General features: G+C 36.4%; 5 protein-coding genes across 9 annotated transcripts; 2 read left to right on the forward strand and 3 right to left on the reverse strand.

Annotated features, from left to right (window-relative positions):
- Positions 1-2,669: 2,669 nt before the first annotated feature.
- On the reverse strand, positions 2,670-19,727 carry fggy (FGGY carbohydrate kinase domain containing). Its single transcript, XM_087810752.1, has 16 exons — positions 19,650-19,727; positions 19,295-19,501; positions 18,116-18,227; positions 16,884-17,035; positions 16,672-16,760; positions 15,456-15,571; positions 15,260-15,388; positions 13,750-13,853; positions 9,326-9,433; positions 9,152-9,213; positions 7,870-8,020; positions 6,321-6,395; positions 6,077-6,197; positions 5,513-5,607; positions 4,187-4,248; positions 2,670-2,959 (listed from the first exon to the last, which is right to left on the reverse strand). Exons 2-16 carry the CDS (start codon positions 19,475-19,477, stop codon positions 2,884-2,886), a joined length of 1,635 nt encoding a protein of 544 aa, XP_087666878.1. The 5' UTR covers positions 19,478-19,501; positions 19,650-19,727; the 3' UTR covers positions 2,670-2,883.
- A 4,641-nt stretch (positions 19,728-24,368) lies between these two features.
- On the forward strand, positions 24,369-26,077 carry LOC148063402 (transcription factor Jun-like). Its single transcript, XM_087811781.1, has one exon. It carries the CDS (start codon positions 24,707-24,709, stop codon positions 25,607-25,609), a length of 903 nt encoding a protein of 300 aa, XP_087667907.1. The 5' UTR covers positions 24,369-24,706; the 3' UTR covers positions 25,610-26,077.
- A 357-nt stretch (positions 26,078-26,434) lies between these two features.
- Positions 26,435-33,010, reverse strand: tada1 (transcriptional adaptor 1). The gene is made up of 8 exons (XM_087811780.1): positions 32,904-33,010; positions 32,485-32,576; positions 32,333-32,398; positions 30,288-30,382; positions 29,995-30,207; positions 28,380-28,531; positions 28,142-28,298; positions 26,435-26,933 (listed from the first exon to the last, which is right to left on the reverse strand). Exons 1-8 carry the CDS (start codon positions 33,005-33,007, stop codon positions 26,781-26,783), a joined length of 1,032 nt encoding a protein of 343 aa, XP_087667906.1. The 5' UTR covers positions 33,008-33,010; the 3' UTR covers positions 26,435-26,780.
- A 5,837-nt stretch (positions 33,011-38,847) lies between these two features.
- angptl1b (angiopoietin like 1b) lies at positions 38,848-55,170 on the reverse strand. Of its 3 annotated transcripts, none has more exons than XM_087811401.1 (6): positions 54,893-55,170; positions 52,739-52,843; positions 46,239-47,061; positions 42,742-42,935; positions 40,403-40,673; positions 38,848-40,322 (listed from the first exon to the last, which is right to left on the reverse strand). In XM_087811401.1, the coding sequence occupies exons 3-6, from the start codon at positions 47,020-47,022 to the stop codon at positions 40,132-40,134; spliced, it is 1,440 nt and encodes a 479-aa protein (XP_087667527.1). In that variant the 5' UTR covers positions 47,023-47,061; positions 52,739-52,843; positions 54,893-55,170; the 3' UTR covers positions 38,848-40,131. The 3 variants fall into 3 exon arrangements, with proteins under 3 accessions (XP_087667527.1, XP_087667528.1, XP_087667529.1); XM_087811402.1 differs by having other exon boundaries at positions 52,722-52,843; XM_087811403.1 differs by lacking the exon at positions 52,739-52,843.
- A 2,759-nt stretch (positions 55,171-57,929) lies between these two features.
- Positions 57,930-67,141, forward strand: LOC148063405 (protein zyg-11 homolog). 3 transcript variants are annotated; one of them, XM_087810710.1, is made up of 14 exons: positions 57,930-58,067; positions 59,413-59,578; positions 59,813-60,600; positions 60,663-60,803; positions 61,493-61,669; positions 63,094-63,158; positions 63,336-63,435; positions 63,526-63,576; positions 64,736-64,897; positions 64,961-65,008; positions 65,187-65,387; positions 66,084-66,136; positions 66,201-66,298; positions 66,628-67,141. In XM_087810710.1, exons 1-14 carry the CDS (start codon positions 58,065-58,067, stop codon positions 66,789-66,791), a joined length of 2,217 nt encoding a protein of 738 aa, XP_087666836.1. In that variant the 5' UTR covers positions 57,930-58,064; the 3' UTR covers positions 66,792-67,141. The 3 variants fall into 3 exon arrangements, with proteins under 3 accessions (XP_087666836.1, XP_087666838.1, XP_087666837.1); XM_087810712.1 differs by having other exon boundaries at positions 60,428-60,600; XM_087810711.1 differs by having other exon boundaries at positions 59,458-59,578.
- The last annotated feature ends 4,780 nt before the right edge of the window (positions 67,142-71,921 follow it).

Below are 71,921 nucleotides of genomic sequence, written 5' to 3' on the forward strand. Positions count from 1 at the left end.
GTTTTCTTCGTGTAGCATCTTAATGTAACGTTTTAAAAATATTAACAATTAAAATGAAAAATAACGTTAGATTTTAAACGCAAAATATATTCCTAATATTGATATGGTATATAAACCTGTACTTGACACCAGTTGTATGTTGATTTCTTAAAGAAACGAAATTTCTGCGGTTTGATTCTTTTTTTAAATTTTACTCAAAAAGTTATGGATGAAATTGTAGAGAAATAACACTTACTAGTATTGACAATGATTTTTTTTTTTATGTAGTTTTACTTGAAACTTTAAGGTTTCGAAAATCTTTTAATTTACTACTGTCAAACCTGGACTTAATAAAAATCCTTTGGATCATAAATCAACTTTCAGTAAATAAACCTGAGGCGGCATTCTTTGTTTGTTAGAACTTTGGCTGCTTTTTTAGCTATTGCATTATTTATTTCTTAGTTTAAAGACACACATTTTGGTACTATCGTCTACACTAAAAATAACTTTTTTAATTCCCTACTACAACTACAATCTACTCTCACATTTTTCTGGGAGATTAATAATTTGATATCTTTTCTAATACACTTTTTATTTGATAGAAATTAGACTAAATGTATTGATGTTTAAAAAAGGACAGATTTCAGCTCTGACCTTCTTCGTCAAAGCAAACAGGAGCTGGCAGTAGCTGAGGGCACAGTGTTCCCTCACGAGAAGGACAAAGATGACGTGACTGTCGCTGCTGCCCCTGTGAGAGTCTTCGCACGATCTGGATCAAACACAGCAATAGTACTACTGCGCAGTACTACCATGGTACTACTTTCCACCGTGACAAATGTCACAAGCAAGATCTGTCTCACTAGCAGACATTTTTTCCCATTGGACAGGTTGAATTTGAATTATGAAATATATAACAGTAGTGAATGAAATGTATTTTAAACCATAAATCTGGAATATCCTCCCAAAACCATATCAGTAATCATTGTCAAGTTTTGCAGTTATTCCACATCTAAAGGACATGACGAGGACAACTCTAATTTCTGACTCAAACACTTTCATTTTCATTTTGTTGGTGGATTGATCCGGTCAGTAAACAAGCTTGTAAACCTTTAGAGACAGAAACAAAAGTTGCAATTGTAATTAAACATTTTACTGCATTTAGTAATGAATTAAAACATTGAATTAAACATTTCAAATGAATTAACTTCGAGCCTATTAAATAGGATAAAGAAGAGAAGGTTGGAAAGTCTTCCCTTCATGCCTTCACAGATGCTCCAAAATACTCATAAGGTGAACTGCTGGTGAACTCTGTGAAGTGTAGTTTTTCATTCTTTCTTGACTTATTTCTAGATTTAGATAAACAAATAGTACTAAAATTCTATCTTCTTAAATTAAAAATTACACCTTAATTCAACTAATTTATAGCCAGCATTTCTAACTCAGGGAATTTAATTTGAAGATATTTTTTAATTTAGATCATTTAGATTTTTTTGCACAAGCCTGTAAGTAGCAGCAAACAATACAAAGTGTTGTTATTTTAAACCTGGTAGACTGGAAATAATTCAGAAAAGCTCGCTTGATAAATAATACATCAGTTTGCAGTGGAGTTCATGCTCTTCAGTTAAGACACAGAGACTCAATAAAAACTACAAAAAAAAAAAGCCATTGAGAAATGAAACGTGACGTCTGGTCAAAACCTCCAAACCTTCACATTGACCAGCAGCAGACCTGGTCGCCCCACCATCAGAAACCGGCTGTTAACTCAGCTGTGCAGGCTTTGGCGTCCCGAGCCGCTCTCCCCCTCAGTCTCCCCCGATGGCACATAGGCTTTGTCAACTTTGATCTTGGGAACGGCCAGCAACAGTCGCCACAATTGGAAGAGGGGGGAGAATTTAAGGACAGTGAAAGCTTGACGGGAAGTGGAAGGATAAAATTAAGAGGTGGGAGAACAAGCGAGAGGATTTTGACTGTGAGCAGAAGCCAGGTGTATATTTAGAGCGTGGGGCTCCAGGGCCGCTTTTGGACCGATCCACCCGCCCGTGAAAGAAACATTCATTAAAAAATATTTCATGAATATTTAGTTTCATTGCTTAAATTTCTCATAACACAGATGCACATTCTCAAAAAAACACTTTCTGTTTTCAATATTATTGTAATTCTTAGTTGGTATTTCTGACTTTCAGTTGTTCCTACACTTCATAAAATTATGAGATTTATTATATATATTTAAATCATTTTAACATGACATTTTGCTCACATTATTTTTAAAATACATGTATTTATTTATTTTAATAATGATGCCGATTTATAAATTTGATAAATTGAATAATCAAATAAATCAATATGCAAGTTTTATGCATATATACATCATTATGAGTTTTATTTATTTATTTCAACTTTAAGGCGTTCAACTTTTTAAAAAAAATAGAAGGATAAAATTTTGTTTTAAAATGAAATTTAGGTTTTTTAAAAGTTTTTTTTTTTTAAATAATGTGAGCAAAGGATACGAGAAAAGGGTAATGTTAAAATGATTTAAATATAATATATATAGCTAAATGTTTAAACTCTATTTTGGTCAGTAAATGTGTTTAAGTTTTTAAATCATTTTTTAATGATCAAAAAATGTTTATTTAAGACATATACAAGTATAAGTATTTCCTTGAAGAAACAAGTGAGTCAAGTAATTTAAATTTATTGATATTAGTATCAAAACATAATTAGAAAACTGTCTTTTTGTTTTTCATGACTAACATTTAATCCATCAACATTCATCCCTGCAATGACTTCATACCTCAGGAGAATGTTTGTACTGAGACTACAGCAGACTGTTCAGACGATGATGTCATCGCTCTGAGTCACACCTGAGTCACAGCTCCAAGGATGAAATCCTTCACAAAGTCAGCTTCAGCTCATGATGGCCTGGTACTCCCTCTGGTGGGCCATGAGGCGCAGGAACACTTTGTACTTCTTCTCATAGAAGCTTCAATATAAACATAAATATGTTTAAAAAACAATTTATAAACAATATTTCTGAATATGGAATATACAGTTTTATAATAGAGGATGATGGGAGGTAAATCTATAAGTAGAATAGTGTTAGTTATATTGCAATTAACTTATATATGGTATATGTAATTACAAGTATAATTATGGGTATAATTGAAATACACATGTGTAAATCAAGTGCGTCACATTTATTTTTTATAAGGATGTATATGTAGCATGATTACATTTTTATAATTCTACTCTATGTCTGTTCACATAGTCTGTTTACTGTTAATTTATGTATATATGCCTAGCATATGACTATATATTGTCATTTTGTTATATTTTTGCAATATTGTGTCGTTATATTTCATTTATATAAGTATATATATGTAGTAGAATTAAATATTTATAATTACATGGGGTGTATATATGTTCTGTATTGATGAAGGTGTTCATATATTATGAATTTAAATGGATATAGTCTTAGTTTATGCATATATATTATACTATATCAAGTTATATTATGTAATATTGTACTATATCATATTTATTTTTCTTTATAAGGATATACATGTAGTATGGTGAAATATTAAAAATAATATGTTTATATGGATATGTATTAAGTGTTGGTATTTATGTTTTGTATTAATATAGGTATTTATATATTATTATATATGGTTCAGCTATATATCTTCTACTATATTATGTTATATTTTGTAAAAGTGTATTTTATTACAATTATTTCACAAGGATATGTAGCATAATAATAAAATATGTATATTTATTTTTCCATATAGATATTTACGTGGTATATACTGTATATGTTGTGTATTAATATAGGTGTTTATATATATTCTGTATATATTAGTTTATATAGTTATCAGCTTAGTATATATTTATATATAATAATATATTGTGTTATATCTTGTAATATTGTTTTAATTTTATAAGTATATATTTAGCATAATAATTAAATATGTATAATTATTTTTCTATATTGATATTTATGTGGTGTGTACATATATTGTGTATTATAATATAGGCGTTTATATATTCTGTATTTATACATATATCTTTGTAGAAATATTTGGCAAATAATGTTCCTAGTCCTTTTTAAAACTGCAGTCATTTGCTCTATTTATTTTTATTTATTTTTTTTTATTCAAAAGATGCTAATGTTCAATGATAGTAACCCAGGTGTGCCGATTGAAACTCTCACCTCAAAAGCTTTCGGTCCGGTTGAACCACTTTACCCACTCGAGCCATCCTGCCCATCGCCTCCTGGAAAAAAGAAGAAGAAAGAAAGAAAGTCATTAATAAATAACAATCAAGCCAGACGTGACCCAGTTGTGAAAGCGTGCTGAAGTAAGACGCTGCTGCCTTTGCTCTGCAGACAAAAGGATCAGACACAACAACTGGCTGCTGCACAAACCAGCGGACAGGTGCGGCTTAACGCTCAATAATCTCTTATTTTTAGAGCACCTGGTTTAAGAGGTCTCTGTTGTCTCCTGCTCGGAGCTGTGGTGCCGACACGTGACCCAACACTGGACTCATCAAGTCCACGGATTGAAAGAAATATGAAGGAACAACAGGTCACAGGAGCCACAAAATTATTCTTTATGAAGCTTCTGGCTACGTTATTGTATCTCAAGCTGATCTGAGGTCACTTCGGTCGAGACCTGGGAATTATTGATAGATATTCCAAAATGTAGTTTTAATTTTGATCATCACATGAAACTTTAACTGTTGTAGTGCATTGTGGGAATTTTTTTTTACATCATTACTACTGTTAATATGCGGAAACTTGCATTTTAGATCATTTAAGATTTAATTTTTGGATGTAGCCCCTCAGAAATGTGTATAAAGCCCAAATAAAAATAGCTCAGTGCCTTATTGCTGTATATGGAAGTTATGTTTAGCTCTACTCTGAGTCCCTAGTTAACTCCTGACTCAAGAAAAGGTGTGAAGCAAACATAAATAAGTGACTGGTAAGTAATGATGGAATGTTGCACACACAAATCCTTCACTTAAACATTGTAATTTTTTGTTAAAATTGGCTTATTTAGGAAAAAAAAACATTGTTTATTCATCTCATATTAACATGATTTATTTCAGATTGTTTTAATATCAGAATCATAAAACTTTTATTGCATTGTTGGAATTTATTGTGGTGGCATTACAGAAAATAAACATGAAAAGATACAAATTAAATAAAAAGAGATACATACATTAAATATATTAAAATAAATAAGAGACATTACGATAAAACAGCATTTAAATAAATATTGAATAATTAATCAAAAATAATATACATCATATTTAATTAAACAGTATTCGTGATAATAATATGAATTGTGTGTGTGTGTATATATATATATACACATGATTGCAAAAAATAAGCAAAAAATAAAATAAATAGGTATTTTTACCATTATATTTTCTCTGTTTGTTCATGTGAGAAATGGAGAGCCGTTACAAAATATTATACAATGGTAATACTTTTAATTTCTCTCCAGAAATGCCAATATCAAGTGTGTGTATTTACCTGAATAGTTGTGTTGTCTTGTGAGGCACAGGCCCCCAAAATGGCCGCTCCCACCAACACCGCCTCCGTCTGGTCTGGCAGCACCACTGGTAGCCCTGGATGAAACAGTTAAAATAAAAGTACATTAAAATACATTTGGCAAGAAAAAATTCTACAAAATACATGAAAACATTGTGTTTAGCCTTTTTTTTTATTGATTAACCTTGTGTAACAAGATGGACGCTCAAGAAACAAAATCAATAATTTGATCTTTCTATTTACATATATTATCTTTTTATTTAAGAAATCATTCTCTCTTTTTCAAAGAGGAAAAAGCATAATGTTGAGAATAAAATAAGGCATTATTTTGGTTAAAAAAAAAATCATGTTAGGTATTTTCTAGATATCAGGAAATTGTTCTTTAAAAATGACATTTTTTTAAATGTAAAATAACATATAAACACACATTATGTCATTCCCATTCATTTTATTAACCATTTAATCACTTTATTTTATCGTGTGTTGATTTATTTTAGAGTTTATTAATATCAAACATATCAGCAGTTTCATCCACTCGTCTCCCACCTGTGGCGTTGGCGTGAATCTGCACAAACAGAGCGTTTTTACTCAGGCCTCCGCACAGGAAGAGGGTTCTGATGTCGTGGCCCGATTCCTTCATGGCCTCCAGAATGTGAAGCGTGCCGAGCTGAAGCATTAGAGGCCTACATGAGTCGGATGGAGTTACAGGGAAAAAACACAACTTTCCCGGGGCCGGAAGGTCAGAGGGCGAGAGGAAGTGAATATGAAACATTAAACAAACCAGACTCACAGCGAGAGCTTGAACTGTGGCCAAGTAGAGCAGAGCCAGGTCGTCCAGGGTTTGAGAGAGAGTCAGACCGATGACCTGCCGCCACATTGAATAAAGAGCATTTTTTTACTAGTCATTACTAGAGTATTTATTGTTGAAAGAACCGTCACATCTGGTTAACATAAATATTTAAATATTAGCAGCGGATTAATAATAAACTATTACTGAGCTGGAGATATGAAGGGAGGAAGGAAAATGTAATAATATGAATACAAATATATAAAAATAGTATTTTAAAATGTATTTTTTTAATGTAATTATAAAAAATAATCTGTAAAATCTCTTAATAATGCTTTATACATGTCATTGACAGTTATTTCTTTAGCATTGAGCTTACATGAGCCTTAAGCCAACATAACTAGTAGATGTTTTTATATTTTACCTAAATAAAAACAATATTTCGGAACTCAATTTGACAATAGTATTGTAACAGACTTCTGTTTGTTATGTCACGTTCTGTCACTTTTATTTTGTAGTTAAACTATGTGTTATAACATGAGAGTATTTAGCATTTAGCTTACATTAGCATGTAGATGAGTGTACATTTTAGCTCAATAAAAACGTATTTATTCTAAATTTATATACTAAATGTTATGATACTATTGTAACAGACTTCTGTTTGTGTTGCAAAAATGATTACTCAATCAAATAAAAATAAAAATACTGTTCAAATCCATTTTTTTTAACTATTGGAGCAACTTTCTTTTATTCAAAATATTTTTAATTATTTAAGAAAAATAAGTTATATAATAAAGAAAACATTTTTTAATTGAATGATTAAAATAACATTTCAATATTTCAGTACATTTTAAATGGTTCCATTGTGACAAACTTCTGTGTCATGTTCCATCGCCTATTATTTTTTTAGTGAAATTGTTTGGTGAAAACAACATGAGTAATACCGTTAGCATTTTGCTCACATTAGCATTATCCCGGTTTTCATTACAATTTTTTTTACTAAATGAAAGCGATATTTATGTACTAAATTAAAATGTTTCCATTTTAACAGACCTTTTGTTTGTGTTGAGTCATGTTCTGTCATTTTATTTTGTGTGTGAAGTTATGAGTGTGGAAAAATACACGAGTAGATAATAACAATAACCTTTCTTGTTATCTTTGTAAATATGACTGTGTATATATAATATAGTGCAGATTTATTTTCTATTCTATTTAGATTTTCTTTTTCTTTTTCTTATTTTATTTCTGGGTGTTTTATTTTTTTTTTGGTATATTGCTCTTGCTGTTGTTAAACCGAATTTCCCCTCGCGGGACAAATAAAGGTTTCTGATTCTGATTCTGATGAAATACTTTTATCAACTATATATTTAGATTTTAGGTCTACATTTTTACTGCCAGCTGTACAGTACAGACAGCATTTTCTTCAGAAGTAAAGTAGTAGCAGTAGAAATGGCTGTGGATGTGGTTTAAAGCAGTATAAACACCCCTGGTACTTAATAAAAACATAGAGGTATCTGCAATTATTTTTCTACCTCTGCACATGAAACCTCACCATTCCCTTCATGGTCGGGTCTGCCAAAGGGGACCTGTTTCCGTGGAAGTCGGGCCACATGTGAAGACCTGATGCCAGCAGGTCAATGGCAGACCTGGAGTTCACCATTGAGCTCAGGTGCTGGTTGAGGAAGCTGTAGATGCTCTCCCCACTGCAGGTGACAAAAGAAAAAGAAATACGGCAGATAAAACTTAATGACTCAAACCAGATCTAAGTCAGAAATGGAGGCAATTTATAAATAAAAACAAGGCTAGCGTCAAGGCTCATTCATGAATTCTTATTCACAGTCCGTGTACCTTCTGTTCAAACTATTTTAAATTTTGAACCGCAAATCGGAAAACAAAAAGTTTGTTTCTTTTTCTATTTTCAATATGTGTAGCAGGTTTGAAAAACAAATACAGGGTGTTTTTCATTAAATACAGCAAGAAAGTTGGATTTTTGTACTCAAACACAAACTTAAAGAATCCAATGTATGTTAATTAGTCATTTAAAAAACAGGGAGACTTTAAAAATCTGTACAGTATTCACACGTGTGTGCACACTAGCCAACACTGACCGCCGTCACTGACCTTGAATACCAAAGTACAGATGTACTATTCCAGAATCATGTATTATTTACACCCCCGTTTTTACATACATATAACATACATTTTATTTTTGAGTTTTACTGTGGATACAAACATCCATAAACAGAAATCAAGACAAAATTTAATTTTATTGCTGTATTTTAATCAAAAACGCCCCGTATTTGGCTTTTAAAAAAATAAAAACACCACACTTGTCGTTCTCCGATTTGCATTTCAACATTAAAAATTAAAATGAACTGATGTATAGTCTTGTAAAAACAAGATATTAAAGTGGCAGCAAAATAAGTTCTTTTGAAATTACTTATTCGAACAAAATATTTATGAATGTATGTCCTGGGTGAACAAAAATGTATATATAGCTAACTTTCTGGAGGACGAAGCTCCTATACATTTTACTTTTCTTGTTTTTATCGTTTCCAAAAGAAATGTCTTTACTTCAACATCATTCGCTCATATTGGAAGTTAATTGGTGACATATTTCCTTATATTATCTTCATGATTCATCATCTTGATATGTCCTAAAATTAAATTTGATCTTATTTTGAGCAAATCACCCGGCGTTCCACATAAAATGACTTTGATGTTTTTATTTTGAACTTCTGAATTAAATAAAATTAAACAAGTGAATAACAGTAATATGTCACTGTACTCCTCATGAAATAAAAAAATTAATTGAAAAGAAGTCGATAGCTGACCTCTGTTTGACCTTTTCCGTGAGCTGTCTGTAAGCTGCATGGCCCTTGACCATGTGGTCAATCTGAGAGAAGAGACCCCATCATCAATGGTTCATCCATTATCTACCGCCACATACGTAGTTATTGAAGCACATAGTTGTGTTGTCAGGGTATCAACAGTAGCAGTGGACACACCAGTCGTCCAGTAGCGCTCTGGCCTCCTTCGTTGAGCCACAGGTCCGGCACCATGGCGGACAGACAGGGTCCCCACACTCCCGGAACAAAGAGAGGGTTTTCACTGACCTGGAATACATTAACACAATATTCAAACTAGGAGTATCAAAGTTTACCATTTTTTTTCTACCTGTGCTACAGAAGATTCTAAAAGTTTTGAATAATCTTTCTATCCGGTTGCACTTTATAACCACTAGAGGGGTCTGTCAACATTCAAAACACCTACTAATCCCATTAAAGCGAAGCCGTTCCAGTGGTTATTTTTTCTTGTAGTCCTACTTGGAATAGGCACTAAATTATAGACAACATAACAGATACATCATAGCACTTAATATACTGTATTTCATGGACTAATGCGCATTTAAAATCCTTTAATAATGTCAGAAAACGGCAGTGCACCTTATATGACTTATGTTTTATTCTGGTACTACTTACTGATCTGGAACCAATTTTATGTGGTACACAGCGCTCAAAATGCAATATTATAAAGCTGCACTGTTATATTACTCTGTGAGTCTCCGTAGTATTACTCCTTAACACTCCGTTGTATTAGTATGAGAGACTCCATTGTATTATTCCCTAAGACACCGTTGTATTATTCTTTAACACTACGTTGTATTATTCCCTAACACTACGTTGTATTATTCCCTAACACTACGTTGTATTATTCTCTAAGACACCGTTTTATTATTCCCTAAGACACCATTGTATTATTCCCTAAGACACCGTAAGTAAGTAAGTAAGTAAGTAATATTTATTTATATAGCGCTTTTCGAGACCAGGGTCACAAAGCGCTTAGACAGTCAAAACAATACTCAAAAAAGTACATACTTTAAAGATCAAGATAATACTGAGAATAACACAGGAGTTCGAGAAATTCAAGGAAAAGCCTGAACAAATAGAAACGTCTTAAGGTGTTTCTTAAAGGAGTCAGTAGACTCCATCAAGCGCAAAGAGAGAGGAAGATCGTTCCAAAGCTTAAAAACTCTGTTGTATTATTCCCTAAGACACCATTGTATTATTTCCCTAAGACACCGTTGTATTATTCCCTAAGACACCGTTGTATTATTCCCTAAGACTCTGTTGTATTATTCCCTAAGACTCCGTTGTATTATTCCCTAAGACTCCGTTGTATTATTCCCTAAGACTCTGTTGTATTATTCCCTAAGACTTCGTTGTATTATTCCCTAAGACTCTGTTGTATTATTCCCTAAGACACCATTGTATTATTCCCTAAGACACCGTTGTATTATTCCCTAAGACTCCATTGTATTACTCCCTAAGACACCGTTGTATTATTCCCTAAGACTCCGTTGTATTATTCCCTAAGACTCTGTTGTATTATTCCCTAAGACACCATTGTATTATTCCCTAAGACACCGTTGTATTATTCCCTAAGACTCCGTTGTATTACTCCCTAAGACACCGTTGTATTATTCCTTAAGACACCGTTGTATTATTCCCTAAGACACCGTTGTATTATTCCCTAAGACACCGTTGTATTATTCCTTAAGACACCGTTGTATTATTCCCTAAGACACCATTGTATTATTCCCTAAGACACCGTTGTATTATTCCCTAAGACTCCGTTGTATTATTCCCTAAGACTCCGTTGTATTATTCCCTAAGACACCATTGTATTATTCCCTAAGACACCGTTGTATTATTCCCTAAGACTCCGTTGTATTATTCCCTAAGACACCATTGTATTATTCCCTAAGACACCGTTGTATTATTCCCTAAGACTCCGTTGTATTACTCCCTAAGACACCGTTGTATTATTCCTTAAGACACCGTTGTATTATTCCCTAAGACACCGTTGTATTATTCCCTAAGACACCGTTGTATTATTCCCTAAGACTCCGTTGTATTATTCCCTAAGACTCCTTGTATTATTCCCTAAGACTCCGTTGTATTATTCCCTAAGACTCCGTTGTATTATTCTCGAAGACTTCGTTGTATTATTCTCGAAGACTCCGTTGTATTATTCCCTAAGAATCCGTTGTATTATTCCCTAAGACTCTGTTGTATTATTCTCTAACACTACGTTGTATTATTCCCTAACACTACGTTGTATTATTCTCTAAGACACCGTTGTATTATTCCCTAAGGCACCATTGTATTATTCCCTAAGACACCATTGTATTATTCCCTAAGACACCATTGTATTATTCCCTAAGACACCGTTGTATTATTCCCTAAGACACCGTTGTATTATTCCCTAAGACACCGTTGTATTATTCCCTAAGACTCCGTTGTATTATTCCCTAAGACTCCGTTGTATTATTCCCTAAGACTCCGTTGTATTATTCTCGAAGACTATGTTGTATTATTCTCTAAGACTCCGTTGTATTATTCCCTAAGACTCTGTTGTATTATTCCCTAAGACTCCGTTGTATTATTCCCTAAGACTACGTTGTATTATTCCCTAAGACTCCGTTGTATTATTCTCGAAGACTCCGTTGTATTATTCTCGAAGACTATGTTGTATTATTCCCTAAGACTCCGTTGTATTATTCCCTAAGACTCTGTTGTATTATTCCCTAAGACTACGTTGTATTATTCCCTAAGACTATGTTGTAATACTCCGTGAGACTCTAATGTATTACTCCGTGAGACTCTGTTGTATTATTCCGTGAGACTATGTTGTAATACTCCGTGAGACTATGTTGTAATACTCCGTGAGACTATGTTGTAATACTCCGTGAGACTCTGATGTATTACTCCGTGAGACTCTGTTGTATTATTCCGTGAGACTATGTTGTAATACTCCGTGAGACTATGTTGTAATACTCCGTGAGACTATGTTGTAATACTCCGTGAGACTTTGTTGTATTATTCCGTGAGACTATGTCGTAATACTCTGTGAGACTCTGTTGTATTACTCTGTGAGACTATGTCGTATTATTCCGTGAGACTTTGTTGTAATACTCCGTGAGACTTTGTTGTAATACTCCGTGAGACTTTGTTGTAATACTCCGTGAGACTCTGTTGTATTACTCCGTGAGACTCTGTTGTATTACTCCGTGAGACTCTGTTGTAATACTCCGTGAGACTATGTTGTAATACTCCGTGAGACTCTGATGTATTACTCCGTGAGACTCTGTTGTATTATTCCGTGAGACTATGTTGTAATACTCCGTGAGACTATGTTGTAATACTCCGTGAGACTATGTTGTAATACTCCGTGAGACTTTGTTGTATTATTCCGTGAGACTATGTCGTAATACTCTGTGAGACTCTGTTGTATTACTCTGTGAGACTATGTCGTATTATTCCGTGAGACTTTGTTGTAATACTCCGTGAGACTTTGTTGTAATACTCCGTGAGACTTTGTTGTAATACTCCGTGAGACTCTGTTGTATTACTCCGTGAGACTCTGTTGTATTACTCCGTGAGACTCTGTTGTGTTACTCCAACAAGACTCTGTTGTATAACACTGTAAGACTCCATTACATACGAGTAAAATTGTCTTGATACTTGTCCTGATTCATTTAAATCTCAGTCAGACTTTACAATAACCTGTCTTAAACTCCAGTGCTTAACTTCCTCCTGTTCCAGGACAGCTATTCTGGGCTATAATCCACTCCTGTGCAATAATTCTGTAGCATAATGCACCTTTCACCGTAAGCTTTAAACCACTTGTATTACCGTATTGTTGGTCAGTGTTTCAGTGATGTATGTAGTTGATGGTATTTTTACTTTCACTCTTCTCTCGTGTCTGTTTTTCTGTGTTCTGTCTCCTTTTTTGTCCCTGTTAAATTATTTTTTTATACTGCGAAGTGAATTTCCCCGTCTAATCTAATATATTTTTTCACAATTAATCCATAAAATCTTATAAATTAAGGTAAGTTAAGGTAAGGTAAGGTACAACTTTATTGATCCCTCAGGAGGTCTCCTTCGGGAAATTGTTTTTTTCCAATAGTCACAGAAAATACAGCTATTTTTCATAAATCAAAATAAAATAAAACAAGAACAAAGAGAAATAAAGAGAAGATGATACAATTTAAATCTAAAGATAAAGATAAAGAACATATATCAAAGAAAAATAACAAAGACAAAGGATACAAAGATTAATATAGAACAGAACATCCAGATACTTTATATAGATAAATATATATATATATATATATATATATACTGTATATATATATATAGATAGTTTGTTTTCGACTTAGATAGAAGACTGTGGTGTCAATAAAGTTTTGTTACTTAATTGACACCACAGTCTTCCATCGGATTCCCACGTCACATGACCACAACACACACATTAAAGTGACAGGATCGTGAAGTAAGGTAGCAGAGTAAAAACATCAGTTTTACATACATCAGTCCAGCTATATTCTAAATTCAAATATTAAAGTCAAACACTATAAAACACTCACAGCCATGTGACAGGAAGACGTCCCACAGATCACTGCCAGGCGTGTTGTGATTGGCTGATCCTCACAAGGCAGCTGGAATCCTCTCACGTCGGCACCGATCACACCTGTAACAAACCAACTTAAATGTATCGAATATTCAAACTGTAGAAGGTTTTTAACCCAACATTTACAAAGCCCTGGCTCCGGCACCCAGTGTGCGGTCCTTTGGAAGTGGATCTACAGCAGCGACGCTAATGACGGCTCCGCGCAATGTTTGTGAAGCTGGTTTCAGTTTTGGGGGCACAAGGCTGGGGGTCTGCATCACTGTGACATGTACAACAACCGAGATGTGATTGCGTTTTAACCCCGTGACCCGATGCCTCGCTGTGAGATGGGCCGAGGTCACGGCTCCGGGGTCATGGCAGGGTTCAGCCATAGTTTAACTCTTAGAACAAAACCAGATGGTCATAATGCTTCGATGTCGGGGAGAGTTAGGGACGTGAAAAGGGCTTTTCAAGTTGGAAGGTAGATCAGAGACGTTTAAAACTTGCTGAGTTGATTCAGGTCTAAAAGATTTAATCTCACCATTCGGCCCTTGTTGACTTCTATAAGAGCTTTAGTTGCATTGCATTATGGGATGGTTGTTGTTTATACAGTGGCCATTTTGCACTGTTTTTTTGCACACTGTGTAATATAATTATTTTTTAAACAAGCTACAGTCAGAAACAGCTCATTTTCTTTGTTCACACAATAACAAACAGGTAATTTATTTAAACGGCATATAAACCAAAACCCACCACACCTAGCTTACTTATGGTGCCAACCAAGCAGTGAACTCCCATGATGCCTTTCTACACACTGCTCTAGTTAGTAATGACTGATCGCTACAATACTGTATTCAAATTCTATGTTTCTATGTCATAAGTCATAGACAGCTGTGATTGGTTTGCTGGGCGGCAAAGCATTTTGTAAGATTTTCAAGTCACCGTTACTGAGAGGGTTGTTAAGAGAAATGGCAGCTCCAATCACAATTTTCCACCGATAATGTTGTTAATATTAACATTTTAAATATGAAAAAGTCATTTATTTTAAATTTACATTTAAAATCTTAATCCAGAAGATTCTCAGAGCACACTCCCACTGTATAAACATTATGAAAAGTTAAAACCCTCAAAACATCTTAAATCAAGGGCATGAGTTTAACTACAAATTATTGTTTCCCTCACGAGGCCGGTTCTGCTCCAGGTTTCTGCACGTTAAAAAAAAAGGTATTTCCCTCTGATTCGCTTCTGACTTGCATTTTTTTTTCTCTTGTATAGAGTTGTTTAAACTATATCTAAAACAATCTTTAGATTATGGTTTTAGATCAAATTTTAATGAATTGTTTTTTATAACCTTATACCTTATACCTATTCAACAGATGTTTTAGTAGAAATTAACAACCTCAGAGAAAACGTCCATATCGAGATGAATTTCTCAAGAATGTTTAACTTTAATATTATTTTGAATTCAGAATCCAAATAAGACATACCGAGTCCCCCAGCATGAGCGTCGATGAGCGAAGCACCGACCGCGGTTCCTGGTTTCAATCCCAGTTCTGCCGCCGCCTCCAGGGTGAGACCCTCCCCGAGCGGGGTTCCCGGGGAGCACGTGGCACTGCCTGAAGAACCACCCGATTGAGTTTGAACATCTGCACACAGCAAATACTTCACGACAATCATTTTAACCTATTTTGCAAAAGTTGTTCTCCATGAGGTCGGCGAGTCCGATGGACGTCCAGAATCCAACGTCCCATCCCTCCGGGGGGCAGAAGGTCCATTTACACACCAGAGTGCACAGTGATCTGATGAAACAAGAGATATTGATGTAGTAATGTTTAAGTTTGGTCTTCTGTTGCTCGGTAATAATCATATTGAGGAGATCGATGTCAACTCTCTTTTAACTAAAAGTGTTGCAATGCATTATGGGACTTTAATTGCCAGTCCTTGAAGTTTAATTAACGCTAAGTCGGTTATTTCAACATGTTTTATGGTAAAACTAAACGTGGACAAAAATAATAGATAAACGTTTGTAAACATGTTTACAACAAGGAAAGTTAAATATTTAATTTATAGATTTAATATTTTGATGTTAATTCTATTATTTTATTAAGTTAATTAAAAAATATACATCATAAATACTAAATCAGTTTTTAGAAGTCATGTCTAAAAAATTCTGTCTTTACACGTAATATTGGATTATACTGTATTTGCTTATTGAGTACTCTTAACTAATAATTACTATAACACACAATTATTTTTAACTAATTAGTGAAATAAAAATACTCTACACATTTAGACGTAAACCTTTTTTACTTTTACAGGTTTGTCTATGAAGCTTAAAACCATGATGACCTAGTGTTTAATGGGTTTTTGCATGTATTGACAAGAACCTGATACAGAGGTTAAGATACAATATAATGTCTTATATTGTGATACGGAATGTACAAGGATATGTATGTAGTACTCTCTGAGTACCTGACTCTGATGTTACAAAGCGTGTGGCTTTTGACAAAGTAATAACAGCTTCTTTTTTTTTTTTAAATCAAAGCTGTACTGTATCCTCTCATCCTCAGTCATCGCTAGGATCTTGCCGTCGTTCAATGTTTGTATAGCTGCGGGGGACGTAATTATCTATAAAAAATAAAATTAAGTTGCCATAAAAATTGAGAGACTTTTGCAAATACCAGATGGATTTATTTCAGGCAAGGTCATCAACAAAACCCTTCATTATTATTTTTTCTCTTTATTATCCTAATTATTCTCTCTTGACCCAAAAACCCTGAATCAGGATAGAATGTGAAGAATAAAATGTTAATATTTAATAGAATTTCAATAATTCACGAGCTGCTGCTCCGTCCTCCGCACAGAAAAATTACTTTTACTATAAAGAAAAAATGATAACCTGGTCAAGGAGCCGGTTGCCTTCCAGGACAGGAAGTCCGGGAGGTCGAAAAAGTGTGCAGCTTTGCTCCAGCAACTCTCCTTTAGATTCTGAAAAAGAAGAAATTCACAATTTGAAAGTCTTGACAAAATGTTAAAACATCAGCGGTGCGACCTGACAGAGAAGAGATAGAAAACATTGTGAGTCGCTCCCTGACCTCGCTCACCTCTCACCTCTTTGAGCCAGAGCAGCTTCGGGGGCTGCATCTCTGGTGACATGACCCCGCCGACCCTGCTCAGAACCCTGTGGCCCGTATCTGTGATCCGAGCTGCCTGCTCAGACGCCCGATGGTCCATCCACATGACCACGTTCTTCTGGGCGTCACCTGAGGAGTCAGATTACGAGTTGTTTATTTGCACAGAAATAATAATAGATATCACACAAAGAATAAAGCAAGAAAAATAAATAAACATTAATCTATCTTAAGAAGCATTTTGATATAAAAAAAACAAAAGAGAAAAAAGAAATATACATAAAAATACTTTATGAACAAATAGTTATTTGGACAAATGACATCTTGTTTCTATCAAAATATTGAAGAACCTGAGAAATGTGATTGAAGAATGCTCCGAGCTTGTCTTAAAAATAAAGGAACATATTTGAAAGAAATAATAATAATAATTGACCTTTTAACAAATGTTTCTGTGGTAAAAAAAAAAAAATGTTTTCTGGAAATATCTGAGTAAAGTACATAGATAGATTTTTATAGTTTTTCTGATTTTAACTATTTCTTCATTGTCAATGTAAAGTTATGTATAGCATGTTGTCAGCATTTGATTTAATTATTTATTTCAACAGCAAATAACATAAAACCGGATTATTGTTTTATACTTGAGATTTGTAGTAGGATTTTTTTCTGATAAAAACAATTACATTAAAGCATAAAAGTAAAAAGAAAAAATCCATTCAAAATATTTAAATCACAACTTTTTTTTAAATATATTTGAGGAACAGAAATATTGAATCTTCCTTTCCAAGATGCAGTAAGTCCATGACCATGTTTTGAACTTTCCCCGACTGAAATCTTGACAAACAAGAGGTTACGAGCGGAGTCCATTATGACATAGCAGCCAGCTGTAATCACGCCCACTTTGTTTAAACAACAAGTCTCTTGGAGAGACTTACGGGATTGATGACGCACGTTTGACCAATCAAACAGAGTGGTCGTGGTGATGATAAACAACATTTAATCTCCAGGAAAGTGTTTTCAGTGGGCGGGGCTTAAGCACATTTTCTAATGTAAATATTTCAATGAAAAGAGAGTTTTGTACAAACAGACAAATACTGATGATACAATAGAGGTCCAACATCTATTTAAGAGACACTTAAATCAATACATTAGTTGAACTTTAAGGAGGAGTTTGATTTGCTTTACCAGTATCACTTCATATTCCTCTTTACTCACCATCATGAGTAACAGGAACAGGATGGAAGTTCTTGTCCAGAACCACTAATGAACAAGTGGCGTCAAACCCGATGCCTCGCACCCGACTCCCTTCTACACCTTGCGTCACCTCCTGAAATAGTTAGATTGCATTATGAAAATTAGAAAATAAGTCATCATTATGGGGACAAAAAAAAAAACATTTCCAACACCAATTGTATTACCAGTCTTGGAGATGGAATTGATTTAAGATATTGGTTTACACTTCGTTTTGATATACATCTTAAAAGGAGCATGTATTAGCAATAACCTTAGCATTATGATATGATATATTGTGATACATTGGCATTAATTACTCACTTACTGTAGAAACAAGAATATATTCGTAGTACTGTTCAAGAATTTAAAGACCACATGACTCTTGAGAAACTGCTTTCATTTGTTTTGAAACCAAAATATGTCAAAACATCTTAAAAGCTGCTGGGGTATACTGTATCCACTTGTCCTCAGTCATTTGATAGGATTTCATTGTTCTTTTAGCTGCAGAGGATGTAATGGCTGCTGCCATCTAGTGGTGGGAGGTTTGATTGCAAAACAAAAATGAACTCTATATATTTGCAGGTTAAAATGTATATGAAATCGAGTTTTTGTGTGTAATTTTACAAACTTTATTGGCCTTTACACCAGAATATATCTAAAATAAAAAATAAAATTATGATTTGAAAGCCAAAAAGAAAATTAAAATAAAAAAAAAATCGAGCTTTAAAAGCTGCTGGAGTCAACCGTATCCTCTTATCCTCAGTCATTGCTTAGATGTCATTGTTCCTTCAGCTGTACCTAAAGACTGTTGCCATCTAGCAACCCGATGTTCAATCACAACACAAAAATGACCAAAATACATTGATATTTGCATGTTTATTGTAGTCTTCCTTATTTGTTTAAACCTAATTAAAAAAATTAAACACACTTTATTTAAAATTAACTTTAAAGGAATTATACAGATGAAGTATGATTTGGAAGACTAAAAATAACTATTTAATTTTAAATATATATATTGATACAGTGCCATATCGTGATATACTATTGTATCAATGTTTTCTTACAATAAGTATCGCTTAATATAACATAAAAACAAAATAATAGAAGAAAAAGTTGACTAATAAAATAGTGATAACCAGAAGTTTTCTTTCCTCCTCCTACCTTGACCACTGCACAGCACTGCTGCCAGATCTCAGAGGAGGACTGGACGTAGTGGTCCTGCTGGGGCTCCCAGATGCTGATGGGCTTCTCCGCGGTGGTCTTGACCAGACCTTCTCTGGTGACCAGGGCTGCCCTCACACTGGCGGTGCCCACGTCCACCCCCACATAGAAGACCTCAGCCATGACACTGACGACAAGTTCACTGACCTGAAGTCAAAATCACAGGTTAATGTTCAGGGAAAAACATGGAAAAACACGCACGCGTGCACGTGAATTGTGCTCGTTTGGTTTGCATCTCAGCTGTGGTTCGAACAGACATAAACCACGCGAGGAAAAATGTTATTTAAGGACTTACTTAATGACTTAAAATGTGTTGCGCAGATGAAAACATCACGAGAGTTTGTATTGAGAAACAGCTGCACTTTGAGCCACAGGAGGACGGAGTGCGAGGAAGGACAAAACAGAGAAAGTCGCGAAGCTGAAAATAATAATAATAATAATAATCCTTTTTTGCTTTTATTTAAAATGGCATATGCTGTATTTGCCTTTATTATGATACAATATGATATAGGCAGAAAACCACACAGAACGATTATTAGTAGCCAGTTTGGGCTTTGTATACATGTTTTATTATGTTGCGTTTTATTTAATTTGCTGATAAAAATGAATGACAAACCACGAGAAAATATGAAAAGGTCAAATACAACAAGGAGATTTATCCATCTACTTGTGTGGGGCACTTTTTCAGATGTAGACAAATGCATTGTATGATATAAAATGCAAACTAAGAACATGTCATTCAAAACTTATATATAATCATTGTTTTTAAATGTTGATTTGAGAAATATATAAATATTCCAAATGTTTCTAGAGCATATTTGATTAAAAGTCTGGCTCATGAGGTCAAAATAATGTTATTAACAAGCTTGATTATTTAGAAATGTTTCCAATGGCTATCTTATTCATTCCTCGTGCTATTAGTTGACAACTATAAGTAGCTCGGTGTGTGGCTGGACAGTAAACTGGTCCTGCAACACACACCATGTGTAAAAGAAAGTTCAGAGTAGACTGTACTTTCTGAGGAGGCTCCGATCATTAAACATCTACAGGAAGCTCCTCTGCATGTTCTACAAGTCTGTGGTGGCCAGTGTCCTGTTCTATGCTGTGGTGTGTTGGGGTGGAAATGTTTCCAAGAGGAGTGTCAACAGGTTGGACAGGTTGATCAGGAGGGCTGGCTCTGTGGTTGACATGAAGCTGGACTCACTGGTGACAGTTTCTGAGAGGAGATCACTGGACAAACTACTGTCCATCATGAAGATGACAGTCATCCTCTGAACACTGTCATCAGAGAGAAGCAGATGGAGCATGAATGCTCCTTCCCTTGAAGCAAAACTAATAGACTCAAGGACTCATTCATCCCCCGTGCTATTAAATTGTTTATTTCTGAGTTTGGGGGCAGGAGTGGAGTGAAAGTATCTTGACATTCTGTTCTATGTTATTCTTTGTATCCTTTGTCATTGTTATTTGTCTTTAATATTTGTTCTTTATCTTAGACTTAGATTAGTCGTCTTGTACTTTCTTTTTATAGAAACTTTGTTCTTGTTCTTATTTTGATTTTTATGAATTAAGGGATCAATAAAGTTCAATCCATCTATCTATCTATCTATCTATCTATCTATCTATCTATCTATCTATCTATCTATCTATCTATCTATCTATCTATCTATCTATCATATACAAATACATATTACACAATTAATTGTATGGCATAATAACTAAGTAAGTAATTTTTATTTATATAGCGCTTTTCCAGACCAGAGACACAAAGCGCTTAAACAATCAAAACAATATTCAATAAAGTATATACTTTAAAGATCAAGATACAACTGATAACACAACAGGAGTTCCAGAAAATCAAGGAAAAGCCTGAACAAATAAAAACGTCTTAAGATGTTTCTTGAAAGAGTCAGTAGATCCATCAAGCGCAAAGAGAGATGAAGATCGTTCCAAAGCATTTTAAATTATAAAATAAATGAAAAATTAAATTGTTAAATGTATATATAATCACACTATATAACATGGCCCTCATTTCCCACCCCAGCTTTAGGACTTTGATATCAGAATCAGAAACTTTTATTGTTATTAAATTGTTTAATAAATTGAGATTAATAAAATAAAATAAAATAAATTACCATACGATGGAATATAAATAGTTAATTAATAAGAAAAAACACACTAATTACATGATGTTTTGGTCCATATAGATCTCCTGCCTGTGGGAAGGAGTTGGAATAGGGAGTGATAAGGTTATTGGATATGTCAAAAGACACACAAATGTTTTTCACAGCAGCTTTTATTTGCATTTTTTACAAATAACAACTTAACTTTGGCACTGAACATAACACGATTGAAGTTGAGAATTAACATTTATTATACACATTATTTTCATTATTCTTTAAAGATGGAGAAAATAATCTGCTGAAAGAATATATTTCTGCTCATATCCATCTCGTGTTAAACAGGAGAGCTGAGCTGAGATTAAGTCGAGAGACAACCTAGCAGCAGGACAGGAAGAAACAGATGGTGTTCAACAAACATGAGACAGACAGTGTTTGAAATCTCATCCATCTCTCTCACAACATGCTGCGTCCCTGTGTGAGTCCATTTAGCCCCGAATCAAAACTTTGCCGTTCTAGATAGCACGTGGATGTGTATGTTTCCGCTGTTATCTTGTACCACGGATGACCATCTCAACAACAGTCGGTGGGGGGAGGTCACTTCGGCTCCTGGTTGGGGAGCCTGCTATGGAAACAGCTGGTCCAGGAAGGAATTGTTATCTAAAAGTGACCCGGCGGAGGGAAAGAGTGCTCAGAGAAACAGGAAACTGGACAAAGAGCTTTAGAGCGACGGTGATAGAAAGCTGTTGAACAGGTGGACAGATGAAGAAACATTTTAATTCAAACAATCCTACGAGGGATTTTGAGACGTTAATGCGGCATGTCGACCTCAGGGTGTCAAATACTTTCACATGGGTGTTGCGTGTCGGGTGGTGAGGACTCGGGTGTGATCGAGAGCCTTGACCTCGGACACTTCTCCAGACGCTCACTTATTCATAGTCATCCCAAGAAGACATTTTTACATTTTATTACACAGACACTGGACTGCAGTTATCCAGATAAGCAGAGTTCTACACGCCAGAATGAACACTTGATAAGAAAAAACCTTGGCACATTTGGTAACTGGCTGACTCTATTGATAAGATAAGTTCAACTGAGCAAAGCATTTTTTTTTTTTAAAGGTCCAGCAGATAAAAGTGATTAAAGTCATATGATGAACCAAAGGGAAAGTGAAAAAACAAAACATTTGTTGTACTATTTCAAATGTAAGTGTAACAGCAGGCCAGGGAAATTACATTTACACAAAGAAAGTACACAATGGTGAACTTTTTGTGCTCCTAAATCAAATTTCAAATTGTCAACAGACTCAACCAGAGAATGTGCAAAAAAATTCTGTTGTAAATTTAAAATAAAATGTCACATTAACTGTTTATGAGAACATCTCATCATGTCAATGAGATTTACGCTAACTTGCAAATACTGATGACAAATCAAACAACCTGAATGTTTTCCTCATTTTTCTGTTGTGATTTTCACTCAAAATACATAGTATGCTTGTTGTTTTTAAGTAGAACTCAATGAAAAAATCAAATCAAAAATGGCGGCGGGAGCCTATCCCAGCTACTCTGGGTGAGAGGCAGGGGAGAAAAAACGTGAAGTTCAACCTCTCAATCTGAATGATTTTTCATTTTAAGGGAAGATTGTGGTGTTCTCGACAACAAAAAGAACACACAAAATGAAGTATTTTTGCCATTTAATTTAATTATATGATGGTTTTATATTTTTTAGCTTGATGGATCTACTGACTCCTTCAAGAAACATCTTAAGACTTTCTTATTCATGCAGGCTTTTTAGTATATATTTTTTTGTATTTTTGTTTTATTGTGCAAGCGTTTTGTGACCTTGGTCTCGAAAAGCGCTCTATAAATATAAATTACTTACTTACTATTACTGTAATTCATTATTGCTTGTGTGTGTTTTATTGTATGTGTTATCTACTTTTGTACTGCACTTAGAACCAGAATCAGAAAACCTTTATTGCCAACAAAGGAATGTGTTGTGGTGGCATTTCAGAATGTAAAAATGCAATATTATGAGTGAAATAAAAATATATTAATAAAACACAATCAAATCAAATAAGATACCTTAGTAACATTAAATGGCATATAAATAAATAATTAATTGTGAATTAATAAAAACAAATACATTTAACAATATTCAATTAATGTAATTTATTTTAATTTTATTTGTATTATTGAGTTTTTTGAGTATTATTGAGTGTTTTTTTTAAGTGCTTTATAAATAAAATGATTTTGTTTGATATATATTTGGAAGAGAAAATCTTTATTCATGAATTTTACTTCAACTTGACAGTATTTACAACCCAATAAATGCTGTATCAATGTGTAAAACATCAAATCAAACCAAACGTCTGAGATAAAGTGTGAAAGGTCAGGTTAGTCTTGGTGAAAGTCAAGTCCATATCTTTGAAGGACACGAGGGATCACAACAATGACCACTTCTGTCTTGAACCTCCTTTTTTTTTAAGAAGACCAACAGATGGATAAGTAAAGCTTACGTCATTGTGAAGATGTGACGGGACTGGCTTCAGATCAGTTCTACCGTGTATGGATTCACCGAGTAAGTCGTTTTAAAATACTCGTGATATATATATTTTTTTGTTTTAAACTTGTTTTATATATGTTTAACGTTCTTATATCGGTCCATAGAGCTCGGTGAGAAAGAGAGAAAAGCGGGGAAGTAAATATTCAAAAACACTACGTAATCCCAGGGTACATTGCTCCGCTGTCTGCATTACCTAATCCCACAATGCACCGCGCGAAGGCGGGTCCAAGGCGTGTTGTCAGAGCAACCCTCGGGTCAGTCGATAAACCCCGCCCAGCCCAGCGCGCCCAGCCAATCAGAAGCGCTAGAAATGACATCATTGTTATTTTCAGTGGAGCTGCAGCTTAGAGGTGGATAAAGTTCGTCTCCACGTTGGAAGTGATAGAAAGTGTTTTCCACGATCCGACGCGGATTTTTTTGGGGGATTTATTTTTTTTACAAAAGGAGTAAACAAAGACGGATACTTTATTTATTTTTTAAAACATCGTTGTGACAGGCGAGCGGGCGAGTATTTTGGATGATCGGACGCTGGAAGTTTTGTTCGGGACACGAAAGTTGTCAAGTGAGTTGAAGTTCAACAAAAGCGAGAGAGAGGAGGGTCGGTGGACGAATGTAAACAGCTGATCGTTTCCCAAAAACAAAAAAAGACAAACTCCACCGAGTGACTTTAATGTCCCAGAAAATGGAAGCGACTTTCTACGACGACGCCGCGTCTCACGCCCAGCAGCACGACGGCGGCGGCGGCGGCGCCTCCTCCCGGGTGTTCGGCTTCAACCCCAAGACCCTCAAGCAGACGCTGACGCTGAACCTGAACGACCCGAAGACCTTCAGGCCCCAGCTGGGCGGCAAAGCCCTCGACCTGCTGACCTCCCCCGACGTGGGGCTCCTGAAGCTGGCGTCGCCCGAGCTGGAGCGGCTGATCATCCAGTCCTGCACCGGCCTCACGACCCCGACCCCGACCCAGTTCGTGTGCCCGAGGAACATAACCGACGAGCAGGAGGGGTTCGCCGACGGCTTCGTGCGGGCGTTGGCGGAGCTGCACTACCAGCAGCAGGCGCCCGCCGCGGCGTCCGGCGGCGAGACGTCCGCCTCCGGTGCCTCGGAGAGCGGGGAGCTCCCGTACAGCTGCACGGTCCGCCCGGAGCCCCCGGAGTACACGAACTTGGGCGCCTTCAATCGGACTGTCCTGGGATCCGCCAGCGAGAGGAGTTACCCGGAGCCGCTGACGCCCCACAGCCGGCTGCGGTCCCTGAAGGAGGAGCCGCAGACGGTGCCCGAGATGTCCGGAGACACCCCGCCGCTGTCGCCCATCAACATGGAGAACCAGGAGCGCATCAAGGCGGAGCGCAAGCGCATGAGGAACCGGGTCGCGGCGTCCAAGTGCCGGAAGCGAAAGCTGGAGCGGATCTCGCGGCTGGAGGACCGCGTGAAGAACCTCAAGACCCAGAACACGGAGCTGGTCTCGTCCGCCAACGTGCTCCGGGACGAGCTGGCCCTGCTCAAGCAGAAGGTCATGGACCATGTGAACAGCGGCTGCCAGCTGATCCTGACCCAGCAGCTCCAGGCTTTCTAGACTTTTATATACAAAAGAAAAAAAAGGGATGTTTTCTTGGGGACCAAAGTGGCCCCCCGCTGAGTGGGGAGTCTCACCCTTTCCACCAAAATCTTGAGCTCAGTCCAGGGGCCACTTCTGTACAGAACACCATGGCAAACACAACTCAGAGGAAAAAACGCGCTAACAATAATCAGGATTTTTTGTTTTTTTTCCAATCCATCCTTTACCATAAATAAAAGTGCAATGCAGCATCCTGCCAGATTCCATGTATGCATCCAGACTTGCACTGAGCTTCCCACCAGCGACTGTAGAAACACTAATAACTCTCAAGCCCTCACACGGGGTGAAAGCGTTTACTGACAATAAACTGCCTTACTTTCTTAACCCGATAGGGAGTGTTAAACACTTTGTATTATTAATATTTGTACGCTATTTTTTTGAGCACTTCTGAACTGTACATATGACAAAATAAAATTGTTGGACACAGTGCGTGTGTGTGTGTGCGTCCTGATTAATAAGTGAGTCCGGGAGGATTAAGAATTGAACAGACCTGCATTAGACATGAGGTGTTTGTTACAGGAGGAACCGGGACAGACGGGACAGTGAGTCACTGGCGCAGCAGCAGAAGCGTGTGCTCCTCCATGTAAGCGGGTCTAAACAATCCATCCCATTGGACGGCCGGACCTCGGAAGTGAGCGGAGGAAGCCAAATATGGGCGAGTAGGTCCCAACTGTGCTTTTGGGACGGGTGTGTGTGTGTGTGTGTGTGTGTGTGCGTGTGAGTCACTAAAGAGCTCGGCAAGAAAACAAGAGTTTTAAGTGATGCTTAAAATAAAAAGGCTACTTTGCTATCAACATTTTTTTTTATTAACAAAATACTAAACAAAATATTTTTTTATACACATTTTAAAACCCAAAACAAACTAAACTCAAATGTAGGTCAAATCATAATCCGCTACTCCATTATTAATGTTCTGGAACATCTTATTTAATCCAGCTAATCTTCTGAATAAACAGTGAGTAAGAGGAATTATCTCGTGTTCATCTGTATTCTTAAGATAAAAATAATGCTGCTGACGTCATATAAACAACGATATGGAATGTCATTTACGGAAGGTAACGATAAATCCTTCCACATTATTTTTTAAACAAATCTTTTTTTTTTTTTTGGTTGCGTGTCCGTTAGCATGTCAGCTAACAAGTAGCCCGTCTTTGGAGGCTAGGCGCTGTCGGTGAACGTGGTCCTGCTCCAGTTCTTCTTGGCTCGGGTGCCACAGCCGCGAGAGGATCCGCTCCATATTCAAGGCGTACACAGTGTGGGAAGGCATCACCCTGTGGTTGACCTGCGCCAAGAAATTTGGGACCGGATTAACAACGTAGTTAAAAATGGTGATGTTAGTACAAGAATATTGGCATGAAATTGTAGTATTACCCGAGTACTTGACTCTGGTGTGAGCAAAGCATTTCTTTTTTAAAAAGGTCCAGCAGATAAAAGTGATTAAAGTCATATGATGAAGCAAAGGGAAAGCAAAATTGTGTCCAAAAACAAAACATTTGTTGTACTATTTCAAAATGTAAGTATAACAGCAGGCCAGGGAAATTACATTTACACAGAGCATGTACACACTGGTGATACCTTTTGTGCTCCTAAATAAATAAAAAAAATGGTGATGTTAGTACAAGAATATTGGCAAGAACCTGACGGTACTACACAGGAGCAATGACAAGATATATTCTGATACTGTAGGACCAAGAATATATTTGTAGTATTACCCGAGTACTTGACTCTGGTGTCTCAGAATTTACCGACCACATGACTCTTGAAGAAGCTGTAACTGCTTTCATTCGTTTTAAAATAAAAATATGTCCAATCAACTTTAAAAGCTTCTGGAGTCAACTGTATCCTCTCGTCCTCAGTCATCACCAGGAGACTTCATTGTTCCTTTAGCTGCATAGGTCGTAATGAGTCAGATTTAAGGGCGCAGTGGGTTTTTATTTGGGTTTTTTTTTCTCTTTGTTTTTGAGGAGTTTTTGTAAACCAAACTAAAACGGAAAAAGGTCATCTGTATTAAGAGAAAACAGGTCTTGATGTACATTCTATAATAAAATTTAAAAAAAACTTGAAAAAATGTAATACTATTTGAGAGCCAAAAACAAATCATAACAAATACAGTATCATTGGAAAAATACATTGATATATGGGCATATATATATTTTTTGACAGCCCTAGCACTTGTTTTATCTCCGGGTAAAGGTGATAAGAAGGCCCAAACAGAAATGTGTTTGTGGTATCCCTTGTGTTGTCTCTGGGTCTAGGTGAACGACCTCCACCACTGCACATTTAGTTCTGGAAGCCATGGAGATTGTTGACCTTGACCCAGAGACAGCAAAAGGGATACCAAAAACACATTTGTTTCCGGGCCATGGGTCACCTTGACCCTGAGACAAGACAAGGGTTAGTTATTAAGTAGTAAACACAAAGTTATTTCTGTTTGTGACCGTGAGTGTACAATATGAAAGATATATTTGCAAAGGGTGTTTTTTTTTTTACCTGTAAAGCTTCAAGGAGGTCAAACAAGCTGACTGGCGGCAGCGGGGCTCGTATCGTGTTAGCGGAACAAGCTAACAGGTAAACAGCTTTCTGCTCGGCCTCGTCTGGTGAGATCTGTGGGAGCTGGCCGGCAGGAAGGGAGGCACTTGGAGGAGGACTACGATAGAAAATAAAAATCCCTCTTATCGTCGACACCAAACGTATGGCAGCAGATATGGCGGTCGCTGAGGGTTCTTACCATTCAGTGAGGCTGTGGTAGGCGGCGAGACTGTTCTTAAGATAAGGTTGTGGTGTGACATCGCTGCCGAAAGCGTATGGGAAGTGACCGTCTCTCAGGCGGTACGACTTCCTCCGGGCGATGACTGCAGTCAGGACGTCTTTCAAGTGGTGCTAAAATTTAAAGTAGTGGTGTGATCATTTCATTCTGCAATTTAAGCATATTAAGCTTTTACAACTGATGGAATAATAAAAGGAGTTAACTAAGGCTTATATGTTTTAAATCAAATTGCTATTTTAGCTAGTGTGGACAGGTTTCGTTTTTGAGTAAACTTGAATGAAACAGGTACCTTTACATGTGAAGTATTGCACCTTTCAAACGGTCATAATCAATACAACAGTAATCAAATACACTTTTTTCTGTGGAGCCCAGTTATAAATGCCTCACGGACCAGTACCGGGCCACGGCCAGGTGTTCTGGAACCACTGCTGTTTGTATTGCTTAAAATAGGGTTATGACGTTAACTACTCAAGATTGTAGTATTCTTGTGAAGCAGTGTAATAATGTTGATGCTTTATAGAGAAACTTGTATTAATGATCCGTCAATGAGGTTTCATGAAACAGCTGATGAGGTTTTGTGATATAGTGCCCTCGTAAATCAATTTACTCAAGGGGCCACATTATGTAGGATGACTAAAATAAGGGCATTAAAGACAAAAGAAAAAAGAACATCAATATATGGGAAAGAGTAAAGCAAAAAAAAAAATTTCTTAATAAGGTCTTTAGACTTAGATAAGGTCAGCTTGTTCTTTCCCTTTACTTATCTTTGTTCTTGTTCTTATTTTTATGAATAATTGCTGTATTGCTGTGTCTAATTGGAAAAAAAAAACAATTTCCAGAAGGAGACCTCCTGAGGTTTCAATAAAGTTATACCTAACCTAACCTACAATTGTTGGGAAATTGTGCCTTGAAATTGCTATAAAAATGATAAGCTTGATTTGTTTTACATGTAAATAACAAAGGCATTGGTTTGGGGAAGAGACCCAGAGGGACTGAACCACCCAGTTAAAATAGGGGTGTTTTGGGGCTAGTGAGTGGTACATTTCAATTGGGGCGGGGTTGTTTTTGAGTGATCTTTAATTTGTTATTTGTGTTTAACAAAATATTATCTGTGGTTAATTAATTTATTAAATGAAACGGAACCTGTCTAAGGGACCATCTGGGCCAGGCTGTATTAGGCCAAGTCTTGTGGAGATATATATAGCCGGCCAGACATTGGCTTTTTTTAAATGAAATGATTAAAGGAAATTGTTTTGAGTTTATTTTGCCGAATAAAGAAAAGAAAAAAAGAAACAGGAATTTTAAAAGTTAAAATTCAGTCGACTCCACTGCTGACTATCTTGTCAAACACTCCCATCCTTTGACGCAAAAGATAATATTTCTTCCTTATCTTATCATAAACTTAAGCATCTTTAAAGGTAACAATATTAACATTTATGTACTTTGATCTTATTAAAACATATGATGGGACACATAAAATGAAACCTCACATCATTTTTAAACAGAGAGCGCCACCTAGTGATCTCTCAAAGTCGCGACACGGCATCACAAAACCTGATGTTGAGACGCCACAAACCTCGACAGCGTGCTGCATAGAGCTGACAGCGTCATCTGTGATGTTGTCCAGTCCCATCTCGAAGGCGGTCACCATCATCCGTGCCTCCATCTGACCTCTGGTGGGAAGCAACAGGGTGTGCGAGCTCAGACGCAGCTCCTCCTCTTCACCCGCAGCCTCCCTCGGGCTGAAGGGCTGGGCAGCGCTCAGAGGGTTCTGAGGCTGGAAGCGATGCTGCCGGTTCCAAAAGAGCTTTTTTGTAAATTCAGGAAGTTCCATTTTCACGTGGCAAAAGGAAAGTCTGAACGACTTACGTCAAATTTCTGTCTTGTGGAACATTTCTTTTTTCCTTTTGGTTTTCCAGGCTTTGAAGCTAAACCACCTTGCCATTGTAATGGTCCAGCGCCCTCTAGAGGAGAAAGATGCAAAAACTATAATTTAATATATGCACTAAAAATAAATTCATATTGACTTGAAGACTACACAAACCCTCATGGCATGTGTAAATGCTAATAAAGGAAATTATTCACACTAAGTTTAACTTGACTATTACTTTTCCAAAAAGGAAAAGGATACAACTATGTTCTCTCAACATGTTAACATCAGAAAAAATATCTGCATTTTTCTTAAAAATATAAAACCAAGTGCTGCATTAAAATCCAGGAACAAAAAACAAATGGGATTTCCACATGCCAGTTAAATTTAAGACAATATGATTATTTTGAAATGCTATTTTACTTTACACTTAATACCAACTCGACAAACAAACAAAATGTTTTTTTTCAAGTTAAGGGACAATTTTAGCCAATTTTCTAAATAAAGTACATCTAATCCAAATTTTAATTAAGACATAACATGGCTTTTAGTTCACAAAAAAAACTTTCTTTGACTCCCATCGGGCCGATTAAAAAAGATTTCTGCAAAAATACAAGGTGGCTGGTACCGATTTAAGCCATAAAGAAAAATGTTGGTTTGAAAGCAAATTCTCATTCAATTTGCATCTCACCACGTGTATTGTTGCCGTTTCCGAAATTACTACATGAGATGCATTGAAGTAGAAAAATCAATAACTAAAAGATTTGAAACTTTTACATTTTAATGCCAATTAAGGCCATATTTGTACATTCATGAATTCAAGCCCTACAAGACTTTTTAAGGATCTGCAGGAACCCTAAAAAACATTTAGACTAATATAGACCCGATGACTTGCATTAAATTAAAGTCAAGGACTGGATTATCTGCAAGTATCTGTGACATGACATTATCCATAAACCTTGTGAAGCCTGTCATCAATATAAAATCTATTTTTTTTCATCAGGAGAATTAAAACTGGATTGGAAACTTGTTGGAAGATAAAAGAGATGTACATAGCAAAAAAAAAAGGTGGAAAAGAGAGTGCAGTCGGGGAGGATAGGACTAACAGAGGCTATGTGTGATCCATAGTGTTAGAAAATATCGATACAACAATATATCGCAATGTTTCTTTTCACTTTACTGTCTGGTCTTTTGTTTGTTTTTAAAATCACATTTAATTTTTATCAAAAATCTTTGATGTTTATATTTCAATAAAGTGTGTGTTAAATTTAATAATTCAATGCTATTATTATTGTTATTATTATTATTCACAATTAACATGCAAATATGACCTGGCATTTGTTCATTTCTTGGTTGCAATTAAACATCTGGCAGTTAAAAGGAACAAGCAAATAACGCTAGATCCGATGGCTGAGGACGAGAGGATACAGTATGAAGCAGATTTTAAAGCTGATGTTTGAACACATTTTGGTTTCAAACAGATGAAAGCAGTTAAGCCTTTGAAAAGTCATGTGGTCTGTATAGTCTGCAACACTAGAGTCAAATATTCGGTCTATACTATAAGTAAGTAACTAAGTAAGTAAGTAAGTAAGTAATTGTTATTTGTATAGCGCTTTTCCAGACCAGGGTCACAAAGCGCTTAAAGATCAAGATAAAACTGATAACACAACAGGAGTTCCAGAAAATCAAGGAAAAGCCTGAACAAATAAAAACGTCTTAAGATGTTTCTTAAAGGACTCAGTAGATCCATCAAGCGCAAATATAGCCTTGTTCTTATGGTGTAGTAATATGCCTATATGGTATGGTTACCCCTGTATTGTGATACACATCACCATTGTGATACAAATTTAATAGAATACAAGGAATTGATGAGATTTTTTTTCAACTTTGTGGCTTGAAAATCAAAGTATTATTTGGGAAAACCAGACTGCTACTCATTCTTGACTTATAAACCGACAGTGTGTATACATACAAGCTGCAGGCTCTTACAAACTAATCTTAAAAAAAAAGCAGTTTCTGGTGAATTGTTTGAATCTTTACTCACCAGGCGTGGACACAATGATCTGACAGCGAGTGAGAATGGCCAGAAGGAAGTCATTGTGAACGTGAACTATAAGAAAAAAAATGAAGGGATATTGTAAGATAACAAATGACAATGTCACTTGAAACAAAGTGAAACTTTAAATCCCAACTAACCGTGTTCCTGTGCCAACAGACGCCGAGCTTCGACGTCAAACTCCTCTTTGCTGATCTTCTGTTTGAACCATAACTTTAAGTTGGCCCAGTAACTGCAAACAAAATGTTTTTTTTTATTAAATCACAACTCAAAAGTTACGCATGAAAACGAACTGGGAAAACAGTGTTCGCAGTTATTCTACAGAACATAGCAACAAACACGTGCAAATATAAGCAAATGCAATAAAGTTAAAGTAAGATATATGTATTAAATATGTGCATCTTTAAGTTAAAAAGTCTATAATAGATGCTGAATCCAAACATGTACAAGTGCCAGCTGACTGAGACATATGATAACGAGATGAACACCGTTTTTTCCTGCAAAAATATGAAATAAAACCACGACATTCGGAGTAAAAACGAGACTTCTTGATACTTACTGTTTAATATTGTCACCAATCGCCTCTGTTAAGTTTTTCTTTGCGATTTCCAGCTCGCTAGCATGAGATGCCATAGCGCCCAGTAGCTTCTGAGATGACGTCATCAACCCGCGACGACTCTTTTGAAAACAAATCGTTCATGGCGCTTATTCTCTTTCAACGAATAGTATTTAAAGAATAAACTGAGTTTTCTGTTAGTGAATCAGTTTGAGTAATGCAATAATTGAAATTCGATTACTTTAAAATGAATCATTAATCCAATTGAGATCAATTTGATTGTTGATTTAAATATTTGTATCTTTTTTTCATTTAAGTTTAAAATCTTCAAAATTAATACAAACGAGCAAATAATGGATCATCCATGTGTTCCCTCTTCTTTTTTAAAAGATAGTTGCGATTAACCTTCCCACCAGTAGATGGTAATATAGTATAATATTTTAGAAATCTTTCACTACCTCATATGGTGTTATGAGCCTTATTTCTGTTAATAATAATAATAATAAATAGTATAACATTGATACTAAATGAAGATAATTCAAGTGAGAGATTGGTCTGATTAATTAAATATTAAATAAACATTTATAAAAACAAGGTGCTTTTGTTAATTAAAAACAATAGTTACAATTTATGACTAGAATAATCAATGTAGATCATTTTTTTAACACGTTTTCACCTAAAGCATGAACAATATATTCTGGTCAAAAACATATATTCTCATCGTTAATCCTTGTCATAAAAATATTAAACTGGTTCCTCACAAAAATCTGTGACTATTTCAATTTCCATTAAATAATTAGGAGCAATTCAAGGGTCTACTATTTAAGAAAATGTAGCTATCAACCCTCTTCTGTATCTATCTCTATTCCCCTACATGTCTCCTACCCTCCCTCTCTTTACACTCAATGTCTGTATTAAAAACCTTCGATAAAAGAGGGTCTTGTCCCATGAATGGACTCTATATATAGGCAGTTGACATCTAGCTTGAGTTCAAACAACAAGAAATTCCTTGAGTGAGTTTGACTGTTTGGCGATGGCTAGAAGAAACATCTATTCTGCTTCACTGATCTGAGGGTTAACAGTTTGTTGTCTCGCTCTGAGTTAGATGATGTCTCCCTTGAGTGGCACTTGTTTCGGTTCAGTTCTCTGGTGTCTCGGTGCCTGTTGGGCTTAAAAAAGACCTTCATGAGTTGCACTGTTCAGAGAAGAGAATGTAAAACGAATACTTTGAAGGGGTATCGAATGACTGAATTAACTATTTTGAATGTTGAAAGTTTATTTTAATTTTTTTTTTATTTAAATCTAAATTTTATTTTAAGAATTGATTTGTTTTCTGAATTATTCAATATAATAATAAGTATATTGAAAGGTTACATTTGTTTGTATTTAATATTTAATTTAATGATTTTTTTTTCCTTTTTAATTGGAAACTTGAATTAAAAATTCGGGATTTAAAAAAATAATGGTTTTATTTTTTCACACAAAGCATTTGATACTATTATTAAAATAAACATAAAAAATATATTCTAAATTAAATATTTGAAAGTGTGTGGCCTTTTAAATTCTACATTAGAAAATAATATATATATAATAATTAAAACAACATTTTATATTAAAAGGTTAAACATGAAAAAAATATCGAATTTAGAAAGACTAACAATGAATTTATGTAATAAGAATATCAAACTTTATGTGTAAAATAAAAATGTATTCAAGTTGACACTATTATAGCAAAATTTTATATTGAATTTATAAGGCCATTCAAAAAAAATATTGAGTTTAGAACATATCTTGAAACTTCATGTTGGTGCTATTAATAGTTTTATATTGAATTTAAAAGCTTAGGATGAAAATATATCTAATCAAGAATGTTTCCTTTTTCTATATTTAATACTGAAATTACAGTATCAAACTTCTTCATTAACAAAAATGTTAGAATCTGAAACTAATTCAACGTTTCATAAACAAATTAAATGAAAAAATAAAAATAAGTATAAGTTCTCTAAAAAAACAACATTTTAATAATAAAAAAATAAATAAAAAAACAACATATGAATATAAAATTCAACATTCTGATGACCCTGGTATGCTTCCATACTGCCTGTTGAAGTTATCAATTTAATTATTATTTTCTACAAGGTCTGTTGTTGTATAACTTAATTTAACTTCTTGAAAGAGTCCAAGTAGCAACTTCAATTGGAATTTTAATCTTTATTTATTGTCTCTTGGTTGAGCTCTTTTGTTTAGGTTGACTTCACCATGCAATCAAAATCACGAAAACAAACACAATGTCAAGGCTCCTCCGGGAGCCTCACGAGTGGTTCTACTGTACATACTTCAGCTAATAAGCCAGTGGAAACTGCAGCTGTCAGCAGCAGCCTGAGGTTCCCCAGATCGCCTCCGACCATCATCAACCTTAAACAATCATCTGTTCAGCGTTGGAAGGAGCACTTTAGCAGACTTTGTGTTGGGGCTGTCGCTGGGAGGGCAAATATTACTCATTGGGGTACTTATTTTCAGTGAAAACAGCTCCACATCCTGCCGGTTGATTTGCTGGTTGACACTCACTGGAGAGTTAATGAGTCACTCTCACGGATGTTCCTCCTCCCGCCCGAAGCAAGGCCACCTTCTTTCAGGAACCTTCCGATCCTGGTGAGATCCGTGGACGGCCACAAAGACAGCTTTCACCTGTGAACCTCGCCCGGCGGACCACACGGCGGCAGCTTGTTTGCTGAACAGGTATTGGCATGGGTTCAGGTCTGAGTGTGGTCTCTCTACCGGGGCCAGCCGTGTCACCTTCTCTCCCCAGACCTCTGACTGCACAGGTTTGGTGGTGAAGGAGGGTAGATTTTTACTTTTCCATTGGGTCATTTAAAAAAATGTGAGGGTTCAGTGTGTGGAGGGCAGTTATTGGAGGGATTCAGAAGTGACACTGGTTCCCACACATTGGTGGTCAGCAAGCTCCAGAACACAGTTACTAACAGAGTATTACTGTACTAAAATTAGGTCTTTAAAATCATGATTTTGGTTAAAAGAAATTATTAAATATTAGGCTAACCATTGTTAGCAAAGTATTAAAAAATGTAACCATGTATAAAACTGGATGGTTAAAATAACTTTCCAAAAGTTGGACATACAAATTAACTAAAGTTGTCTACTTACGAATAATATACAAATAAATACTGTTTCGAAAAATATATAACCGTTAACACATACTTTTCTCAACTATAATTTACATTCCTGCAACTGAGACACATGAGGCGTGTGTTTTGGTCATGTGACGTTGGACTCGGATGGGAAACTAAAAAACTTTATCAATTATTTCGACACTTAATTGTGACTCGAGATTTTATCAGCGAATATGTCACCAGTTGTATTCAAGTATGAAGTAATTTTAAAGCGATTACATTTCTGTAAATTACAAATAGATATAGCTCAGCTTTTGCAGTATTATTCCGCAAAGGGTATAACTTTATTGAGTAATACTAAGGTGAAACACTTAAACATGACACATAAATTTGCTCGATGTCGTTAAGTAAAATAAGATAAAATATATAAGGCTTATGAGAGGGACCGTCTAATTTTGTGAAAATTAAAAGGATTTTAATTGGTCTTATAGTCCGAAAAAATACAGTTAGTTAAGTTATGTGTTATGTTGGCTATGCTTAAGTACATATTTGAAGTGGGTCTACAAGAACATCAGTTGTGTTTGATAGCTACTGGAAGGGCTTTGCTGTAATGGAATTAGGAGGCGTATGAATGGAGACTCAAACCTCTTGTGGTTATATCCTGCAGCTGCCTGTAACTGGTTACACAAGCCTCGACTACCGGTTTAGGAAAGTTGTAAATGTTGACACCCCTAGAATAAACCAGTGTTTATTTAATATTTCAGTCCATCATTTTTCTTTTTTTAATCATAGACACTGCCAAGTCAGTCTCAGCTGTTCTTTTCCGAAACACCCGACCCATTAATGAGGGAGAAGTCTACCACATGGAATTATCTGATGATCTCCCCAAGCCCTCCTTGAATTCATTTTCATGATTAGTTGACTTAACAAATACTGAGAAATCGCCTGGAGAATGTCTGAAGCAATTTCACATTCAAATGTATTCTTAGAAAAAAAAAGAGTTGATGATTTGGAACGGTTGTCAAACTCAGGGCCAAGGGGCCAAATCCGCCAAGTCATTTTATGTAGATTGATGTTAATGTTAATGTTAAAGCTGCCAGTGTTTAAGCAGTAGGTGAGATGTAGTAGGAGGTTGTAAGGAAAGACAAGAGATTTATCCAACATCAAGAAATAGTTGGACCACCAAGAGTAGGTTCTGAGGTCATACAATAATTATTGTACACATGTTTCGTCCCTCTGTACATTGTACGATCAATAGTTTTCCAAAAGGTCAAATTATAGGATTTGGCCATGATATATTTAATGGTGGAACAGATACGAGTGACCTTCATGTATTTGTCTAAAAGCAATGAACACAATTGGCCGAATGATCATATGGAACATGTGTTAAACTCAAGGCCAAATCCGGGTCGTCAAGTGATATCATTTGGCCCGCCAGATGGTTGGCTCTAAATCCAAGTAGTAGTAAGGAAACAATTATACAGAATCTTTATTTTTAAGTAAAATTAATGTTCAGGGAAAGATATGTGTTTGGTAAGATAGATCCAGGCCAAAAAACGAAAAGACAATATCATCAGACTTATACTTCATGTTTGGGAAAGTACTTTTTTTGGCCCCTTCCTGCCACATAGAATTTGTAGGTACCCCTACAAAGACTTGCCACACGCACACATTCCATAACGTCACACCTTTTTTACCTTCGTTTTTTTAAATATCTATGATAGTAGGCGCAAAATAATTTATCTAAAAAAATAATTTTAAGTCTCTTGTGCGATAGCTGCATTTCTAACCTGTCAACACTGACCAAATGGTGGTGTATAAGTCAAAAACTACTAATGGTCCAAAGCAGGGGCCACCAACCGTCCCAGTACCGCAAGCTAGAGTCGAAAAGCTACTAACATTTTGAAACACACTTTTAAAGCAGCAAGAGTTACACTACATTATAAAATCTTAGTGATGTTAATCAAAGAAGTATCTTACAATAATGACACATTTGAGAACATAAAAACTTCATAAGATGGACCAGAGAGGTCCAAAGTGTTCAATCGAGACATTGTAGGTCATTTTAAATACCGTGAAAATGGTGTCGCACAAGTACGAAATGACCTTTAGTGGTAGCATATTGAGTGAGTTGGGGAACTGGGTTCAAGAACCACAGAAATGGATTGACATGTCAAAATCAACAGAAAAAAAAGTCTCTTTCTCAAAAACGTTTTCCCACTTTATTGTTATTGTAAGTCAACAGCTTCTGGTGTTCCATTTTAACTTTACAACACCAGTTAAGAACAAGACACTACATATTTGCCTTGACCATAGACGTGTCTCTGGTCCAGCTCGGCCGGGCCAGCACCCACTTGTCATGTTTTATTCTCCTGTAAAAGTTGTGGTTAAAGAGATGCGGTCAGATGGACATGAGAGTCTATTTTCAGCAGACGTCTCTGAGTTTATGTTTCATGTAAGATGCTAATTCTTGACGTCTTATCCTCCTCTGCCTTCCTGTGGATGCAACTTTTCTTTCTTTTCATAAAAAAACAAACAGTTTACAGTTCAAGTGTGTGGAAAAGAAAATACATTTCTGTGTACATAAATGGAAGATGTGAGTTGGGGTAACATGGAAATAAGGACAGATTCCACCTCCTCCTTCTCGGCCTCTCGTTTCTTCATCCTGTCTGTCTTGGAAGAAATGTGTTTCTCGTTGTCTGTCCCAACGCTCTCAACCTCCAACACGCTTGCTTGGCATTTTTTGTCAGGCCCTGAAAACCACTCAAAACAAAGTGTAATTCAATCCCCCGTCCCTCCCCGTCCCCTTCGTACCCCTCTTGTTTTTCCCAGGGCTGCCCTGAAAATAAATCGGCAGCCGAATTAGAAAAGCATATTTCCCCCTCACATGCAGGCACACTTTGAAAATGATTGTCAATATATATATATATATACTGAGAAGTAAAGCCAGCTCAGTCTGCTGGAATATACGGGGACGCCAGGCCCCTCTTATGCTTGGATAAGTTAATTTTTACCGCATTGATATTAAAATAAGAATTAAATTATGACCCGAAAAAAAAGAATATACATTAAAATGAGAGATCGGATTCATTCTGAATGTCTTGCAGGTCATATATATATGAGTGTACAAAATGCTCTTATTGAACTTTGTGTGTATATAGAGGTGTGTTTTTATTCGGCTTTCTCCCTTCATATTTTTGTTTATATTATATTTAAAATTCCATTATGTTCTTTGAATTTTTCGGCCAACATTATATCGAAGCAGTATCACCTAAAATTGCTTTACTAGTAGTTTTTTTGTCTTAAAATTTTATTTTGACTTACTATCTCACACTGTATTTTAACAACTCTCCTTGTTTTACAACTTTGCCTACACTTCTCCTTGACAACAATATTATAATAATTGTACTGCTCTGTCAGTAGAGGGAGCTAAAAACAATTATGTTCAATATTACTGCTGCTTTTAATACACATTTTATTTAAGACATATTTTTGTATTCTCTCTTTAAATTTTTGCATTATATTTCTTAATGAATTACTCCCACTATTTACATCTCTAATGCCTAATGTAACGAATACTGTGCTTTCTTTTTTTCTTAACTTTCACTCATTCTCCATTTTTGAAAAATAATTATTATTAAACCATTATTACAATCATAATCACAATTATCTTGCATTCTTTCCATTTCTATATATATATATACAGTATATATATATATATATATATATAAAGGCTTCCAACAACTTCTCTAAAAAAATCCATATAAAGTCTAGACGTCGAAGTAAACCTTAATTATGAATACTATTATGTACATAAAACGAACAGTAAACCTGAATACATCTTGAGTCGGCAGCTTCAGCACTGGTTACAAATATACGTGCGTCAGCGTTGAGAGGTAGAAAGATCCCGCGCCGCTAAATCGTTCAATCGCTCCTCGTTACGTCACCAGCGATTGAATATTCGGTCGGAGCTGCACGTCTTTATAAATTAGAGAGTGTTTTTATACGAGCACATCTCACGAATCTGCTCCCGGGGGTGAGCTCCTGTCACTGCTGGTTTTGCTGAGCTTCACTCTGAAATGTTCGGGCGAGCGGACCTCCACTCATTCGTCGATGGGACGGATCATCATGCGGACGGATTTCATGGAGTAGAAACCGCCTCCGTAGTCGGCCCAGAAAATCCCGTCCTGGAATTTGCTCCGGTAGACTCCGCCGCTGTACCAGACGCCGTTGAGGTTGGCTTGGCCACAGGCGTTGTACCACCAACCTCCTTTATGGAAATGTGCACAGTTGCCTGTAAAGAAAGAAGGTTCAGATTCAAGTTCCTGGATTCAGTATCTATATATATATAGCTCTCATAGAGGAAATAGATACCGGAGAAAGCGTCCTTATCCCGGTCCAGGGTCGTGAACTGTTTGCCGTTGTGGCTGCTGAGCGAGTCCCCGGCGTTCCCCCTGTAGGTTCCCAGTCGAAGTCGGAATCCCTCGCTCTCCGGCTCCAGGTGGAAACTGCTGTACTGAGCGTAGACCTTCTTCCCCATCCAGTCCTCCATCTCCACCTGCAGCTTGTAGTCGCCCTGCCTGCCCAGCTTGTAGATGGTCTCCAGGCCGAGCCAGTACTCCCCGTCGATGTTGCCGAAACCGCTCTGAGTCACAGGGAGATGACAGAGAAGGTGAAGATGACAGAGAAGGTGAAGATGCTTGTGATGTGGTCTCCGGGAGAGTTTGGAAACATGAGCGGGTGTTTGGGAGACTTAAAACATGCGGGGATAGTTGGAGTAAACAACATTCTTGGTAATGACAATTTGGGTTTTATAGTTTGGATCATGTTGAAAAGGAACAAAGCAAAGGAATTTAGAATTTACAAGAGAGAACTTTTTTTTCTTCATTTTTCTTGGTCTTTATTGACCTGCATCGTGAAAATGTTTTTCTTGGGCGTTTCCTGCAACTGCGATCTTCTTTTTGGGTAATTCTACAAAATGAGTGACATTTTTATTCTTCGTACAAGAGCTTTATTTGGAAGTGTACTTCTATTTTTTATTAATTTATTTCCTCACAATATCAAACTCATGGCGCTGGAGCCAGATCTGACCCATCAAGTAATTTTTTCTTCTTATAAAGACGTCAGTGTTTAAGATTAGATAAAGGACTGTGATCACGGATGACAACAATGGGAGTAAAACTATAATTTGTTTGGTGAATTAGAGCAAACGCAGAGATGATCAGGATAACTTGAGCCTATGAGAATGAAGGGACAATATCAAAATAATTGTTTGGTGAATGTACATTTTGTAGGGTCCGCAACTTGGACTGCTAAAAGATTTTGGCTCCTTGTGTGATTGAGTTTGACAACTACACTAAATTAAATTACTTCAGTAATTTGTGCAATTTTCACCGTCAAACTTCATTCGTCTGTTCGCGAAACAATACAAAACTTCAAGAAAATGTCGAGCAGTGCTCAATTTGGACATTTAGGGGTTTAGTCTCTTAGGGGTGTCCTCAATTTTGTTGCCGGTGGTTTAGACGCTAACGGCTGTAAATTGACTTATTTTTATGGAACAATGAATTTACACAGTTATATAAACTTTACACAGACTACTTTCCATTGTTTCATTTTGTCAGTGTTTTCCAATGAAAATATATACTTAAATATCTGCATAAATGTGAGGGGGGGGTACGCACTTTTGTGATACACTGTAAAAATTGTAACTGCTGCTGCTCATGCACCATCAATTATATGTTAACCGACGAAATTTCTTCTTCATTCAATGTTTGTTTTTGGTTTACAAATAAGTGCTACAAGTTGATTAACTTCAGAAAATTCAATAAGAGTTAATGTTCGTCGAAACCGAACACTGACCAAAGTTGTTTCATTTATTAGAATATCTTTTTTTGTGTATAAAGCAATGTCAAATTCGCTTTTTGGCTGAGGTATGTGCTGCTGGTCAGTGCTTTTTTTAATCGAATCTTGAATCTACGGGAAATTCCCAATCTACCAGTAGCCTCAGGTAGATCGGTAAATGTTACATAAAGGCTTTTATCAATTCCAACTTTGGCATTACATATTTGTGTCGAAAAGTACCTCAAAAGTACCTAAAGTGGAGACACCCCCACGCATTCTTCTTTGACTAGCCATGAGAAAACGCAGAAATTCAAGACCACCAGCAGAAAACCACCCTACTACGGGCTGGTAAAGGAAGGGTAGGTAACCTCCTTCCTCTCTATAGCTCCAGCTCAAAATGAACCAGAGTTGTTTTTGCTAATTGTCGATTGGTTGAAGGAAGGCAGTGATGAGGCTCGGTGGAGGGTTTCATTCTCCTCTCTGGTCTGTGTACATGTGGCGGCTTTGCGGGAGAGCGGGTCGGCAAATCAATGTCGAAAGGAAAGCAATTTAGTTCCCACTTAAACGCGGGCCTGGCCCGGCTGAACGCTAGAGCGACTCGCCAAGGCTGCCAGCTGCCGTTTGATGAGGATTCTCTAAATATGTTCTGAGTTAAGACAAGCAGCCAAGCGTCCAGGAAGGCACCGAGGTGGTGGTGGTTTCGGAAAAGAAATCCCTGCAGAGATTGAGCGGTGGAACATTCCTCACCCGGTGGGACGGGTTGTGTTTCATCATGGAAATCCCAAACCCAACGTCCTTGGACAAACTATGATACGGAAAAGCTGTTCTTTGTGTAACATCGGGAGAAAGAGAGGAATCGCCTCCGTCATCACCTTGTAGTTGTCCCAGTTCCTGAAGAAGTTGACGGAGCCGTCCCTCCGCCTGAGGATGACCGTCCAGCCTCCGTTGTCCATGTCTTGCTCGCACCAGGTCTGGACCGGCTTCTCCGTTTCGTCCGGCTTGATCAGGTACATGCCGCTGTCGATGTGGCCGCCGTCCTGCGCCTCCAGGCAGTCTCTGAACGGACCTGGACGTGAAGCAGTGGATTAATCAGGTGTGGAACACCCATGTGAAGGTTTAGAACAAAAAGGATTTCGTTTTTTTAAAACAATGTATTCCCAGTGTTGTAAAAACAATACAGACTTCTTTTGCTGTGATGACAGTATAGAATTAAAAAATATATATATATGATCGTAATAGAATTAGATTGGATAATATACAATAAAATACATCATAAAAAAAAGAAGTAATTATGTAATTTCATTAAATTAAATTTCATAAATAGATTGCAATTTACTTACATTTTAGGCATTTTTTCCTTTATTTGTCTATTATTCAGGCTTTTCCTTGATTTTCTGGAACTCCTGTTGTGTTATCAGTTTTATCTTGATCTTTAAAATATATACTTTTTTGAATATTGTTTTGATTGTTTGTTGTTGTTACCCTGGTCTAGAAAAGCGCTATACAAATAAAAATTACTTAAATTACTTACTTACTATTAACTTGATTTTGTGTTTAACCAATTAAAACCATTTAGTTAAAAGATATAGTTATAAAAATGTATAGAATTTTGAGTCTAATTTTTTGTGGTCTCAATATCAACAGTTTTCTTTGTACTACTTTTAGTATTTTTTATTTGTACTATAATAAAACAATGTCATATACTCCTATATAAAAAATACAAATTACTAATAAATTGCAGAAAATATCAGAAAGGAATTCTACAGTATGTATTTATTGAAAGAAAACAACCTTTTCCTCCTGATATTTTCTGAAATATAAACATTTAATTTGATAAAACTTTATATTAATTGAAAACACAAGTACAGTATACAATAATCTTTACTGCGAAACTTCATTATATGCCATTTTTATTTTTTTTGCTTGTTGGCATTTTTTCCCATTAACACAACATTACATTCATCACATTTGATTTTCTCTCTCAATTAAATATAGAATTACTTACACATCTATCAAATCTGAAAAGCTTCAGAATACCTCAAGTAACATGTTTGTTTCATATTATTTATCTCAAATACAATAGTCTATAATGTGTCACCATTTTACCTTCTACCCTTCTTAAGACTCTGTGAGCAAATAGGAGTAACCAGAGTAAACACAATCTAAGCTAGAGCGCTTAGGGGAGGAAGTCCAATTACACTTGAGGTTAATTTAATTGCAACAATATATTTTCCCAGAGATTTTTAATGACATATTTTATCTAAATATTTGTCTGCAAGCTGTAAATCTGTCTTTTGTCACTTCAGTTAATGAACTTCACATGTGCAGCAGTTGGTCTCAGCCTCCGAGTTAATAGTAAAATAACAATATGAAGGTGAAGTCCGTCCGTTGACGTCACCTCGGAGCGGCCCTTCCTTGCGGTTTTCCAGGAGCCGACTCTGCGGTCTGCGTTCCGTCTATGTCTGCAGTGTCGGAGTGAAAGATGGTTTTCATATATACGGCTGCACCAAAAATCCTCCACGCTTTATTATTCTTGGGCGATCTAGATGAGGCAGGAATTTCTGTTGACGAGCGCAAGACCCGAGTCCTTCTCAGCTCGAAGTCCCGGAGCATCAGCTCAGACCCACGGCGCTTTTTATTTCCACTGTTTCTCTTCTTTCCCGAGCAGCAAAATTTACGTTAACCTTTTCGAAAATTAGGGCACTCGCCGACCCGCAGCTGTGGTTTACCCGGTGATGATGTTTGTTATGGTTGACCTGCAGAGCGGCGCCGTTGTGATGTTTCAGAAAATGGTCTAATGAACACATCAGTTAAGAAGGGACAAGAAGATAAGACAATTTTCTGTAGCCTGTTTCACCGTCATTGGGTGAAAGATAAGATAGCAGCTACTTCAAAGAGTTTTTTGCTTGTTGAGATGTTGGCTTTGAATATTATTTTTTTCTAAATTTCATATAAAGCTTGGTTCTGTTAGTGGTATATTGTAATGTTCGACCTGAGTAAACAATGAATCTATCGAGGCGTGCCAAGGAAAGACTTAATCGACCGTTGGCAATGTCTGTTTTTGTTGTGTGATGGATTGACAACCTGTTCAAGGTTTCCCCCACTTCCTAATATAGTAGTTCCAGAAGTAGTGAGTATGCCCCACTAAGGGTATGAAGCAGGACCGGGGGTGACACAAAGAACTAAAAAAAATCACCACATTTAGCTGTAAGCCCAACATAACCAAGATAAACATGGCTAGCTAAATATAGCGTAGCTAGCGAGTACCATATCTTTCTGGCCACTTCCTACGTGATGGTGTCACATTTTTAAAAGCATTTTTATAAGGGAGAAAAACTTTAACAGAGCGATTACGAAACAATTTGTACCACAAATAAAACATGTACAGTATATTTTATGTTGCATGCCACTTTTTAAACTTAGGAATAATCAATATATTTAATTTGTTTTCGTTTTATAATTGGAACATCTATTTCTTTGGTAATCCCTGTTTGTCACTTGAATGTTTGTATTGCATTGTACAAATACAAGTGACATCATACCAGGAAGTGGCAGAAAGTGTCCTTCGATAGCTACTTACTTACCTATACTTATTTACCCAAATAAGAGATTTTAGTAAGACATTAGCGTTTGCAGAGTGTGATGTCATCACGTAGGAAGTGTCTGGACTGAAATAGTAGGCCGGGCCGAAACAGTACTAACACCGCCAAAGCTAAACCTAGCTAAACATCGCCTGGCTAAGCACGACCTAGCTAAACATTACCTAACTGAACACGGCCTAGCTAAACACGGCATATCTAAACGTAGTCTAGCTGAACATTGCCTAGCTCAACACGGCCTAGCTAAACACGGCCTAGCTAAACAATACCTAGCTCAACACGGCCTAGCTAAACACGGCATAACTAAACACAGCCTAGCTAAACACAGCCTGGCTAAACAATACCTAGCTCAACACGGCCTAGCTAAACACGGCATAACTAAACACAGCCTAGCTAAACAATACCTAGCTCAACACAGCCTAGCTAAACACAGCCTGGCTAAGCATGACCTAGCTAAACATTACTTAGCTCAACACGGCCTAGCTAAACACGACATAGCTAAACGCAGTCTAGCTAAATGCATAATAAACCCACAGTTTGATGCTTTCAAAGAAAAATGTCTAAATTATAAATAAAAGATTAGATGTTTTTCAGGTTTTGGTGATTTTTCCTTCAAAGATGGAGTGGTATGTTTTGAACTGTGGGAGAACGATAACATCCATAAAAAAACAAAATATGGGTTTGATTTTGATAATCTCTCAACAGGCCTATGTTTTGGGGGGCTAGGGTTGATATAGCATAATTATATTATTATTATATATCACACTCACCTTCAGCACTATAGTTAGTCTGCGGAGGCTTCAGGACTTCCAAGGTCCCGCCAGTCGGAGACGGTCCAGATCTAGAACCCCTTTCCCGGGCGAACGCTCTGGTATTGTCCCTCTGGATCTCGTTGGTGAGCCGGGGCACGTTGACGGGGATGTTCTCCGGCACCACCTGGACCATGGGAGGACCCAGAGGAGGCTGCTCGTGTCTGCGGCTGTAGACCTGCATGCACTGCTCCTCCAGGGCCCCGATCAGCACTGACTGGTTGTTGACCACCGCCGACAGGGCCGAGTACCTGGCCTCCAGGTCCCTGTAGCGCGAGGCCAGTCGGAGCGTCTCCGAGGTGGCGTTCAAGACACGCGTCTCCAGCTGCGCCAGCTCCAGCGAGTTGTCCCTCTTCCTGATGATCTCGTGCAGCAGCTGCATGTACAGCTGCGTCACCCTGGAGTTCATGTTCCTGCTCTCCTTCCTCAGCAGCTTCATCTCGTTCACCAGGTTGCCGTCCACGTCCACCACCAGCTTCAACGTCTCCATCTCCCTCCTCTGCTTGGAGAGCAGGTCCCGGACCGAGGCCACGTCCAGCCGCGTGACCCGGTCCTTGTCCGGGACGTGACCTCGGGCGGCGCAGATGGGACCCGTGATCTTCTGCTCCGGGACCAGGAAGGTGTAGGAACACTTGGGCTTCTCACCGCCGGACTCCGGAGCCCTTCGTATCCGCGAGAGAGAGACGGGATGCTTGGCCAGGGACAGATCCAACAGGAGGAGAAGGCTCCACATTCTGGGTCCCATGGTTGCTCCTCAGCTTTACCAGAAAGTCCACGAGAAGGTCTGGGAAACGGAACAGAACTCTCATTATTATTATTAAGTATTTCCATGTGCTAAGATCGACAATTAAGGAACCTGTCTCTCGACATCTGCTCGACAGACACATTTAAAAAAAAAAAAAAAAAAAAGCTCATAAATATTCAAAGAAATCCCATAAACAACATCATATTTTCCTTAGTTTAAGATGACGCAGACCAGGGACCAACACAGATGGATCGCTGAGTAATGCTTTGGCAGGACAATGAGTTATTTGTTAGCTATTTGTTCGAGACACTACGTGCATACAGATGGATGTGATACTAGGATGGAAAAGTCCATTTTTTCGCCAATTTGCTGACTCTGCATGGTTTACGAAATCAAACTTTGAATTTGTATTTTTGAGAGAATAACATAGATGATCAATTTCATGGTCTGATTCATCTCATCTTGGGTGAAATGACGCTCAACTTAAAGAACCCTCATATGTATAGTTAGCGTATACAGTATATTACCTTCAATCACTAGTATAGATGGAAACCTATGGGGGATTTTTAAAAACGTTTTTTTATTCTCAATTTTTCTTTTGTATCAATGAAATGTATTGAATATTAAATTTAAGTTTGAATTACATTATGCTTGGTTATATGTGAAGTTATCATAAATCAAACAAAAGTATTTATTCAATTTAATCAAAATACCTTCATTTCGTTATTATAATTCTTACCTTGATAAAAGAAAAAAAAGTCAAACTGTAATTTCTTCTATAAAAAACATTCCTGAACTGCTGATTAACACTAAAACCCTTATATTGCTTAATAGTTCTGGCTGTTACAAATTCATTGTTTCTTTAAATTACATCATAGATAGCAGATTATATATACCGCTTGCAGGAGCCAAGGCCTCGAGGAACAAGTTCCAATAAATTATTATCTAAATGACCAATTCTGTCTTCTCCGTAGTTCAAGAAGGTTTTTAAAGTTCAACTTAACCACCCCATAATGTATATTAGATCTTATTAAAAAGCATAGCTACATTTATTTTTTACCTTTTATGTAAATATTTAATTAAGTTATAAACTAAATGGTATATTCGCTAGCTTTTAAATATATCTCCGGTTGAATAACAAGCCTATCATTTCTTTAAAAAGAATATCTATAAAGTGGTGCAATATAAATAATAATATTAATCATTATTTATTATTTTATATTGCAGGTAAATGTCTTCAAAAACGGTCTGTACTACCTTTTTCCAAGCAAAATGTAAGTGTTTTATGTAGAATAACCTGATAAAAATGTAATTTAATGAATGTATTACTTTTTGTTTTCATTGATTTCTCTTCTACCACCATATTTATTTATTTGACGTGATCCTTTATTTTCCTTTACTCTCCCCGGCCTCTTCTTCTTTCGACTTTTCAGACGAGGCACATTAACAAAGGAAATGATGCAGATGTTTTCCTCTCTTCTAATCCAATGTAATCTAATTGAACCTCTGCGCCTGCACACTTTGAGGAACCGCAGAGCATCTGCTGGCGCGACTCGAGGGGAAAGTTCCAGACTCAACACATGAGGTCTGCTCGCTGATGGAGAGGGTGAGATTGGAAAATGCACCAGCGGGAACCAGCTAGTAGTTAAACACCAGCGACAATACTTCGAAAACTGAAGTTTATAAATTCATGGCAGCTCTCTCGGGGGTCTCTGTGTCAGTATTGGATGATTCCAGCTCTGGATCAAGTTTGCTTCTATGGAACTCCATGTTTTCACATCCCAGTGTTGATCTATCAGGGTTATGTTGGGAGAAATGACATGCTAATGTATGTGTCTCCGGATGTGAACCCAAGCCAGCTTTACATTCTATATGTGGACGTCAGCAGGAATTGGGGGAATTCGCTGGCTCACTATTTTGTGTTTAAAAACTGCAGAGTGGAATAAAATGTAATCTTTGTTTTTATTTGTATTTAAATGGGGTTTTAAGGCTATGTAAATCCATGTTTAAGCAAATGTTTTCACAAAATTCAAAATATTAAGAGGCATTAGAGTACATAGAGGACATTGTAGTGTTTTAATTTTTATTATTTTAGTTCATTGCTTTCAAATTGGAACGTTGGATCGCTTTAGTCGTGGACAATTAGTCGTGGAGAGGCAGAGCTAATCAATTTCATGCTAGATTAAGTTTGAAATGGATATTTTCTTTTCATCCCCACATGAAGTTCTCAGGTACCTGAAAAGATTCAGGACTTCTCTCTCTTTAAAAAACAAATATAAAACTGCATGTCAAAAGTGGTGAAATTCAGAGATCTGGATACAAACAAACTGGATTTTCCCAGGACTTGTATAGTGTGATATTTTGCCAGAGGCAACTCATACATGGACATAGAAAGTGACGTAAGACGCATTAATGAAATGCAATGGCTTTTGGGTGGTTACCGGACAATGAAAAAAAGAGTGGCATCAATGAGTTTTTGGTGGAGAATGGGTTTCATTATTCCGGTTGGTCTACCTTGTAAGACATGTCAAAACATCCCACCAGGAAGACTTCCAGGAGGGCATCTTGACTAGACCCTGAGCCACCTAAAATAAACTTTTTTTTATCGGTCAGGTTCTCACGCCATCACTGGAAAGTGTAGTCTCAACCAGAAATCAAATTTTTCTGCTACTAATTTCCGCCATCTTGTTGGCCACCCAACCCAAGTTTTATGACTCAGATAAGGAATGTAGATTAAATTTCTGGACCTCCTGGACCTGACTGAGACCCACTTTCTTAGACGTTTTGGTGTTAATTTGATGAAACAAATCATCTCCAAAAAAAACCCCAATAACAAGACTGTCTCCACCAAGAAATTCTGCCCAGAAAGAGGGCGGACATGGCGTGGTCCAATCCTCACTGCGGACTCAAACGAAAAGCAAACAAAGACTCGTGGAAGTCCTGTACTCGCCCACGGTCTTCGAATAACTGGAGCCACCATTGTTGGCTTTCGTTGCGAGACTAATAGCGAGCAGATTTGGGATTAGATTTATTTGAAAGGAAGCTTATATACGGCGAGAATGCGGCACATTGGATCTGACTTAGAGGTTAAACATCCTTCGTCAGCTCCTGTCCGTGTTTATCAGAGAAGATCAGAACAAATCCTCCGGCTTCTCAAGGACTAGAGCAGACGCAAACATTTCAAAGTCAAAGAAACCTGGACAGTGACAGCAGCGGGATTTTCGACTTATATTTGTGGCTCCCTTTCGCATGTTTGGCTGCAACTAAAGTGTCTCGACCACGGATGAAGGATTGGATGTCAGAAAAAGTGCTGAGTAGCACTTTAGGAAGCTGTTTCATTAATTCCCAGGAACACAGGTTGGCTGTCGACCCAGTCCAGACTTGTTTTCTTTTAGCTGTATTCTTGAACCATCTTCTCCGACTAACTTTTGGATGCCAACAATGTCACAAGACAGGGGTATGAAATGATGAGGTAGAGGAACAACTGCTCAATTTTGAACACAGAACTTTTGTAGGGAAGAAAACATTTAAAATGACAAGAGATTCTTGTGTTCGGCTATTTTTAAAACTAGTGATTGAGGTAATTATTTTCATTTGTTTTCCTTCACGATGCATTTCCTGTGTTGTGGTGAGCTATTAGCAAAGTCTTCTCGTGAAAGAATTTGCTTCCCCAAGAAGTTGAGTTAAACATATTCTCTTTGCTTTGTGAATTTGTATAAAATACTCTTCAAAAACTATCTCAATCTGAAAAAGTAGCTGCTTTTACATCACAGTTAGCGGGATGGTGCTGTGTTAGCTGTGATCTGCCGATAACATGATGGTGACCCTCGGGATGTGAAGGCATTTCCGTTTCAACAGGTAATTAAAAATGAAAGCAAACTTCTGGAGTCGTAGTAACTCCATTTCCCCTCCTTCTGCCCAATAACGGTTCCTGTTGAGTTTCATCTATTCTTAAGAAAATCCTCTTCCATCTTCACGTCCTGGCTAACAAGAGTCAAGGGTTCTAGGAGCTGATCCCAGCTCTCAGCTGCCCATATGTGGTTAGTCGTTGATGTTGAAATCAACCTTTGACCTGTCCAGGGTCTTTCTCTGCCCCCCTCCAACCCAACATTTTTTAGACTTTTGACGTCTAAAACATAAACAAATCAATGTTTACATCAAATACTTCTTTTTTATTGTCTAAAGTTTCAACACAAATGACAAAATATCAAATGTAAACCATAGATTGATTATATAAAATAGATCAAATAATACAGAATAAAGATATATATATATATAATTATTAAAAGAAAGTAATCTAATCAATGTAATTTAAATGAATTAAAATAAAAGAAATTAACAACTAATAGGGGGGAACAATGAAGTTGTCTTTCATGTTCAATTTTATTCCCTGAAAAATTTAGATTTCTTTTTTGTTTAATAAACTTGACAAGATATATAGAATTCAAAATATTCTGCTCGTTTCGACCCTCTTTTTCTTCTAACGAAAAATACAAAGCTTGTGAATGTACAGTAGATTGGCCTACATACTAAGGGAATATTAGAAAATACATGTATGCAGTTAAATGATTATGAAAGTATAGTATTTGAGATTGAGACAATCCTTCTTATTAGCTTTTTTCTCATTGATTAAAATAAATGTTATTAAAGGTCATAGAGCCTATGAGTGGCCCCATAAATACATTTAAAGGGCCACACGTGGCTTTAAAGTGAACCCTGAGGTGAGCAATTAAACTTCCTTAGGGGCCACATTATATACTGTGACTGCTTTAAGGGACCGTCAAGCCAATAGAAAGAAGGAAAAACGTATATGTCTTGCTATTAATAATAAGTGAGTAAGTAAGTAATTTGTATTTATATAATGCTTTTCCAGACCAGGGTCACAAAGCGCTTAAACAACCAAAACAAAATTCAATAAAGTATATACTTTAAAGGTCAAGATAATACTGAGAACAACACAGGAGTTCCAGAAAATCAAGGAAAAGATAATCAAAAAGTATACAAAGTAAATGAGCTATGTGAGAAATGTATACAAGATTCTACTTTAAAATCCTAAGGGCCCATTAAATACAGTCAAAGGGCCGCATGTGGACTGTTCTAAACAGTTGTAAACGCTCAGATTCACCTCCAGTCAGATGTTTTGTGTCTGTGAGCATCTGAATGTGATGAACTAAAGTCACTTTCGGGGGAAGCGGACCATGTGTCATTGCTCAGAATCACCTTGGCACCGGTCGCCACACTTATTCCTGACAGAGCACTTTTCCCGTCTTTCCATAATCACCGGTCATCCCCTCGCAATGGCTGGGCCTTAAGAATTGGCTCGTCTGCACGTCTCCAAACCCACCATATGAATCTCCGCGGCGCTGGGGTTGACAGCAGTGACAGTGTTTACACAGAGGCCTGCGCTGTGAGACTCATCTGCACTTTTCTACCGCAACGTTCCTTCCTGTCTTTCACACCCTGCTGGTCTTCATCAAGTCAGCCACAGAGGGTAATTTTTTGTTGACTTATTAAAGAGGCTTTAGTCTCTCGTACCACCTCCGAGCTGATCCACATCCAAGCTGCTTGTTTGTGTTCACCCTTTTCTAAGGTCCTTTTACCTACAGCAGAGAAGTCTCATATATCTTCTTTAAATATTTTTTCATGGATAAAGTGTATTTGATTTTTTTGTTGAATTTAAAAAAATGATTGTGAAATACCGTGTGGAAACTCTCACCAGAGAGACTTCTTGTCGTCTTGTGGTTTGTGTTTCTGGGCCTGCAGATTTTTAGAGCTGCTCCAATTAAGCCATAAGTCGGATGGAGCCGGTAATTGGATCCGTCTGCCAAACAGTATAAGCAACATATTAGGTTTGTAATTTGTATAAGTGATCTTAACAAGCATCAGGATGACACATTTATTTCCATGTTACGTTGAAATGACTGAAAACCAGATCCAGTTCTAGCTAAAGTAGTAGCCAGTATCAGTATCTTAACTACTTAGCAAAAAGGAAACTCAAGTGTACAATTAAAGTAGTATACTTATTATTTATTAAAATGGAAAAAGTAAACTTGAAGTTTACTTTTAACATCCCTTGGTAAAAAGGTGTATAATCAAGTTTACTATGAATGTACTTATGTTATTCTAAAAATGATGCAGTTTACTTATTATGCACTAAAATGAAAGTAGTATACTTTAAGTTTACTTTTAACATCATTTAATAAAAAAAATTAATAAGTGAATAATCTAGTTTACTTAGCAAAACTAACTACTTAGCAAAAAGTATACTTGACTGTACCTTGAGTATACTTATTCAATGCTAAAAAAGTAGTTCACTCATATATACTAAAATGGAAGTAGTAAACTTCAGGTTTCAATTTGACATTCCTTAGCAATAAAGAAGTATACTCAAGTGTACTATTAGTATACTTATTTTATACTGAAATTAAAGTAGTATACTTGAAGTTTGTGTTTTACACTCCTCGGTAAAAATTAGTTGAATATTAGAGGTATACTTTTGACATCCTTTAAAAGAAAAAAAGATTACAGTCTAGATTACTATGAGTAGAACTATTTTTATACTAAAATGGAAGTTGTTTACTTGAAGTTTACTTTTAACATGCCATCAAATGGAAGTAGTATACTTCAAGTTTAAATGTGACATTCCTTAGCAATAAAGAAGTATATTCAAGTGTACTATGACATACTATACTTCAGTATACCAATTTATACTGATACTCAAGAATACTTTATGAAATGTACTTCAAGTACAGTATACTACTTGTTTTTCTTTAGGTAATTGTATTATTGTAGTGATCCAGAAGTAAACTGTGCTGGCAGAAAACATTCATTAGGTTTTATTGTCCGTCTTGCCTTTGATTCTTGATATATCTATAGTGATTAAATATGTAATGTGCCTTCAAATGCCAGAATCAACAGGTGGTCTCGGAGTGTATTCCCAGGAAACTTAAGGTTGCTGGTTCTTGTCCTGTAGAGTCTCGTAGTGCAATCGTGGTTCATTTAAGTATACTCCAATAAACCAAAATACTTACTCCAAGTATATTCCTAGTACAATGAAACGAATATCCTATAAAATAAACTATAAACTCACAGTATATACCTAGTACGGTGTTAGTAGAGAGATATGTGTACTTTACTTAAACGGTTCCAGTTTAGTCCGAAGAAGTATCAAATTACTATACTTTTAGTACACTACAAGTACGCATATTTTAGTATACTAAATGATGGAAAATTACTAAACTAGAAAATATCATTGTTACTCAACCACATACATTGACATGTTAATCAAAGATTGTCTTTTAAATCGTTGCTTGGTTTGCGATGAAACGGAAAGTTCATCCAAATGTCACATAGCAGATTAAAGAGTACTCACTTTTGTATGCCTTACTTAACACCAGCTGTAAATTATACCAATCTGTGTTTTTGTCTCGGATAAATAACTTTCAGTGGAGCGACAGAAACAGTTCATGCTTTAGAGTGAAATCGGACATTCAATGAGAAGGTTCTGTATGATCTCTCCTTGTACAAGTAAAATTGTTGTGACTTTAAAACAATTCTGATCACTGACTTCTTTGACTTTCAGAGCTGAGTTGGGTTTCTATACTTATTCTTAAGTATACTTTATGAAATTAGCTTTAAGTATACTAGTTTTTGCTAAGGCGATGCAAGATGAGGAGTTTATGAAAATAAAAGTTTAGATTTTACAATAAGAATTCAAAGAGAAGGAGAAAAAAAACTAAACTTATATGTGATTTAAAATAAACTTTTATGATCTTCATGTTAGTTTAAAACTACAGAATTTCGTGTCAGGTAATTATTTGGACGTTTAATTAAGTGTAAATATTTGTGATTAAAACAAGTCAACTCTTACCTTCGTCCGGTTCGGGCTGTGGTCCAGAAGCAGCAGGAAAAGAAAATCCAGTTGTGGGTCTCTCACTGTAGTTTCCTGTCAGCGGTCATGCTCTCCCATTCTCCTCCACTCTCTCCCAGCGTCTCCCCTCATTGAGAATAAAGGCCGGGAGCTGCAGCGGCACTCGTTCAGCACAACAGTGGAGGGTGGTCCACTAGACGGAGGGAGGCTGACAAAGTGATTTTTCTCTCCAAATCCAAGGCGTCGGAGGGCTCGGCCCTCCCTCCTCCTTCTTCTCCTTCTTCTTCTTCTTCTTCTTCCACTGATGTCATGAGAAGTTTGAAGAGGAAAGGAAAGTCGCCTGCTGGTGTAAAGTTTGGAGCAAAAGTAAATAAAGGACCAATTAAGCCGTGAGTCATGGAGTGGTCAATTCAAACTCTATGTTTACATGACGAGCCTCGACATGAGTTTGACCATAAATTCTCATCAAAACATTTCTTAAAAAAAAAACAACTTCTCCACGAATCTGTTTACCATCATCTGAAGGTTTTCCCCGACTCTTGTCAAGCAGCACAGTAGCTCTTGGATTCTTACGTTTCCCTTTCCTGAGCTGCTGGAGGCAAACAAATAGCCGTTGCCAGCTGTGTTTATTTAATGATGAGAACAATACACAGACAGAAAGAGCGCCCCCCGAGCTAAATGTTTGGAAAGTAGGAGGAAGCTCGGGCGACTTGAACAACATAGTAGGAGATTTCTACTTATGAGTAATCAAGGAACCCTTGACTGGATTCAACAGTGCGCGGCTGTGTAGGTTTCGGCTGTATATATTAGACAAAATCCAATTTAAATAAACTATAAATAGCAGAGAAAGCTGGAGTTTTGGGTGGAAACTGGAAACATTAATGCTAATTCATTGCAGACCTGGAAAAATACACATGCTCTCTTCAACTCTGCTGCGGATTCAGATCGCTGACACAACAGCCTCATAATTGTCAATAACAAGAGGGATTTATTGGATTATTAAAACACATCCTTTATTGTATTTTTTTTTTTAAATATATATATAAATAAATGACCATTCAAGCCAGTCATAAACAGAAGATTACATCAGGAGCCAAGGTCTGAAGCGGGTAAATCCTGCACAAATTGATTGAGTTATTATAGAATTATAAATTTCAACCAGGGATTTAAACCTATATACACATGGGGCCAACATATTTTATTTGTTTTTGTTGAGGGCCAAACTACACTTGTATTTATCAAACTGTCTATTACCTTACTCATATTGGAATTCTCTGTTTAATATTTGTCATTTTATTGTCATCTATTATTTGGCTTAACTTAAAGACTGATATTTAAAAAATCTGCAGTATTAACTAATACTATTAACGACTTTGAACCAGCCATCCAGCCACATAATATGATATGAGCATTAAACCTATCTCTCTTTACTAACACATATTATTAATAATTAATAATATTTCATTTTATCTGATGGTGCCTTTCAAGACACCCAAGGACGCCTTACAAAGGATAAAAGTAGCACAATAAAAACATTGAAAATACACAGTAAAATACATTTAAAATATGTCTTTGTTATTCTTTTCAAGTAACGTGAAGGTAATGTTAAACTGAATGTTATCCTGCTAGCTAGTTGATAACAAGCTAGCAATCAATCATTTTAAGGTGACATTAACTCCCTGGTAACACTTACATTACTTATATTATGACTTAAATATAAATTGGTAATTAAAGATTAAAACTATAAAGTTCAATATTAAATGGAGGACCTTTTATGAGTAGAACACTGTTTTCAAATATATTTATGCTTCTCAAACATTCTGTCTTACAGGGTGCTAAAGTTGATTTTATGCGCTCCATGAAAAATGACAGAAAAACAATACAAAGGATATTTTTTGGCAGATCATACGTGTCCTTAAATAAGCTGTCCCCAATCTTTTCAGTACTGTGAACCAGATGAATGTCCAAAGGACAAAATGCTGAAATGAAAACATTGAAATATTAATGAGAGAAGAAAGATAGAGAGATAGATAGAGAGATAGAGAGATAGAGAGATAGAGAGATAGAGAGATAGATAGATAGATAGATAGATAGATAGATAGATAGATAGATAGATAGATAGATAGATAGATAGATAGATAGATAGATAGATAGATAGATAGATAGATAGATAGATACATAGATACATAGATACATAGATACATAGATTCACAGAAAAATAAAAAGTTCTGTACAATTCCTTGTGGAAATCACATTAATAATTAGCTTACTGAAAATGGTGAAAATACTTTTAAAAAAGCGATTTTTTTTTTACCAAGGTGTTAGTCTATGTCATTTAATTTGAAATTGCATTCATGATTCTCTTATATATCCGTATAATATAAATATACATTCCTAATATACTTCTTAATCCTCCCAGTATTGTTTTTGTATAAGGGCAATCAAAAAACAAGTGGTGTATATGTTTGTGTTCACTTTGACATAATTTATATTGAATGTTAATCTCAATAAATCGAGATATGTACATATTAGTGGGATAAATAAGAAAGATCATTTTAAATTATATTTCCTTTATTTAAGTAAGTAAGTAATATTTATTTATATAGCGCTTTTCCAGACCAGGGTCACAAAGCGCTTTAACAATCAAAACAATACTCAAAAAAGTATATACTTTAAAGATCAAGATAATACTCAGAACAACACAGGAGTTCCAGAAAATCAAGGAAAAGCCTGAACAAATAAAAACGTCTTAAGATGTTTCTTAATTCTAAATTACAATTTTATTTACAAGAAACCTTTTCCCTCAATGTATATATTTAATTATTGTATTCCAAAAGTACTGACACTTTTGGACCAAAATTACTTCTAATGAGTTGTAATATTTTCGGAAGGAATCGAACTGAAAAACCATTTGATAAACAAAATCGAACTTCACTATAGATAGGCTGCATGGAGTGACGTCACCGCAGCTGACCAATGAGGAGCGTGCATTCGGTAGCAGCGACATTAGCGGCTTAAACTGCGACTTTGACAGCTCAGGAAATACCGTAAACACAACCTCGCTCTCCGTTATTCACGTCTTTTGTAAAGTAAACCCGTCTCAGCGGTTATGTCGAGGTCAAAAGTCACCGTGTTTTGATGTACATTTGCTCGAGTGTACTCTTCTAGAATCATGGTGAGTGTGTGAATTGTTCGCTGAAGTAAACATGGATCTGATGCCAGTCACTAGCTAACCGAGTTAGTTGCTACTATTGCTTTTAAGCTAACACCCTTTATTTATTTATTTATTTAACTTCTGCCAATACAGACCAGAAGGATTATGTGATTTAAAGGGGCTTTACTTGTGTACTTTTTACGTCTACTCTGGATTAAATTACTCTCTTGCAGTCACTTTGACTGTTAGTTTAATTTTTACTCTTTAAAAAAAATAAAATCTGAGGTAGAAGTAAGGAACAGAAAAGGCTTTGTCCCAATAACTAGTTATAATCGTTGTCAAATAGCCTTTTTATATACTTGTTATTCATTTGTTACACTGTTGTTATAAAGCATTGGGTTGGACCACTTTTTTGTTGTGATAAAATATTGTTTGAAGAATATTGAAGTTAATAGTGAAGTCTAAACACAAAGATTGTTAGTATCAAATAATTTCCCGAAGGGATTAATACAGTATATTTATCAATCTATTTCAGAATGAATTAAATCAGGTTGTCATATTTATTAAATGGTTCTGTGTGGCCTCAGGAAAATTTCTCTTAAATGTTATTAATACTTATGTCTTGGCATATTTATCTGCGACTAATTATCAACAATTTTTCAGACTTCAGTAAGTAAGAAAGTAATTTATATTTATAGAGCAATTTTCTAGACCAGGGTCACAAAGCGCTTAAACAATCAAAAAAATACTCAATAAAATATATACTTAAAAGGTCAAGATAATACGGAGAACAACACAGGAGTTCCAGAGAATCAAATAAAATAAAAATATCTTAAGATGTTTGTTGAAGGAGTCAGTAGATCCATCAAGTCTCTCTTATACGATAACACAGCATATTAAAGGGATAGTTTCATTCTTGTTTTCTACTCGCCCTCATCGGTGCCTTTTATAAGCAAAAATGAACGACAATTTCTCATGTGGAGGCTTTACTACAAGAGGGATGTTACAGATAAGTAGTATGGAAGTATTTGGATGTTTTTTGTAGTCTTTTTTGATGATGATGAAAAGTGAGACCCAAACTTTCATATGGACCTACATTTCTGCCTGTAAATCCTAAAAAAGCAAGGATTACCCAGAGAATTCTCCCAACCCTTAGTAGAAAATTAGAGAAATTCCAATTTTTCTAAAATTAGAAACACATTTTATTGTTCAAATGTAGTTAAGTCACAGGTCCCTGCTTGAAATAAGAACTGGTTCCTTATGTGTAGGAATCTTGATGTCTCATGCATACCTTGGACTAGAACACAAACAGAGGTGAATATCAAGTAGTTTTTAATAAATCTATCTGTACCGTTCTGTGTTGCAGGACCCAGATGGCCCTGAATCTCTAACCAACCTCTGCCTGACTCAGGTGTGCCACAGTCTAGATGTTATTTGCACCAAGCGAGCAGATGGATCTCTGGCTTTTATCCTGGCCCCGCTTTTTCCCCAGGAGATGGCGGACCAACTTCTGCACACGATGGCAGCTAAAGGTCAGACTGAAGCTTCTTTTTTCTTTTTTTTTTTTAAAGTACAGTCATGTTTCCCGAGTAGCAACAAAACCTATTACAGTCATCTGAACATTGACCAATCTTTCCCCCAAAGATAAATACCCTGTCAGGGATAATTCTCATCCCACATTGATTTAGTCCTGCTTTGGATGATGCATGTGGAAAAAAAAAAGTTCCACAGACCTTTTTTTTTTTTTCAAACTTCTCTCCTACCAGGCTTACTGAATGACACCACTGTTGGGATTTTCCAAAACTACAAAGAGCTTCGCCTGCGCCACGTCTCCCTCCGTTCCTGTCCAGTGTCAATACAAGCGTTTGCGCTGGCCATTAGCCCACATAGGCTCGTGGAACTGGACGCCTCCCACGTCCCTGGAGATCTCACTGTGGCGAATGTCGTCTCCAGTCTAGCTTCCAGTGGACACTGTCGATCCAGTTTGCAGAAGTTGACCATCAATGGACTGCGGCTGGATTGGGAATCCCTTGAAAACAAGGTTGGATTCAGTTCCCTGCGGGGCCTCAGGGTCCTGAACCTTGCAGGTACAGGCCTCACAGATGCTTCCCTGGAGGATGCGTGTTTGCTTCCTCAGCTGGAAAGCTTGGATATCTCCTCTGGTGCCGTTTCACATCTCACGCCTCTCCTCCGATGCAAGAGCACCCTGAGATCTTTGGTGGCTCACAACCTCCTTCAGCTGGATGCGTCACCTTCAGAACTTCTTTCCGTCTGCAGCCATCTTCACAATCTCAGACATTTGGACTTCTCAGTCGACCACTTGACAGTAACGGACAGTGTCGGGGGTGATGGAAATGAATGGGTTTGTCTTTTATTGGAAGGTAGCTCGGAGTTCCTGCCCTCTCTCGCTTCCCTGGATGTTTCTGGCAGGAAGTCGATCACTGAAGCCGCATTAAAAGCATTTGTGGTGTCAAGAAGTGAGCCACGTTTCCTAGGGCTGCTAGCGACGGCGCTCAGTTCCTCTGATATACTTTCACCATTTAAAAACCTGAAGGTAAAGTTCAATTAGATGTTATCCTTTATACATTTTAACTTAATGATCTATTGATCTTACAGGTCGCAGGGGAAGCAAACAAAGAGCAAATCTGTGAAGCACTGAGACGATACAGAGACAGAGAGTGTTTCGTCAGGGAGGCTCTCGTCCATCTCTACAATATGACCGTTGACACTGACAAACCTCAGCCAGAGCTTCTGAAGGTGCCTGATGAACTGCCTGACTTAAATATTTGACCATTTATTTTAGGAAATGTTAATTGAGTTTTTATCAATTATTTGAAAAATTCATTAAATTATTTGTATGTTGAAAAGTTACATTTGTTTTTTTTAATTATTTAATTAAAATAAATATTAAAAAAAAAAAAATACATTTTACACATACAGTTTGATTTTCTAACTCCAATAATTAAAAATAAATAAATTGGAAATTCAATATTTTTCTCATATGTTTCCTTTTAAATTTAATAAAAAAATGTTACTATTACAGTACCATAAAAAATATTGAATTTAAAAGGCTACAAATTATAAATTATTGAATTTAGAAAATGTATTTCTCCATTATTGTAGGAATAAGAATATCAAGCTTTGGGTACATTTGTTCATATTGAAAGTATATTATATTCATATAATATATTTATATTTATGTAAATAAAAAAAGTGTATAGAGAGAATTCAATCAAATTATTAAATAGCAATAAATTAAATCGTTTAACAAAGAAATTATTAAATTCAATTAAAATATATATATATATATATATATGCTTGAAAAAAACAACAACATTTTAAATGTTAACTTAAACCATTTTATATTTTGATGACACTGATATACTTTCACCTCTACCCACTCCATTTATATGCGTGTTAATATTGATTTTTTACTTCATTCTTAGCTGGTTCTGAGTGCCATGCAGAGTCACCCCACATCCCTTCACGTCCACCTGGTGGCTGCGGCGTGTGTGTTCAACCTGACCACTCAGAATCTAGCAGCTGTGATGCCTGTCAGCCTGATTGGCTCAGCTGTCACTCAGCTGCTGCACAGCATGAAAACCTTCCCCGACCATCATCAGGTGACAAGTCAGACCTCTGTTTCGTTGTGCAATTTTTTCAAGGTTCATGATTCTTGCTTTTCCTGTTGAATTTATCTTCTTTTACTTGCATGCTTAAATAATCCATGGATGATTCAGCCTGACTTGTAATGTCAAAAGTACACAGCCAATGCAATGCATTAGAACAATTCAAAATGTACAAAACTAAATTATATCATTTAATTAATCAAGTGTGTAGTGTCGAAATGATGGTAAAAATCTACATAAGGCACACATCTGCAGCGATGAGTTCACTGATAGGGAGTGAGATTAAGAGAGAGTCGTGGTAGAGACAGTTAAGAGTGCAGGTTCTCTATTCTATCTTCTGTATTAAGTTAGAAAATGAGTTGAAAACTGATTTTATTTTAAGGTTTGAGTCAAGTCACAGTGGCAGGTATTGACATTCTAATTCAAAGATACAAAATCAGTTACTCATAGCATACACGTGTCAAAATGATATCATAGTTCGTTATTCAAGTGAAAGAAATTAGGTACTCAAAATGTGAAAAGTTTGTATCTAATGAGGTTTTCTAGCTTCTTCACGGTAAACTAAAGTTGTTCTCTTGAGGCATATTTAATAACTTAAATAATAAATCCAAGTTGTAAACCTCTTGTTTACATTTACCGACCAAAAGAAATATTAAGGTAGTTCATCGTCAATTTGCTTCTCATAGTCTTTCCTTTTCTAATGGAAAGAAAGTTGACTCGGGGATACATTAAAAGTATAAAAGCTGAAGGGTTATTATATCTGTATAGAGTTCACTAAGAGGGAGTGAGATCAAGAGAGTGTAGTGTTGCCTGCAGGAATGTTTTCAAGTCAGAAAGTGATTTATTTAACAATTAATTTGTGTTTTTGACTATTTTTTCATAAACTCATTGTGCCATGTGTTGAAAATGTAATATATATATATATATATATATATATATATATATATAACAAAAAAAAATCACTCACTCTTTGCATATTTAAAACAAAATGATATCATGGTTCATGTAAATTAAATTATGCAACATTCAAGTTTAAAGAGGCTTTTTAGTTCCTCTAACTTTAACTAAAATGTTCCCTCGGAGGCTCATTTAAGAACCTAAATGAGAATAATAAATCAAAGTGTTCTACAGCTTCAGATTGTTTACAGACCAAAAGGAATATTAAAGTAGGTAATGGCTAATTTTACAGAAAGAAATGCTTCGCAGAGTCTTTCTTTTTTTTTTCATGAAAAGAAAGTTGACTTGGGGATAAATCAAACTATAGAAACTGAACTGTTCATATCTGATTTAATCTTAATGTGATATATTCTAGAACATTCTATGACCGCTCTGTGAATTGAATTATGGTGACCTTGAACTAAAGTGCTATTTACACAAGGGTTGTTATTTAATACAAAAGACCTTATCTGTTTTTATAGGTGCAAAAGAACTGCATGCTGGCTCTCTGCAGCGACTACATCCTCCAGGAAGTCCATTTCGACAAGTTAGTTTGCTTATTTTATGTGGTATTTTCGCTTCGCTGCCCAGTTTCGACAAATTGACTGCAGAACTCTCACCGCAGATACAAATCGCTTTTCCAGAGTCGCTGGAAAACAGTCTCTGAAAAGCTTCTCATTAGATTGCTGCAATATAGTGTTACTTGTAAAGCGTCTGTCCTCAGGTATTTGGCGTCCACGCTGGTCATCACCTGGTTGAGTCGCCACGAGGAGCAGACGCTGCAGAGGATGGCGGTGGCGGTCATCTCCGTCCTGGTGGCGAAGGTCACGACACTTTAATTAGTGCTGTAGAGAGTTTAGCATCTTGGCCGAGGGATTATGTCACCGATGTTCACCATCATTCCTCCTCCACAGTTGTCTCCGGCGGAGACGGCTCAGCTCAGCAACGACGCCTCCATCATGAAGGTGTGTTGACACATTCACGGTATAAAGTTTCAGACTTCGTAAAGATTCCAGGCTTAGCTGTGATATGCACAAGTGTATTTCCAGTTCTCCCCGTCACTTTCACCTGCTATGATTTCCATTACCTACCGCCTTCCCACCCCACTGGCAGCACGACTTCGTCCTTCTCACTTTACTCTTACTCCATTATTCAATGACTGCTCTATTTCTGTCTCCGAGATTTGCTCTCTCGGTCCATTTCGTCATTACGCATGAGTTTGATTTGTGACTTGTGTTGAGTTGTGCTTCGTTAAGATAGGCCAGGAGATGTTCAGATGACCCTTTCAGCAGGGATGTCGACAAGAAATTAATTAATTAAATTAATTAAACTGTATTTATTTAGTATATACCTCTCAACACTTTACACAATTTTATTTTGCGCTATTAATTTAACCATTGTTAAACATTAGACAGATATGAATATAGTTTTAATTCACCTTTAAACTAATTGTTTTAATGTTCCTTAAAGTTCAAAGTTCTTTTGGTATACAGATTTTTTTTTTAAATAAATCGTTCGAATTAAAATAAATTAAAAATGATTTACTTAGCAATTACCAATGCTGTCTCATATTTTCTTCTATATATATTTGCTTCTTTTTTTAACGTTACTTTTTAATATTTTGAATTATTCACATTCAATGTATTTATTTTTGCAAATATTCCAAATATTTGTCTAAATAAAAATCTCAAAAAGTAAATACATTTTAATAAAAATAAAAAAAATAATGAAATAATAATAAAAAATACATGAAATTATATTAATACACAATGTGTTAAATGGAATACAGGTGGTTTATTCAGTTTCTGACAGTGCTAAAAAATAAATCACTATTGGATGGAAATTATTAAGAAGATTCACCAAAACCTCTCCTAAAAACCTCTTTCACGAAAGAAACTGATAAAAATGAGATTACTATTTGCAAAGATTGCTTTTGTATTGTCCATTATTTTTCATTTAGATTTTTCTTCTCCCCGAGATGTCAACTTAGCATCTGATAAACAGTTAAAACTAGAATAAAAAGTAAATAAAACTGTATTAATTTATAATAAAACTAGTGGATACTAAATGTCAGTTCAAAATACATCACCGAGTTGTAAAATGTACCACGTTTGCTTCAAACAGCAGCTGCTGGCGATTGTTCAGCAGAAGGCCATGGTGGGAGTGTTGGACTCGACGCTGAAGTTTGCTCTGAGTGCACTGTGGAACCTCACGGACGAGACGCCAACAGCTGCTCGTAACTTCATCCAGTGCAACGGTCTGGAGCTCTACGAGGAAGTCCTGGAGGTAGAAACATTGATTGATAGCATCATAGAAACCATGGACTGAACACTTTCTTCACTGTTGCAGTCGTACCACAACGAAGCTTCGGTCCAGCAGAAGATTCTTGGACTGCTGGTGTGTATTTGTGGTATATAATCTATAGAAAGTACTCGGTAATATAGTTATTTTAAGAATACATTTTACTTAAAAAATATATACATTCATAACAAATAATGTTCTTTCTATTACATGCGTAAAGGCATAAACAAAACTTCTAGATACTTCTAAATAAAGATGAATGTACCTGCTCTAGAACAACATTGCTGAGGTGGAGGAGCTGCAGTCGGAGCTGATGGAGGAGGAACTCATAGAACACGTCCTCAGTCTTCTGCAGCGTTCTGACATGGAGCTGGGGGTCCGCTACTTTGCCGGGGGGATACTCGCACACTTGGCCTCCAGACCAGAGTTGTGGACCCTGGATGAAGAGCTGCGCAGCACTACACTCCAGAAGCTGGTGAGAGAGTGAAGTGACAAGTAAAGATTTCAATCATTTCTTCAAAATAAGACTTTAAGGTCCATCATCATGATTCAGAAATAGACGTGTTTATTGGCAAAAAACTGGCGATAAAATAAGTCTCACGATACAGGGGAAATGATACGATTTATCGTGATACTGTAGGAACAAGGATATATTCGTAGTATTGTCGAGTACTTGACTCTGGTGTTGCAGAATTTACAGACCACATGACTCTTGACGAAATCGTATCCGTCGTAACTTTCATTCGTTTTGAAACCAACAATATGTCCAAACATCTTTAACTGCTGGAGTAGAATGTAGCCTCTCGTCCTTAGTCATCTGTAGTTTCTCGCTGGATTTGGAGAACCCAATGACTGCTTCTCTTTATATAAAAAAAAATGAAAATATATTTAAAAAAAAAAAAATCGATACACTGCTGTCAAATACCTTATTTATATTATTATTTTGAAAATCAATAATCTTCATCTTTAATTACTTTAATACTTTTTATGGTAAATTAAATGATTTGATGTTCAAATATGTAAATCAAAACAAATCAAATAATCAACAAATCATTTTGATATAAATATATCAAGTTTAAAATAAATGTTTTTTTTTTTAATTGAGCAAGAAAATACCAGGAGTAAAGAAAAAAATAAATAAACGTTAACATTTTGTCTTTATACGTTTTAGCATTCTTCAATCAAGACCTGGACACACCTGGAAAGAGAGATGGTCTCATACAGGTAAGACTTTTTCTTTTTTATAGGTATTTTGAAACTTTTAAAATGTATTTTGTGTGTGTTTCAGATCGTTCCGTCCGTTCATCCCTCTGCTTCAGACTTGTCAACCATCCGGGGTCCAGTTTTGGGCAGTTTGGGCGATTAGGCTGGTCTGCACTCAAGATAGTAAGAAAAACTACACACATTATAACATAATGTTCTACACTATATAAGATTTGGTGGATCCTTTCAAGCAAATGTGCATTTAATGTTTTTTTTAAACAAGACAAGTGATCGACTAAGGTTTTAAATTGGTTCAGAAGTTAAGACGAACTCACCAGAGATCTTCCAATTGACTTCTCATGTTCTCGAATACAGGATCCATTTTCTCCAGATTGAAGCATAAAACATTTATTTAGTTCACGTACCTTCCAGCTTATGCAACGACACGTTCCACAATCATGTATTATTGAGTCTTCCTTTCCTCATGTTCTCATCTTCCCTTCACTCCTCAGCCTCACATTACAGCAAAATACTTCTTCAAGAAGGAGTCGTGGAGCTTCTCGACTCTCTGGCTGCTCATCCCGACACACACTCAGACGTGAGAGAAGCTTCTGAGAACATCCTGCACACTATAGAACAACAGAGCAGCGACGGCAGACACTCCCTCAGCGCCTGACATCGTTGTCGAGTGAAGACGCGAATGTGACTTGAACGACTTGAAGAAGTAAGTCGAGTTGAAGAGACAACATGGGAGTACAAGAGAAGGTGTTGAACTTATAGCTTGTGACAATCCTGCCTCCTGATTGGCACTTTGGAGTGACCTTGTGTCTCTTGAAATCCTGGTCGGTTACAGCTAAAGTACAGTTAAAATGTATTTACCCGGTCTATATGTAGAGGCGTCTCTTTTGATAGCGGGCTGAGATTACAGCTATGCTATCTAGTAATGCTTATATTTGTTTACATAGTCATCTTCGATTGGGAAAAAAATGGTATCATAAAATCTAATAAACATTATTTTATTTTTCATACGAATGCTCAGCGTGATTATTACCCATAACCCCACTCATTATTTATTGATGACCTTTTTTTTTTTTTAATCTGTGATACGCTTAAAACAATTTAAAAAAAGGTGACAGTCATTTAAAGCAATCTATTACTTATGATATTAGTATATTAAAATTAAACTTTCACCACAGTTACCAAATATTCTAAATTATATAAAATGTTTATAGAAGTAAACATTAGTTTTAAGTTACATTTTCCCTTTACATTAATATATTACTTTCCATTATCTATATGTTACAAATCAAAAAGATTTTCTGAGTTTGGTAGTGAAAGTACTTTGGGATTATGTTTGTTTTTCCCCTCAAATGTGTCTCACAGCTCATTAAAATTGCCTGGAGATACTTGAAATCTCAGGTGTAAACGAAAAAAACAACAAAAAAAAACTGTCACTAGAGGGTGCCTTATTGCCACCTCTTCACAAATCCTTTAAAAACAGTTTAAAGAAATAAGTCAGTGGGTTTTGTTTTGATGCCCAAATGGAAAGGGGTCAACCTAAATATTTTCTGTTCCCTCTCCTGTCTGGAACGAAGGCCTCATTATGAAAGACTGAGTGTCTTTTTTTTTTTCTCCTCCTCTGTTCTCTCGCTCCCTCTAGCCTTCTGGGGCTGAATTCATTAAATTTATGTAACACAGCTGGAAGAAAGAAGTGCTAATAGGCGTCTCCAGTCTATTCCTAGTTGCTCTATTAATAATTCCTTTTGAGTGGTGGATCTGTACACGCCGATTTCAGAGAGAGGTTTAACTTTTAAAAGACCTATAGAAGTGGTTTTGTTTTTTGTCGTGGACTTCAGTTCTCTGGCAACTTTTAAATTAATCTAAAAAGAAAACTTCTACAACAAACTACTACAAAAACTGTTTTTCACTTCTCAAGTGCAGCATTTAGTAAAAATGACACAGACCAAATTGAGAAATTAAATCAAAAAACATTTGTGAAGTGGGTTCTACTCTGTCTGTTCCTAGCAAAAGTAGTCAATGAAGGGAGAGTGCTGGTCTATTAAACAATAAATACCTGAATCAGTTCATGGTAAATATATCAAAGCCTCAAAGTCACCTATGCTAGCTCCTGATCTTACAATCCTACATCTGACACCATTTGAGTCGAGGATTAAGTCTTGACAATCCTGCATCTGACATCGATCTATCGATCTAGTTGCGTCAAGGACGAGGTCTTGACAAATCCAACATCTAACGAGCCTGGAAGGATTTCTCTCCTCTGGTCCTGAACTGTGTGCGAGGATCCATCAGTAGATTCTGATCCACAGACCTCAGAGCCCGAACTGGGGTGTAAGGCTGGATCAGATCAGTGATGTAAGGAGGAGCCTGACCATGAATAGATCTGAAAGTAAGAACCAGAATTTTAAAGTTGATCCTGAAAGAAACTGGAAGCCAGTGAAGATTAATAAGGATCGGAGAAATGTAAGTTCTTCTACTAGAGCGGGTCAGAATTCTCGCTGCAGTTTTGTATTAACTGCAGGCTCTGACATCTATCTATCAATCTATTTGAGTCGAGGACGAGGTTTTGACAATCCTACATCTGACACCATTTGAGTCGACTCAAGCATCAACCTCAGACCAAGACCACTGAAGAACCTTTGTTCTCTGCACTTTCTCTCCGTGAGAACAGTGACAGAAGTAGGCCAGAAGGAAATATGGCGTCTTCAGGGCTCAGTCACTGACGATCATGTTGTTCCATCGGAGCAAAGTTACAGCTCTTTGTCCAGGAGGTCACATGTTCGGAGGAGTTGGCAGGTCCAACATAACAAGAGCTCAGGTTAGTGTCGGGAATATCACCTTTCAAATGAAAAGATTCTTCAAACCGTGAACGACTGTCGACCTTTTGACCCGGATTAATAATGGAGTCGTCCACGACCTCAGGACTGATGATAGCATGAAGCATCTTTGCTAACACACACACACACACACACACACACACACACACACACACACACACACACACACACACACACACACACACACACACACACACACACACACACACACACACACACACACACACACACACACACACGAGATGATCCCCGATGCTGATCCTCGTCTGCATCGTTCTTCCATTAGCCGTCTGCCAGTCACCGCCCGTCGTTACACCGCGCTTCAGCACCGACTCTTCAATTATTAACGTCATCTTTTAATCTCGGCTCTTCACCACCAACACTCCTCAGACATGTGATTTAGCTGAAGTACAACACATTTACTAGTTGAAAAACACTCAAGCAAACCATGCAAGTATCTGAAGATGTGATGAATAAAACACATTAGTCTAAAAAAATGTATTAAAGCCTTAAAAAAGGCATATATTTGAACCAAAAATCAGAGAAAATATCATTATATAATACAAAATATTAGAATATAAAATGTATTTATGTTTCCTTTCTTCACACAATCAAGATCAGTCACTTTATTTTTTTTTTAAAACAAATAGAAATCAATACTCAGAGTATGTTTCTTATCTCTGAACATGTTCTCGATTACAATATAAACAACTTTAACAGTGTTTTATCCAATTTTAGTTGTTAGTACATTTTTATTTTTATTTATTTTTGTAAATAGTAAAACAAAAAAAAAAAAAGAATATTAAATACAATGTTTTTTAATATCATCGGTTTGTTTTGCCTTTTTTTAATTGTACAACCCAATCAGGGAATAAACAGTAGAAAAGGAATGAATAAATACAGTCTATACATAATACTAGCCCAGGTATAAAAATAAATTAAAAAACCCAAAAAGCGTTGAAGGGTTAAACGTTGTTTATATGGTTTAAATTTCTTCAAAATTGGATGCGTTTGAATTTTCATGAGGTTCTATTACACCAAAAAACATACCAACTTTCAAGCAGATTTTGTTACATTTGAGTCTTTTTTGCACCATTAACCAGTTAGATTTTGGCAATACCTTTTACTGAGCAACCTCCAACTAGAAGTTTTTGTTTCGTTCTTTTACAAGTTCATATTTTCGAGTCTTGACTGAGACAAGCGTGTTGATGTTTCCGAGAAAATACCATCTTCTTTTAAAAATAAAAGAAATCTCGCGACACGATACAATATATTGTGATACTGAAGTAACAAGGATATATTTGCGGTATTGTCCGAGTACTTGACCGCAAAATTTACAGACCACATGACTAATAACAAAGTCGTAACTGCTTTCATTTTTTTTTTGTTGTCCAAATTATGTCCAAAGATGAGCTTTAAAAGCTGCTGGAGTCGACTGTATCCTCTTGTCCTCAGACATCGCCGGGATCATGCTGGATTTCAATGTTACTTTAGCTGTGGAGGACGTGGTGACATCTGCCATCTAAAGTCAACACGCCGTGGATGTATTTTAGTTGTAAATAAAAAATATATTATAATTAATTTCATTCTACATATAATTTTTGGATCAATAAGCCATAAAAGAAAGCTAAAACAAAATCTGATTCGCAAGTACACAAAAAAAAAAAAATCAATACAGTGCTGTCGAATACCAATACAGTATCGTTAAAAAGAATATAACAATAAAGCTCCATGTCGGTGTTTTCTAACAAGTAATAATCAAAAAATAAATACATTTTTATAAAAAGTATATAAGACATAGAAGTCAGGTAGACACACCTACCATTTTATTTACATAGTTTATAAAGAAAAAGCTTTAAAAACTTTCCCATTAAGACCATCATGTGTATATATATAAATATATATACACTTTTCAAAATGGCCCCTCACAGTAAATGAGAAAAAACGTGATCTAATTCTACTTCTAATGCTGAGATATGAATAATATTACGACTCTCCCTCAGAGAGTATAGATAGAACAAAGAGACAGAAATAGATGACACTCTGATTAATATCCGAGTCATTAGAAGTGACTCAGACGTACTTGAATTGAACATGAAGTCCACACCCACGTGTTTGTGAGTCCATCACTGGCTCCAGTTCCCTCGTCTTGGTTTGTACGTGGAGCAGATCGTGAGTCTCTGACGGAAACATCAACGTCTGCGGCTCAGAGTTTCTTTATCTCGCCGCGACAGACGCGTGGATTAAACATGGAAACACAACCGTTCCTGCGTCGACACACAAATCACCGCTTTGTTTCACTCATTTCCTGCTTCTTTGTCGCCTACTTTTCTCCACTGTGCGCTCGTGATTATCATTGTGTGTGTGACCCAAACAATCATGTCCGCCTCATGATGGTAATACTTCCAAAAACTGTAACTGTAACTTTATTTTAAAGTGGCTACTGTTATGAAGGAAACTGAAGGGAATAGTGTTTCTGTGGGTTGAAAACGGCTAAATGTATCTAACTCTCGCCAAAAACCAGAAGCCAATGTTGACATTCTTTTTTCGTTCCATGTAAAATTGCATTATTCTTTCATTGTAAGCTTATTTTAATCAAAGACTAAAACATTTTGTTATTTCAATTTGTTCATTGAGCTGATTTCCACTTGTTAAAAGTTACTCTTTCCTGTGAATTGTATTTGTCCCACTCTATTGAACGCACCATAGACGTTACTACATTATTGAACGCACCATCATCATCATCATCATGTCAGCCCGAGGCACAGAAAGCGTTTTTTTTTTGTCAATTTTGTTTAGATATAAAAAAAAGTATATCTGGCTGAATCCTTCCCCTGCATTCAATGTGTCCCACGCTATTGAATGCACCATAGACGTTCCAACGTTATTGAACGCACCATATTGTTCATTCAATCCAAAGCATTTTTTCCATGTTGTTTTATCGTTTTTTT

This window comes from Callionymus lyra, chromosome 16 (genome assembly GCF_982586985.1).
Source record: "Callionymus lyra chromosome 16, fCalLyr1.hap1.1, whole genome shotgun sequence".
Classification (NCBI taxonomy): Eukaryota; Metazoa; Chordata; class Actinopteri; order Syngnathiformes; family Callionymidae; genus Callionymus; species Callionymus lyra.

Coding starts and splice junctions, on each gene's coding strand:
- fggy (XM_087810752.1), bottom strand. CDS start 19,477: ATGGCTGAGGTCTTCTATGTGGGGGTGGACGTGGGCACCGCCAGTGTG. Junction 9,214..9,325: donor AGAGCGCTACTGGACGACTG/GTGTGTCCACTG, acceptor CTCTTCTCTCAG/ATTGACCACATGGTCAAGGG. Junction 6,198..6,320: donor CCACAGTTCAAGCTCTCGCT/GTGAGTCTGGTT, acceptor CTAATGCTTCAG/CTCGGCACGCTTCACATTCT.
- angptl1b (XM_087811403.1), bottom strand. CDS start 47,022: ATGGGACCCAGAATGTGGAGCCTTCTCCTCCTGTTGGATCTGTCCCTG. Junction 42,936..46,238: donor GACTAACTATAGTGCTGAAG/GTGAGTGTGATA, acceptor CTTCACGTCCAG/GTCCGTTCAGAGACTGCCTG. Junction 40,674..42,741: donor GGAACTGGGACAACTACAAG/GTGATGACGGAG, acceptor CCTGTGACTCAG/AGCGGTTTCGGCAACATCGA.
- LOC148063405 (XM_087810710.1), top strand. Junction 64,898..64,960: donor TCTACGAGGAAGTCCTGGAG/GTAGAAACATTG, acceptor TCACTGTTGCAG/TCGTACCACAACGAAGCTTC. Junction 66,137..66,200: donor AGAGAGATGGTCTCATACAG/GTAAGACTTTTT, acceptor TGTGTGTTTCAG/ATCGTTCCGTCCGTTCATCC.
- tada1 (XM_087811780.1), bottom strand. CDS start 33,007: ATGACGTCATCTCAGAAGCTACTGGGCGCTATGGCATCTCATGCTAGC. Junction 30,208..30,287: donor CCACAAGACAGAAATTTGAC/GTAAGTCGTTCA, acceptor TGGAACCGGCAG/CATCGCTTCCAGCCTCAGAA. Junction 28,299..28,379: donor TACCACAGCCTCACTGAATG/GTAAGAACCCTC, acceptor TTTCTATCGTAG/TCCTCCTCCAAGTGCCTCCC.
- LOC148063402 (XM_087811781.1), top strand. CDS start 24,707: ATGTCCCAGAAAATGGAAGCGACTTTCTACGACGACGCCGCGTCTCAC.